The 71,771-nt window shown below is 46.6% G+C and overlaps 3 protein-coding genes across 4 annotated transcripts; all 3 read right to left on the reverse strand.

Annotated features, from left to right (window-relative positions):
- Nucleotides 1-16,378: 16,378 nt before the first annotated feature.
- LOC119456293 (uncharacterized) lies at nt 16,379-32,490 on the reverse strand. 2 transcript variants are annotated; one of them, XM_037717986.2, is made up of 7 exons: nt 32,149-32,490; nt 27,212-27,441; nt 25,683-25,802; nt 24,973-25,148; nt 22,776-22,935; nt 19,118-19,267; nt 16,379-16,938 (listed from the first exon to the last, which is right to left on the reverse strand). In XM_037717986.2, exons 2-7 carry the CDS (start codon nt 27,427-27,429, stop codon nt 16,539-16,541), a joined length of 1,224 nt encoding a protein of 407 aa, XP_037573914.1. In that variant the 5' UTR covers nt 27,430-27,441; nt 32,149-32,490; the 3' UTR covers nt 16,379-16,538. The 2 variants fall into 2 exon arrangements, with proteins under 2 accessions (XP_037573914.1, XP_049525666.1); XM_049669709.1 differs by lacking the exon at nt 32,149-32,490 and adding an exon at nt 32,028-32,123.
- Nucleotides 32,491-36,990: 4,500 nt separating this feature from the next.
- LOC119456982 (facilitated trehalose transporter Tret1) lies at nt 36,991-46,511 on the reverse strand. Its single transcript, XM_049669165.1, has 4 exons — nt 46,404-46,511; nt 42,822-43,640; nt 40,672-41,345; nt 36,991-37,521 (listed from the first exon to the last, which is right to left on the reverse strand). The coding sequence occupies exons 2-4, from the start codon at nt 43,624-43,626 to the stop codon at nt 36,991-36,993; spliced, it is 2,010 nt and encodes a 669-aa protein (XP_049525122.1). The 5' UTR covers nt 43,627-43,640; nt 46,404-46,511.
- A 4,711-nt stretch (nt 46,512-51,222) lies between these two features.
- Nucleotides 51,223-60,169, reverse strand: LOC119456983 (facilitated trehalose transporter Tret1). The gene is made up of 5 exons (XM_049669710.1): nt 60,130-60,169; nt 59,818-59,960; nt 57,051-57,869; nt 55,098-55,771; nt 51,223-51,838 (listed from the first exon to the last, which is right to left on the reverse strand). The coding sequence occupies exons 2-5, from the start codon at nt 59,939-59,941 to the stop codon at nt 51,308-51,310; spliced, it is 2,148 nt and encodes a 715-aa protein (XP_049525667.1). The 5' UTR covers nt 59,942-59,960; nt 60,130-60,169; the 3' UTR covers nt 51,223-51,307.
- Between the last annotated feature and the right edge of the window lie 11,602 nt (nt 60,170-71,771).

Below are 71,771 nucleotides of genomic sequence, written 5' to 3' on the forward strand. Positions count from 1 at the left end.
CCCTACATCAGTTGTCCGCTTGACATATTTGCAGGGTGTTTATTTTTCAGAAACAGCCAAAGCGTACCATACCATACCTTCAGTTTGCCCGCAACCGCTGTTTCCCTTCTCACGTCATATTTTCTGTCTCCCGCCCTCTCCCCCTGCATGGTAACTGCGAGAGCGGTAAGGCTGTTCACTCGTTTCGTGACTGCATCGGTTCTACCCTTTATCTGCCTCCTCTCCCCCTCCTCTCTACAGTTCTATATACGTTCCCTCTGGACTTGCACGTTAGTATAGAGGTAAGCACTGCAGTTTCTGCAATGCTTTTCACACCCAGAGAGTTCCAGAAGGCATTGTGCACATGTCATGCGATGTAAAGGTCCAAACTAGTTTCTCGCGTCGACTTTCCTCTCTGTTATGCTCCTACCATGTATACACACGCTCTGAACCACCCCCCGACGCGGCGTGCTAGACAACAGCAGCAGCAGCAGCAGCAGCAGCAGTGCAAAAGTCGAAGGAAGAGGCTGTCTTTATAGATGTCACAGGCATGAGCGGCACACGCAGCACAGTCACAGTGTACGCTTGAAGAGCGGCTCCATGGCAGACCGTCCTAAACTGCTCCCGAAGCGGCGACGCTCCTGGGCCTAATTTTCGGCTGCTCGCACATGAGGGTCTTCGCGGTGAAGCTGCCGTGTCTGATTTTCGGCTGTACGCACGTGAGGTTGTTCGCCAAGAAACCTGATTTTCGACAGCACGCGTTTGAGGGTCTTCGCGACGAAGCTGCCGGGCCGCACTTTCGGCAGCACGCACTAGATGGCCTTCGTGGCGAAGTATATCTGCGTCGTTTTCACGAGAACGAAGTGAACTGTCCGCCCGGCGTCGACTGCGAGCTGCGGCTTCTGTTGCTCTCTGCACAGCGGCCTGCTGAGCCCGACGTTGACTAGTGGCAGCCGCACGCTTAGCTCTACCATTCGCTTATTCAGCAGCGGTTCTTATATTGCGAGCAGGTGTCATAACGTACATGTACCGAAGAGTAAATAGAGGTACCGAGACTGCGCGGCGCACATCTCACATCGCGTGACAAGTGCCATGATACGATGGAACTGCTACAGGCATGCCACCTGGTGCAATAATATGCAACTGCAATGGAAAGTGTGCACCGTATCGATGCTACGTGGCGTGCATCTCACATCGCGTGACTCCTCGCGTGCTAGGACGCCTGTATTGGACATGTTGCCGTAGCAGCTCGCAAGCGCTGCCGTGTCGTAGTGGTAGAGTAGCTGACTCCCGCGCATAGGGCCCAGGTTCAATCCTGGTGGGAACTGGGCATTTCTTTTCTCATCCCTTGCTATAGCTGCCACGGACACCGACGGCGGCGGACAACAGCGGCAAATAAAACAACTATTGGATTGAGCCCATAACAGCTTATGGCGTAAAAAAACAGCCAGCAATCTCACAGCCACGTACTTTTATTTATTTATTTATTTATTTATTTATTTATTTATTTATTTATTTATTTATTTATTTATTTATTTATTTATTTATTTATTTACGCCCTGGCACGTCGGTGCATCTTAATCCTTCAAGAGGTAGGCACTAAGGAAGTCTTTTGTATGCGACAGTTCCCATGTTGGTTTTGATGCATCAATCTTGAATTTTCGGCACGTTGTTTCGTGAAGAAGCCGTCTGCAAAAGTTGGAAAATACAAAGCTGTATTCCAGTGGAAATGTATGCCTTTTTTTTCTCTCTCTCACTCGTGCGAGCCAAAGGTATGCGAACGGTGGATTATTTTTTTTTCTATGAAAACTGAATATAGATAAACAGATGCTCGAATTTACAACATTAGACACAAAACTATATATTTAACAGCGGAACATTTCTCCAGCCTGGCCAAAATTTTGTAGAATGGCGACCTCTTTTCAGATATGAACTTGACACAATCTATCTTCAAAAGCTAATAAATTTATGAAATACTCAAATTATTCATGGTGTATGGACACTGAAAAGGCACTCATTATATTTACTCTGCATTACCACACTCAGTGCACCTCTTAACTATAACGACTGCGGACTTATATTATTATTCCTATCTTTGCAGTTTCACCGCTTGTTTTACCTATATGTGGATACACCTACACCTATATGTGGTCCTTCTTTCCCCGCATAGTTTTACTCACCTCCGAGATTGTTTTAATCACTATCAATGCACATCTACAGCAAACTTCCCCATACTTACTGATTTCCATTCTGGAAACCTCTCGCCGATGCCAGTAGGATGTTGCGTTTGCACATTTATTGTTAGCTTTATATTTTGCTGCTCTTTCTACGCAATCCCGCCTTCAATAATAGTTAAAGTTGCCTCTAGAAGTTGTCACGGAATCGTGTGTAGAATTTTTCAAGTTTTAGCCTGACAGAACCAACGGTGCTTTCAAGTGTTAGCCAGAAAACTTCTGGTCCTTTTTCGCTATAATATCGTGCCGTCACGATTTCCTGCTGTTTTAAGCTCCATCTGATGATGCGATTGAGCAAGAAGCCAGCTTCTATAGCTTTGTGGCATAGAATAAGACTCTTGCAATCACAACCCTTCTCTGTTGCGAATACTGCACGTGGAGATCAGCATGTGTCGACGTTGACATGTGATCGGCTTAATACACACCCGTGCCTATAAGCGTAGTGCTCCTCTTTAACGATTTCAAAGAACAGAAAATATCAGCAGGATATATCGTTTGATAATCAGTATTTCACGCTATTCGTTCATTACCTAAATATAAATGTGGCCTTCTTAAGCGATACCTGCATTGAACTTCTGAATGTGATCGCTTGCATTTTCATTCATGGTGAATTGAAGCGAATTTTATTTCTCGTTTATTGAAACGAGGACAGGCTGATACTAAAGGCGTAAAGCCCAACAAAAGTCTCAGCCCCCGCAAATGACCGGTTTGACAGCATATTCCATACATGTGCGCAATTTTGCAAGTTACATCAATATTGATTACTATGACAAATCATGGTAACAACGTCTATTATTACATTCAAATATCATCAAATTTATATAGCAATATACCGCTACAGCTAAGTGGAAGTAAACCTTTCACATCCTAATGGCGTGCTAAAGTTATACAAAATATTTTTGTTAAAGTGAGTCATCAAATTTAGACAGCATTATGCAGCAACAGCATCTTGCTGTATAAGAGTGTAGATCACAGGAGACCGCATTCGTCTCCATCAAAATTACTTTTATATTCTCAGTAAGAATTAACAATACATATAAATAAATTATGAATAAAGTTAGCTTGCATTCCTAGAATTTTATTACTAGCAAAAGGAGCAGAAACCCACTTAATATTGCCAGTTTTCTGATTTCCCGTTTGTTTCTTGCAATTCTGAGACGTGCAAGGACGACAAGACATCGATAAAGAATCAGCGTTGCTTTCTGATAGATTTCGAGAGTGTAAAAGTAAGTTCACATACCTTTCATACTTTACGCAAGTAACAGTATACGTTTGTTTGAAGCATTCGGCACCAAGTATATTAAAGTATATTGTTCCGACGCATGCCGACATCAGATGGCTTTCACTGTCGTCATTCAACAGGCAGTCATAAAATTTCTGGTCGTCTGCGCAGTTCGTCCTGCAAATGCACCTCACATGAAAGTCAGCGCCCATGAAAATATCGCAAGCATTCAAAATAGGGAAGGCTTTAGCAAACCTGATTTCTCAGATATCAGATTGTGCAACCCAACTCATTGCATCATGCAAGCAGTCCCAAGTCAGATGAAAAATTTTGATGTCCTTGATGGCATCTCTTTTACATCATGGATAGAAGCCAGAAGGAGCTGTAAACTACTCTACCAATACAAACGAAGATAAAGTGGGTCGTTCTTGTTTTTTTTTTTTTCATAAACAATACATTTGTGACATGATACCGCTGAACTCAATGAAGGTACTACCGACCAAAAAAAAAAATCACAGCATATCCACGGGGTGAATGATGATGAGTGGGGCGAAGCTCCGGGGGATCATTCGGGTAAACCACAGCTACGGACGAGAGATAAAGAGAGCGCGCGTCGGGAACGAACGCCCTTGTGCACCGCAGCACACCTAGCTACGGACGAGAGAGAAAAACGCCGGAAGCGTTCTCCGGAAGCTGGAAGATGGCTTCCGGAACCGGAAGCGGAACCGGAAGCGGAACCGGAAGCGGAAGTGGAAACGGTAGCGGAAGTCGGCTTCCGGTTATACTATACATATACATATGTACATATGTATATATGCGTATACATACATATACGGACACACAACGCCATCTATTGAGCAATTCATAAACTAGAGGTGGCTACATACTACTACTACTACTACTACTACTACTACTACTACTACTACTACTACTACTACTACTACTACAGAGGAGGGAACGACCCACACCCTAAGAAGCTTCGCCCCTAAAAGTTTAAGGACCACAGGATCTCAGAAAACGCTAAATATCCGAGCAGCCTTTAAAGGTAGCCAGTAAAACCGTACATACAAAGTTATTCGCATATACCAGTAGAGGCTGGAAATAGGAATACCAGGCTGCGTTTTGAGGCTGAGGAAATATTCAACTTTTTGTCAGATCCCTTGGTCCGTAAACTTTTTGGTCGATAGTACATCCATATACAACAGATTTGCTATCCATGCGCCGATTTTTCATTTATTTCACCGCATTCGCAAGGACGCAAAGTACAAGTGACAGCATACACGCAAGCTGGAATACATGGTTCAATAGACTGCCTCGGCTGCCGTAAGATATTGTGAATAATTCCCACAGAACCACCGCGCTTCTTTGAAGACACTAGCTTGTTCACGTTACTACTTGTACTTAATCATTAGACGTTGAGATAGAAGTTGATATTGGACCGTACCGAGCGGGTACGAGAGAAAGCACTTACATGGGCCACAAGCGCGTGTTCACTATCCCGTACTTTTTGGAGAGCGGTTCGATGGATTCTACGGCGTGATCATGATCGCGGCAGCATCGGTCAGTTCCTCGCAGCGGACCCAGGTCATTTTCATGTTCCGATATATTCCCTCTTCCACACCATTTTGTGCCTGAAATTATCGCAGCATGCCTGTGAAGCTGTACGTCCGTAGAAGGCTAACGTTAAGCTGCCTTCTTATTACAGACAAACAAATAACCTACAATTACAACAAGCGGACGAAGCTTTCCTGCATGAAAGCTGTAAATAAAGTTTATTTTCTCGCTGCTTGTCGCGGACGAATAGTCCACCATCGCTGGTAAATTTACCTTTAATTTTTAAAATTCAGGCTATATCGCCCCCTGCAAGCATACATTTCTGTAGTATAAAAAACTTTAAAATGTATGAAACGGTGATTTTCAACAGATTCTGTCACTAATTGCCATTCCCAAGGAACTGTGGTGCCGTTACTTTTAGCTCAACAACAGTTGAACAAGGCAGTTCAACTTTTATAAGACACCACCTCATATCCGCTTCAATGTACCTCTACGTTCACTTACACACCGCAGAAAGCATACCGTCCTTCATACCTGGAAACATGAGAAGATCTTTCAAGTCCATCGCTGATGAAAGACCTTTAATGTGGTCATTAAGAACAGCTGCACAAGACGAGAGTAGCTTCAGTTGACGAAAAACCTTTGGCCCCCTGTTCGTCTTTGAAGATGCCTGTTTGATCTGCTTTTCATGCCATGCAGTGATATTCCGGAACGCAGAAGCAATCTCGTTCACTTGCTCAGAGGTCACATAAGTCACATTGCCTTCATTTGTCGATGCCACAACCTTCGTTGTCAGCCTGAAAAAAAAAAACGCACTCGTTGGGTCCGTATTAAAGCCAGTCACACAGAAGTTAGCAGTAATCTCCACTCGCCCGCATTTATGCAGGGGGCAGTGGCAGCAAAGCGATACAAACGGATGCTTGTAGAAACCAATCACTATCTGAGAAGCGAGACTGTTAACAGTAGCCACTTCCTTCTCAGCCAAAATTTTGCTGCAAGCGTCACCCGCAACACTGTTTACTCAAAATATGATTGACTGATTGATTGATTGATTGATTGATTGATTGATTGATTGATTGATTGATTGATTGATTGATTGATCTTGGCAATACTGAAAGCGCTATCATATGGTGTTGCGGACCTTTTGACAATGAATGACTGCCTTGTCATGAATTGGCAGACGCGATAAAAAAATTATTGCAGTAAGAAGTACGAAAGCAGCCTGTTAGTGCTGGCGCGATAAGCCCCACCACTTCATCATCGTCATCATTGCATTCATAAGCTGTATATTCGTCTTTAAGTGAGCCCTTACACTCAGCATGCGTGAAAACAAAAACGAAATGTTTTCATGCCTTGTGAAATACTAAACCAGCAATTGACGAACACGGGCAGGGAAATACACGCAGCGCTGGTTTGAAACTAAGCTTTCTCATTGCTCTATGCAATATCCAATATCCTTCAGCGCAATTTTCGCTACCTGACATGAACAAAGCACAATAAGCACCAAGTTTCACTACCATTACGATGACACTACAACCACTACTGTTCGTAATTTCGTCATCCCCAATAAGCCATACTCATGCAGCAAAACCAGTAAAGGAACACAATGGACGACTTACGCACAGCACACGAAGCAAATGCAGGGAAGATTACGTTTCATGTCTTGTCTTCTATATGCGAAAAATTTGAAAAAATAGATTCTGTTCTATGTAAGCCATGACTCTCACTCGCCAAATGTGAACTCAGTTTCATCTCCAAGTGCTAAATTCTCCGTGCAGGTGAAGCAGCGTCAGGTATTCACCTGCCTAAACAACGGTCCTTTGGCATTGACAAGCCTTAAATGCACGCTCTTGCAGGCGGAGTTGGTACTCATACTACTGAGCAAGATTCGATACGCAACTGCAGCGTGGCCTCCTTCTTTCGGCAATGAATTGACGCTGCACGTCACGTGCTCCTAAAGCCTTTCCACCAGCTGCCGGTTGGTTGATTTTTACAATCGGCTACGAATGCTTTCGGTGACCTGTGTATGTAAAACTGAAGAACACAGCTGCTCTGCAACTTAAGCAAACGTGCGGTTTCTGTGAACCAGATGTGTTTAACGCCGCGGAGGGAAGGTTTCGTGCCATTGCCAACTGTCTTGCAGAATTGCACACATATGCGTGCGTGCTAACTAATAATATTCGTGTTTTTGCTTCTTTTTCCCGCAGCAATCACTTAACCCGCTAAATATCTGTTAAACCTGGTGTCTGATAGCAAAGTACCTAATGAAAAAATTCTAAAAGGGCGGAACTCGCTTATATATAGGTTTGAAAAATACTCTAAATATTACACTATACTTCTAAACACTGTCAGCTAGAACTATAATACTATACTATGAATAATACTTAAATACTATAAATATTATAGTTGCTTAACTTAATATTACTCATGACATGTTGTAGACGCGACCACATCAAATAATTACATAATTATCAACGAACGAAGGACCAGTACACCCATCCGTTGCTGTATAAGATAGGTAATCATGCCAGACTAGCTAGCCTGCCAGCATGTCCTCACGAAGCCCATCAGAGGCATCCGGTTTTAAGTGTGAAAGCTAATCTACGGACTATTCAGGGGCACTAGATATGCAGGGTGTTCATGTTTAAGTTTTACGGAATATTTAAAAATCGCCTCTGGCAGATAGCATAATTCTTATCGTTGAGCTGGGTTATTCGAAGAGGCGGACATTAGTAACACGAGAAGTCGGAACACATATTCAACTAATTAACAAAAAATGACTAATCAACTTCTTAGTTAATTACTGTATGACACATATTGCAATTTGCGAATTGTTGCCGGTGAGTTTACAAGGCGCATCCACTTGAAATGAATTTCCAGGATGACACCAGTTTCTAGATATCATTTACCAAAGTGTGGGACGAAATACATGGGCGTTCCAGTTTCTTTTGTGCTTCAATATATAAAACAGCATTTTGGCACAACAGTAAGTGGAACGACAGCACAATATTACGGCGAGTTTTATGACGCATATCTCCAAACTGGTGTCATTCTGGAAATTCATTCCAAGTAGATACGCCTGACAAGCTCACCGGCTACAAACCCACACACACACGCGTGTGTGTGCGTGTGTGCGTGCGTGCGTGCGTGCGTGTGTGTGTGTGTGTGTGCGTGCGTGCGTGCGTGCGTGTGTGTGTGTGTGTGTGTGTGTGTGTGTGTGTGTGTGTGTGTGTGTGTGTGTGTGTGTGTGTGCGTGCGTGGTGTGTGTGGTGGTGTGTGTGTGTGTGTGTGTGTGTGTGTGTGTGTGTGTGTGTGTGTGTGTGTGTGTGTGTGTGGTGTGTGTGTGTGTGTGTGTGTGTGTGTGTGTGTGTGTGTGTGTGTGTGTGTGTGTGTGTGTGTGTGTGTGTGTGTGTGTGTTTTCAAACACTGAATACTCAAAATGTTCAATGTTTGAAGACATATTCGTCGGGCGTGAAGCAACAGGCAAGAATTACACATTTTGTATATGAGAAAATGAGGAATAATGAGAAAGTTATCGCAAAGACGGGGTACATACGTTTTGTTTTGTGAAATGTGAGCAATCTGATACGCTTGCATAATGAAGTTGAAGAGGCTTCCCACGCTTTTTATTCCGCCTGCGTGACTCGGGTTCTTGTTTTCAAATATTTCCATGCTCCCGCCACCAGAACTTGCCGCCTGTAATATCAGCAAGGATGCGACTGTCCTCCCAAAGAGCGGTCTGCCTGTGATGGAACACGAAAAGTTGAAAGTAGATTTCGGGATACACAGAAGAGAACTAAAATGGTTACTAAGTGGCATACTTCAGTCATTATTTGTTAACAAAATATTGGGGCGAGCTCTACCACTGGAAAAGCTGGCGCCACCGTCGGCGTGACGTGGTATGAGTGATCACGTGGACACAGCGGCCCCGTCGTCTGCTTCAGAAGTGCTGAAGCGAGCTGATAACTAAAGTTTAGTCCCACCTGCGCTACGGTTCTGATTACGTGGGGATGTTTTTCCGCTTCGGGTGTCTGCTTGACAACACTTGAAAGCATGTAACAGGTAGTGGCTGCCTTTGAAGGCGTCCGACATGTTAGGCTATTGCTCGGTACCGCAGTGTCGGACGTGCACGCAACGGAGCCCGGTGTCAGCCTTCACACATACCCGCAGGTCAAGACGCTGCATGTAGCTTGGATTGCGAAACTTAGAACCGGCAAGTAGCCAACGGCTACAACTCGGGTGTGTAGAAAGCACTTCCGCGCGGAAGATTTCTGCTACGGAGTCGGGGCTGCGATGTTCGGTGAGTAGCATAAAGCGCGCACTGAGACGCTCGCCCGCGCGCGCTGCCCGGCTAATGTCACGAATCCTCGGTCTATCAACTTGCTGATGCTAGATACCGGCAAGTTCACTGGAATGGAAGGGCAACGGTAAGAAGCACATTTAAAAAAGGCATGGCATATGCTCATGTTTGTGTTAGCACCAAACAATGAATGTACTGGAATAACAAAAAAAAAGCAGCGGGAAATTCCTCGCTGAGAAGACCGATAAACATACAGTGCGACGCAACTTGAGAAAAAAAAACGATATTGAAATGTCCAAGAATTTAGAAGAAAAGAAAAAAACATGTTTGAATCGTCGCGATGGCACATCACGAGTCGCCGCGTAAGCGTTGAAGACCCTAGTTATAATGAAATTATTTTTGAACAGCTCTGATCGCGTCCACGGAACAATGGTTGCTTGTATACTGTCAAATGTTCATATGTTGCGACGTAAAGCTCACGGCACAGTGCGAAAACGCGCTCGCATGCAGGCGCGCAGTCGGTCGCTGCGAACCCGTGCGCTCACTGCATTAAGGCTTCATTCTGTTATGCTTCATTTGGTTCTACAGACAGCACACTATAAGAACATATTTCACATAGTCTGCTCTCAGCGAGTGCCTACCTTTCACGCAAGAAGCTAGTTCGGTGACTCCATCGCGGGGACCGCGCACAGTGGGCGTTCACTGGACGTATTCGGAAAATAGATAGCGCCTGTAAACTATTCTGCGCTTTCTGTTTGCCCAAGATTATTATTTTGACAGTAAGAAACTTCCCTCGTGTGGAGAGTGCTTAGAGAAATGGCCAGGAGGGCTCCCGCGTATTGTTTTTATTGAGCGCCGATACCCAAACTTATGAGGAGCGCGCAGCGTTATCCCTCATACTACGCAAGCGAGGCGCTTCCGAGAGATGGCGACTCCGTAACTCCTCCCCCCAATACTACCGCTATAAAATACTCCTTAATCGATAACGTCGAGAAGCTGAGACGCCGTTCTATGTCTAACTGCACATGCTTGTAAAAGACATCCGTTCTCTGAATGGAACAGCCCAAGCTTTCAAAACAACAAACTGCACCTTCTGAAGTCTTCGTTCCGTGTTCGCATCCTATCGGGACTCTGCCGACGCAGGACATGTACTGCTTTGTCGGTTCTGGCAATAAGGCAAAGAGTGGATATATATATATATATATATATATATATATATATATATATATATATATATATAGAGAGAGAGAGAGAGAGAGAGAGAGATAGAGAGAGAGAGAGAGTTTCTCACTATAATACCGAGAGTGAAATCTGGCGCCGCTGCGCTGTGGCATGCATCGGAATGCCGGTATATTGTGACTTTGGATTGGCATCGTTCTCGGAGAGCCAGGACGTCTTGAAGACTAGCCTGACTAGCACCATCCCGTCTGTCATAAAGATTCATTTTCTTCTAGAACAGCACGTAAACAGCTGTTTTAGTGTGATTATTAAACGAAAACATGTTTTGTTTAACTTTGAAGACATTATACGATGCACAATTATACAAAACGTAAAATGTATCAGCTGGCCACTAAAGTTGGACATACAAGATTATCGCTCGCTTTGAAACAACTTGTCGTCTGTTCTTGCTTTTCTTCCGTTGATTATGCATTGTAGGTTAGTAAACTTTATTCAGAGATGTAATAGGGGTGAATGAAAGCTTTTCTTGTAGATTTTACTTTTAGAGCGCATTATTTGTGTAGCCATATCTACGTTTTAGACGAAGCCTCGTACAACACCAGCCAACACAAGCCTCGCGGACACACATCCCGTCATTGCCATGACCGCACAGTGCCCTTTAAGAAACTGCCATAGACGTTGGCACCAGATTGCCCTCTAGGTGTTATAGTGAGGAAATCTATGTATGTATGTATGTATGTATGTATGTATGTATGTATGTATGTATGTATGTATGTATGTATGTATGTATGTATGTATGTATGTATGTATGTATGTATGTATGTATGTATGCATGCATGCATGCATGTATGTATGTATATACATATGTATGTATGTATGTATGTATGTAAATACGCGTACATATATATTGTAAAAGAGAGTAGCAGACAAGAGGCCGCCCCTGCGATCGCCTGCTTTACTCTGCTTCGTCTTCTTCCTCTGTTCCCGCGGTCGCTGAGCGAGCCCCCTAAGCAAAGTGCACTTCGTCTTCACACTCAGCCACGCTGCAAGTTTTTGGGCGCGGCTAGCAACCACACAACTTAACATGCAGGCAACTTGTCCAAGTACTGAAGTCGTCATGGGTGAGCCGTCAAGCGCGCAACCAGCTCCTCTGGCGGGTGGCACTGGCTCTTGCGGGCTGGTGACAGGCCTCGCCGACGATTATCCTGTCACAATTGGGCACATAAGGCACGAGATCCTGCACGATTAGCAGCCGCTCTGCGAAACCGTCACATGCTTCTTCGCAGCGTTCCCGCTGCCTGATCGAGGCTCGCAGATGCGCTCAAATCAGCCGAGTTCGATGAAATACTGCGTGCCTTGCGCGCTGTGGTCTTATGCTCGTGTCTTGTGGTCTCTTGCGATGGTCTGTTGCAGTGGTATCTTGCGCATCTTGGGTCCCTTGCGCGGCTTGCGTCTTGCGTTGACATCCAAGGATGTGGCTCCGACGAGCCAGGAAGCGTCTCCGTGTTGTAACCAGTGGACAGGTCCGGATACTGGAGTGGTAGCATCGGCACTTCCATGCGCCCCGGCGTAGATGAGTTTGGCAACCGCTTCGCGGAGTGCTGTGGACGGAAAGTGGTCTCGGTCTCTGGAAGTGATTGCGTGGCGTGGGATGCCGACGCAGAGTCCGAGACTCGAGGCGGCAAAAGTCTCTTGCATCCGAGGTCAACAGCGGGGCAGGCCAGGAGCCTATCGGCCAAAACCTTGTTGCGTGCAACTGCAGTGGCGAGATGGTGCTGCTCCCAGGCTTCGCTGGGTAGCAGTCGCAGAAGCTCGGCTGGCGTAGACGGCCATGTCAAAGTAGGTGTGATGCTCTTCGTACACTTACCACCATCTAGGGTGAAGCCAACGTTGACACCCGGTGAGCCAGCGACTGCAGCGGGGGAGCCTGTGGGCCTCTCTATTCAGGCGCTGCCCAGCACGACTGTTTCGTGAAGGTGGTGTATCTCACAAGCTCCGTCCGTGGAGCAGTGCTTTTCGGGCTTGTCGGAGGCACACGCGAGATGGCTTAAAACAGCCATCAAAGCTGCGCGCCATTGTGCCCAGGAGCTGTACTTGTGACCTTCGTAGTTGTCCCATGCCCTGGCGCCGCCTCGAAGCCACCCCGCTGCAACCAGCCATATCGTGTTGTCGGGCCAGGCATGTCGATCACCGAGTGCGTTGGCTGTTTCAACCCACAAAATGGGGTCCCCCTGGAATCCGTAAAACTCTGGCTGTTCTCAGACAACCGGCGAGGTTGCAAGCGGGAAAATGGAGGTGCCCGAAACAATGTGGCTGGAACACCCTGTAGAAGCAGCTGTGTAACTGTAGCGGAGAACAACGAGGACAAAGTGTGGCTCCGGTCAGGCATCTTTGTTGTTGTAGTCACACTTACCATCTATCCGTGTAGCGTAAATAAACTCCTTGTTAGAACATCTCCCCGAAACAATATCAGTTCATGTGCAGAAGTCACGTACCCCACGTAGCCTTCCTCGCAGCTGGGCTTTACACGAGCTTAGCCAGCTTTCTCAAACTTGCTCTTCTGTACGTGCTGGCTAGATCAACGCCATTGTGCACTGCCACTCATTTCTCAGCCGCGTACTTTACATGGAGGCGCTTCTCGCATATAGTAAGTAGTGTTCTGGTCGCAGGACTCGGTCTTCACACTCTGTGCAATCCTGCCACGCTTGCAGTCGACTCTGAACTTGCAGTCTTTTGGGACTCTGAACATCGAAACTTTGTCTTTGCACCACTCATACTCATTGTTGCAGTTTGGCACGAAACATTTCATGCCCATAATCCGTTCCACTTAGTTTCCACCAGGCAACGTCGGAGCTCGAGAGGCAAGGCCTCCCTCTTTAACTCTCTGCGATTCAACCTATTAGTCGTCTTGCTATATTTATATCGATTAGATACGTTATTAAACGCTTACCAACAGCGCGGATGGCTGGTTGTTCTGAGTTAAAGCAAACATCGCGAAATTAGGAGCTCGTAGGCTGCCCGCACCATTTATCGGTGACCTGTTCCTGCTTTCTTTTCTCTCACAATTTTGATTCTCAAGGAAGCGCATCGATTCCTGCTAGCGCAATAGCCACATTCCCATGAGTACTGAAGCCTTAATCATCGTAGCCGCCTAGATAAGGTAAAGGGGGCAGGACTTTGATCACAAGAAACAAAAGTGTACCATGCAGACCACTTCGCCGTTCTTGGAAGTGTACTCAGAAAGACAGGCGGGTGTCAGAGGAAAATTGAACACTAGAAAAAGACAACGCGTCTTGATTTATTTTCTTTTTCTTCACAGTGAAGTTGTCATTTCGACCAGATGCACTTGAAAGAGTTCCACGATAAAGTGGCCTCCCAAAAAAGGTGGCACAAGAACCCGTGACCACCAAGCATCCACGTTGATAGCTGAATAATGAAAAGTTGCGAGTGCCTGAAATTCTAGCGAATGTGAATACAAAATTGTTGGTTGCTGGAACCATTTGTAAGGTTCAGTGTAGCACCTCTAAATTACTATAGACGGATCAGATTGGAAATCTTAAAGGATCATAGTATCTTAAGTTGAGTTTCATGCTGGTCAGTTTTCAAAGTTCTATAATAATTATGTCATCATCATCATCAGCCTATATTTATGTCCACTGCAGGACGAAGACCTCTCCCTGTGATCTGCAATTACCCCTGTCTTGCGCTAGCTGATTCCAGCTTGCGCCTGCAAATTTCTTAACTTCGTCACCCCACCTAGTTTTCTGCAGTCCTCGACTGCTCTTCCCTTTTCTTGGCATGCATTGATATCCATTCTGTAACTCTAATGGTCCACTGGTTATCCATCCTACGAAAAAAAATATGTGGATAGCCGCAAATTCTAAAAACGAATTTTCAAAAAAATCATACGTGCTAAGATTCACCCTGCTATATAGATGATAACCATGAGCAAGAAGATGCATGACAAACACAGCAAATATTTATGGTCGAGCTACGAGGGTTCTGATATTCTCGCGAACAATAAATTTGGTCAAACGCGGGCAGCGGTAAACTTAACTGGCGACATGCACAAACCTATCCCAACGTGATCCATGTCTCAATCAAAATTATATATCTCACCGGTTGCCCTCCTCATCTTCAGGAATACCCCGACGCAGTTGCATCGGGGCTGTGAAACCACGGCAGAAACGCAGCCGACAGTGTTTCAACATATGGTGTGTCGCTGCTTATGACGCGTGCGTACCATCTGGTGCCCTCTTTTGAATTTGGGTCAAGCTTTCCTTGAACGTTCGCATGCAAAACATTCTAACGAAAGCATCCGGCAGTGGCGCCACGTTTCGGGCGCTGAAACTGGAGCAACGGACACACACAGTCATCTGGAAGCGTCATCAAAGATAATGGCGTGTGGACCCTATAATATTTGAGGAGTGTCAGCGGCAGTAAGCTACAAGTCAGTTCCACGACGTCTCTCCTACTGTATCCGGAAGCTACTCGTATATCAAGGTAGCCTTGATTCCTTGAGGGAGCATATACAAAGGTTAATTGGCCAGTTGCCAGCAAACGACATAACACCTGCGCCTATAGAATGTTCCACAGCCTACGCCAAGGTTATTAGTGTCACTGGGTAACACTCCTAGAGCGGCATTACAAATACGTGTACATAAATGCCCAAGAACGTAGGTGGAGAGGCCGCCGTCGCTGTAGCTGAGCTAGTACATAGCACGTGTCATTCAGAGGTCATGCGTTCGGCTCCAATCAGCGGCAAGACTCATGTTCATTAACATTTCATTTTCTTTTTTATAAAAAAATATCCCATTATCGTAACTTAAGCATAAGACATCCATGATTATTTCTGAGTTCATTAAATATAAGAGTCGTTCATTTTTCCTATGCTTTCTTTAACTCCAATGTCTGTTGCCTGCGAGAATACAGTAGTCCACAAAAGTTACTACATCGCATTACTACATCGCAGTGTGGTACTGGCCTGTATTCAAGAAGGTATAATGAAAGGCAGTGAAAGCAGGTTTGAGGAGCATGAATCAGAAAATTTGCAATAAAAACATGCATAGTGCATGAAAACTGGGAATCATCCTAGGATACGTTGCTTTCAGCACGCGGCAGTCACCGCCTTGCTGCCCGAAATCCAGGCTGCCGACGGCGACGCCAGCGTTGGACGCTGTAGGCTTATTAAAAAAGCCTTACTGACCTGCCCTATATTTTTGAAGGAATAAATATTTATTAAATTTTCAATGGCCCCTATTCGCAAAATACTCTGACGCTAGAAATTTACATGCCAAAATGCAAACTATTCCAGATGCTGGACATATGGGCCGTGATTTTGTAGCGATGCCTCCCACTAGACTCTACGCCACTCTTATCCTCCACCGTTCACGGCCAGCAGATCCCGTTTACGCGGGCGGAGTGTCACTCTGGCCACTGATGAAGCGCCAAAAGGAATAATATCGGATAAGGCATCGCTACAATATCGCAGCCATTATTAGTGAAGGCCGCCAGCCAATGGCCTGACAAAACCATGTGCCTGACAACGAGAAGCCCTCATAAGGATGCCCTACACACAAATCATTCTTTCACGCAGAAGTATTAAGACCAAAGGTAGAAATCCAAACTATAGGATTTCAAAAGCAGCGCTTCCACAAAACGCGGTGGCGTTTCTTCGTGAACCCATCGCCTGCGTCTTGCATCAATGATCACGTGTAGATTCTTCTAATCCAAAAGTGGCTTATAAGAAAGTATTCGCTCTCCACCATTCAACAAAGCTTCGCATGCAGAAACTACCATATATTAAGTTCATTTTATTTTTCATACTCCTCTCATTTTTTTCACGACATATTCATTGCATCTCCTTGCCCTGTACTGTCAGCCACTGCTAAGCTAAGCGCGCATCCGAAGTTCTTTTCACAGTTAGTAGCGACTCTTGTAGCGGTGACAGTGCACAACTACGTAGCCCATACCAGCCAGGCCATTACGAGGCTGCTGCGTTGCGTAGTTAGCAGCTAAGTGGCCAATAACAAAGCACCACAGTTATAATTCACAGTGTGCGCCCATACTTTCACCCAACCACGTTAAGGCCTCCAAGGTTCAACCCTGTAGGCCTCGACCGTCCGGACGAACGCGGAGCCGCGGGCCTCGGCGTCGTCTCCTCGAAGACGGGCTCCTCAGTTGCATCGAGGCTATAGTCAGCAGGGTCCAGCTTCTGCCAGTTGTCGGGTTCCGCATCCTCAATGGGCTCTTCTTCTGGTTCTTCCTCGGGTTCCTCCGTGGTGACCGGCACAGAGGCGCCGTCCTGCCCTGGGCTCGGGCTGACGGGCTTCACCTTGTTGGCCTGCGCCTTTTTGCGGGCCACGTAATCCTTCCAGAAGTTCGGAGGCGAGAACGTCTGCCATTCCTTGGGTTGGGCCGGGTCAAGCTTGTACTCTTTGCACTTTTCGGTTACTAGAGGGATGTAGAACCTGCGAAAAATAGAACACAATGCAGTTTCCTACCAATACAGAAACGTAACGCGCAGGCAATACCACACTGTTTCTTCACTATAGCGAATAATCGTCAGGAAATTAGCGGCCAATTTTATATAGATTTTCGTACGCTGGAGTGGGCTTCGCCGGAGAAGTAACCTGCTTTTTGTGATAGTGTACAAAGTATTAGAAAAATCTGCCGCCAGACAGTTCTTCCGAATGAAGACATTTGTAAGTTCTCGTCAAAAGTCATAATTCAGAACGCTTCTTGTAGGCCCCGTCGCCACACAATACATCCTGTGAATTTTGGAACCACAGGTTCTTCTCTTCAGCCTATTTATGTCCAATGCAGGACGAATGCCTCTCCCGACGATCTTCAATTACTTACGTCAGCTGACTCCACCAGCATCCGCAAACTTCCTCACCACACCACCTTACCCTTAGCCGTTCTCAAACGCGTTTCTTTTCCCGTGGCACCAAGCCGTTACTCCAACTGGCTACCTCCTAATTTCACTGCGCAATATTTGACCTGCCAAACTACATTACCTGCACTTAATCTCAACTACAATATGAGCTACACAAATTTGATAGATCACTCACACCGGCATGTTCCTGTCTCTTAAAGCTATACTATCATGTTTCGTTCCGTTGACCATTGCAAGCCGTTGGCGTTTTCTCAAGCTTGATTTCTTATCTGCCAGGTTCATACACATAGGTTACTACAGCGGTAGAGCGCAATGACTACATTTTTCTTTTGAGGGGCAACGGCAAACTGTCTTGGGAATGTCAGGACTTGGCCGTATCGGCAATATGTGCTCCAAGCCCCTTTTTATCAGTCTATAAACTTCATTTCATGATTTGCGTGTCCCCGCTCCTCTCTTTGTGGCTCTCTCGGCCTAGGTAAATATAAGCTTCGCAGCTCCTAGAGGCCGAATGCGTATCACGAACGCTTGCTTTCTTGCCAGGTGATTGAACATGGACTTCTGACGGTCACTAATACTCTTAACTTGACTACTGTACTCATTTTCTGCAAGCGATGGCTGGCAGAGAGCAACATACACTAGAAATGAAGGCGTGCCGGTCAAGTGATCGGCATTAAATTATTATTAGCGGTTAGAGACAGAAAACACACAATCAGCCGGTATAGCTTCTCAACCTACGCATGTTTAGATTAGCTTTCTAAGATCTAATATTTCATATAAAGTATCCAATTAGTGAAATTTTGCAGCTATTCGCGCTGTCCCTAATCGCGAGGCATATACTGGTGACTGTACACCACTCTGATACCTACGCATATTCGTTAAGCAAGGGTCGGTTTTGTTGATCGCAACATGAATTGTTCTGATTCCCCTTCTTTTTACTCATTCATTTTTTTTTTCTTGAATTGTTACCACGCATCAGCCTCCCCGCACCCCTTTACACACAAAAAAAAGAGTTCTTATGCTAGAGCTGTTCTGAGAGGACGGGCCAGTCAATTGTCATGTTGGACATGTTATTAGCGAAGGAGATCAACCATTGGAAAATTGTTCTTACAAGAAAAACGCTTCGTCAGTTCGACTCCTCATCCTTAAAGCGCAAGAAATTTTGCGCGCTTTATATTTTCCAGCCATACTCCAAGGAAAAGAATCTAAGAAGCCATGAACAGCCAAACAAAACTGATTTATAGGCAAGAGTGCTTTCTGCAAGTAACACGTGGACGGACGCGAGCGAAGAGAAAGAGAGGCACGTAGCTATCCCATCTTTGTGCTTGTCTTGCCTGCGCTACCTAGAAATAATCATGCAATACCCGCCGCGGTGGCTTAGCGGCTATGGTGTTGCGCTGCTAAGCACGAAGTCGGATGATCAAATCCCGGCCGCAGCGGCCGCATTTCGATGGGGGCGAAATGCAAGAACGCCCATGTCCCGTGCATTGAGGGCACGTTAAAGATTCCCTCGTGGTAAAAGGTAATCTGGAGTCCCCCACTGCAACGTGGCTAATAATCAAATGATGGTTTTGGCACGCAAAACCCCAGAATTCTATTCAAGAATCATGCACTATCAACTCACACAAACCACTACACTTGTCATGAAAGAAAAGTTTTAACAGCCCATTGGTACTGCAAGCTGCATGCAGCTTTCAGTACAAGCATCGTACAAATTACACAGCCTCGCTAGACTCCTGTTCAAGTATACTTACGCATTGTTCTGGACACACTTCTTGGGAAATGTGTAGTCAAAGCAATTGGTCCGCAGAATGTTGAAGAATATCTTTCCCACAGCCACTGACGGAACACTGCTGTCATTCAGAAGGCAGCCGTAGAATTTTCGGTCATCCTTGCAGTGAGTCCTGCAACAAAAGCAAATTCTAATTGTCATATAACATATATATGAAAGCAATAACAGAAACAAAATAACACATCAAAACGTTCTCTGCAAGCTATCTCGAATAAGGAAACACTGACTGCTGATGCTTCGAACCTAACCTATTGGTCGTAGTCTAACCAAAACAGTCGACGTAAGTTAAGCGACCATAAGCTTATATATTACGACATACATACATATTGAACGTTGCATGTACTATTATGAGCAATATGAAAGGGAACACAGGAACGCGTGGCAAACAGCCTCGAAACAGACTTGGGGCGACACGCGGATGGCGCTGTGAAATACAAAGGGGGAAAAGAGGGTGCTCTTCCACTAACTGTTGGCACTCCCACCACGCTGGCATTTCTACAAAGCAGCAGCTTACGTCATTTCACCGATATTATTGTATCGTCCGACAGCCGATAAGACGGTAATCGTCGCAGTGACTTACACCGATTCATTTTCTTTTCTTTCATTCACTCTTTTTTTTTTTTCGTCGAGCAACTGCTTGATAGTATTCTTAGACCAAGCTTGCCCTGTATTTCAAACCGATTCTTTCTTTGAATCGACGCACCCAGCTGTCAGTGACGCAATATCTAACAGTGTTATCACTGTCTGCTGGCGATGCGAAGTTCCGCACTTTGCAGACGCACGGAGGGATTGCGAACAGTTGTTAGAACAGCGTCATCCTTTCCACTTTGTTTCAGACGGCGGCCGCTGCGTATCACCCATAGCTGGGTCTGAGGGTATTTTCTACGCGTTCCTGTGTTCCCTTTCATATTGCTCATAATAGTACATCAAGTTACGACCAAGCTGTGACAGAGTATAGCCAACCTTTTAAGTACCTGTAGTTTCGATTACATCGCACAGTTTCTCCGACAGTTGTTTGTCTTCCGTAATCAATCAATAGAACAAAACAAATTGCAGTAAGAACTACGCCAGCACTTAGCATCACTGTCTCTTTAAGTATGTAATAGCATACCGAAATTTTGCTGACTGTGACGTCTTGACAGCTGCGCGCGTGCATCATGGGCGATCTTGCTCACTCTCATTATCAAAGAGATGTTTCATACCTAGTATCTTTTTTGTGAATAAGTGAACACTGTGATGCGATCGCGTAAGCTCAACCCATCTCGAGTTTTCTGTTAGATACCTCCAAAGTGGGTCAAGTCTGCCTATATTGTTATAAATAAATGCATGAGCAATTGTGAGATCGAACCACTGTCTTCCAGCACTGCAGCCCACTGCTCTAACCACCAGGCTACGATCACAAGCATGCTTCATCTCGTTCCAAATTCGCGCTTTGAAATGTCTGACGCCTACGTCATGTGCCAGTTTCTCGAATTCTTCCATCGTGACAGCTAGCGCTTTGAGACGTGGTGTTAGACTGCACTGCTTCCGGAATGGGCCCACATTTTAAGTACGAAGCATTTTAGGGGCCCAGGCTGTCGGCCTGTAATGTGATCTCATGTCGTCGTGGTCACGTGCAGAAACGAGTTCTCAAAACGGGGTCAAAACAAGGGCAGAATTGATCAAAACCGGTTCATTATAAACTAACACAATTCAGAATACTTTAAAAGATAGGAATAATCAAGCATTAAGCGCATTAATTAGCAGAAACTCGTGAAAATCGTTTCCCGAATGCCAGTCTGGTACCGCGCAGCGCAAGAGAGGGCGCCACCACCCCACAAGCGCTCGATTCCTTCTCACTCCAGCGCTACTCCAGCGCCCGATCAGCGCGCGCCATGTGGCAAGAGAGAACGAACACGGCTTTATAAGCAGTTGGCGTGCTCCGGAACTTCCTTTGTGCCATGGACGCCAAGCTGCAGGCGCGCATCGACCGACAACGCTGGTGCATCACTGCTTCGCACTTCCCCAGGTTTCACTTCGTGGAGCTGCATTAGCGCTGGATTTCAACTACACAAGCACAGGATTTCTTTTTTAGACTGCACTGCCTTTGGGATTGGACCACATTTTTTGTCAGCTGGTTACCAACAAAGTGCGTGAGGTCCGCCAATAATGCAATCGCATTAATAAGTTAAGGCAGAAACCATCCAACATGATTGGCCAAATTTATCTAAAGCTTAAGCACAAAATTACTACAAACGGAAATTATATTTAATTGCCGCGCGACTTGGCGCTCGAGGCACTTTGTGTGTATTCACGTGCTTCTTTCACGCTCGGAAAAACACTTTTATGCAACACGTATTGATCAACAGAAAGCTGCAGTTTTTGTGTTGCTCTACAATTTCTTATAGACACTTTTCAACTAATTATAATATTTGAGAAGTTTATTCATTAATTAAGACTAATTATGTAATTAGGCGGAATGCAAAAGTAATCTGAGTATCTCCAAGCGACGGCAAACAACGTTGCATTGGTTCTGTTTACCAACCTCACCCTTCATTAAACATGGAACATGCACATGTCCTTCGCAAAGTTCAGACTACACGCTCCTCACCCCACTAATGCTCTACAACTTCGGATGGCCTAGCACAGCTCACTGCCCCGATTGTACGGAGATAAGGGCAGATACAGAACACATCATGTACTCATGTAACACTGTCATTACCTCTGCTTATTTCCCATATAGCCTTCCCCTCCTTCCTGGAGGGCTTGGCTTCACTCGGACTCAGCGTATCATCAGCAGGTCGTAGCGGAACAAGCGCTCTTCTTTACTGGGCCTTAGTGCTGGTTTTAATAAAGCTTTTTCCTTCTCCTCCAGATACGTGGCATTTGCATATTTTGAAATCTTGGTGCATGATAGTTGGCACACCCTGTATATATAAACTGCGACAGGTAAGGCTTGGCTGCTAATAACCTGCCATATTGTAGCTGAGAAACAAACACTCTGATGTAACAAAAATCATTAAAGCGAAGATAAATGAGGATGGATAAACGGTTCCTCTGAATAGGCAAGGAGGGTGACCTCGAGGTTAACGTAATCCGCCCAGTGACGTAGACATTGGTCAGGGCGTATTCTGCAGCTATTTGATTTCTCATTGCTTACAAAGGGCGCCAGGGAACACGACGGACAAATAGGAAATTATAGTCATGATGCCTCTTTATTTGTCCGTCGTGTTCTCTGACGCCATTTGCAAGACGTAGATATCCGGCTATTGACGCTTCTTTCTGTGAGCCCTGCCTAATTTTTTTTTTCTTGGTTCTTATGAGTGATGACAAGGCAGGCATAGAAAACCTCTTCTTCTCTTAATTTGTCTTCCTCTCGTCTGCAAATGACGTGCCCATTTATGAGGCAGAATACAATATACAATACGATACACCAAGCTATACAATATCAAAGCGGCACAAACGTCAATTCAAGCTCAGTGAACACTTGCGTTCTTACAAAAGAACACCGGACCACTCTTGTATGCGTGCCAGAGCACACCAATTCATTTGATTGGCAATTTTACCCACCATTTGGTGGGTAAAACCTAGAGTAATTTGGAGAATTTCTAACATAGGTATGCTAATTTGGCATTACGCACATAGTGTAGAGGTTCGTATTCCTGATGCCGTATTTGCTCTGGAAAGCGGCGATGTTTTCTTCGGAGTGGTCGTGCTCCCGGCAACAGGCGTCAGTGGCTCTGGCAGGTCCCAGGTCGTCATAATTCTTGGCCACGTCACCGGCGCCGCACCATTTTGTGCCTGCGGTTGAGCGTTAACGGAATTAACTGATATGATAGCAAGCAATTTAGGGCACAAGTGCTTCCTAATACTGTGGATATTTACAGCGGAGTTGTTAGCACCTCGCTATAAAGATCATTGCATCGTCCGCAGCTTCGCCGAGCTGGGGGAGAGAACGCTGAGAGAGAGTGAAAGCAGAGTATAAAAATAGCATCTTGCATTGGCGCTGAGCCGTGCTCCCTCAAGGGCTGCAGAAGATAGCGCCAACCTTTCCCTTTCCCTCAAGAACCACTTACCACCACCATCTTGCACCGTAGCGGATGCGAGGTGGAGTGGAGGAGTGAGGCAGGTGGTAGTGGGACGCGTAGAGCTGCTGCCGACACCGACCGCGTTTCCCCGCATTCGCGTCGAACGCGCCCGGTGTCCGTAACTGCAGCCGATGCCTCTGCCGGAGGCTTGGCAGGTTTCGACAACTGGACACTAGTCACTTCCGAAAGACTGAAGCGAGAAATAGGGAAGCTGAAACCAAGCGTCGCAGAAGAGAGCATCCAGAGTTTAGATTGAGGGAAGCCGAGAGTTCGCGTAGGCCAAGAAATGAAGATCCGGAGGCTCGTGAACGTGGCCGGTTGAATTCATCGCGATACTACGGAGAACATCCCGAAGAAATCCTGAGCGCCAGGAAACAGAGGATACTGGAAGATCCTGGGTTGCGGGTGCTCAGGAACTTTCGCAACATGCAACGACTTGGGACTAACGGTGCTAATGGGCGCTCGCTTCTGCGGTCCTCTTTCTCGCAGTGAAAAAAGAACTGACACGACGTTTGCTTAGCAATGACTACCGTCAGGACTCCCGAGGAAGAAGCCGCTCTACTGGAGCGCCGTCGAGAAGCTGATCGTGCACGGAAGCGTCGACAGAGATCCGATCCTGAAGGATCTGATCCGATCCTGCACTGGCATGTCAAAAAAATTATGCGTGGCACTCTGCTATCGCAAACACCAGAGACCAGCGGAGATGGGGAAGCCCCGCAAAAGTTAGACTAATTGTGAGGTTTGCCACTACTTTACTAGGCTTTCCCCAGCTCCGCTCTTCTCTGGTGTTTGCGATAGCAGAGCCACGCACAATTTTTTGTGTGTAAAAGTGTAAAACTGAAATGACACTGAAACCAGTAAAAGTGAAGTTACACTGAAATTTGTTATAGCTTAATAATTAATCGCTGGATGGAACGTTATACGTTTTGGCTACCTTGTTTGGAACGCTATGAGCATGCAAACTAACCTCGCCGCCTTTTGTATATTGTAAGCAGTTTATGGGGTTGTGTAAGATAAAGGCCCGGGCCTTACTGGTTTTCTCATTCAATGTCTCTGCTTCTTTTCTACTGCTGCAGTTATCACTCAAATGTTGTCTTCAGGTTTGCTAGCATGCCTATCTTATTCATAGAATATAGTATTGTCACTTTCATAAATGACGCACACCCCTGCCTTATCTGAATTTGTGGATACAGTTGCTGCCCACATGTCACCGTAGGCACATGTATACGACTGTCCTTTTTCAAGTGAACCAACCCTTATGTAACACCCTAAAGGGGGTCTTTAAGATAATAAAGTGAGGTAATGTGATGTCTTGTCTATAAAGTACAATGCAAGCTCTCAACGAAGTCCCCATCTCTGTAAAGTACAATGCAAGCTCTCAACGAAGTCCATCAAATCTTCTGGTGGCATTTGCATGCTTCTGATAAGAGATACACTGCATACGTCACCGCTATATCATTGAAGCTCCCAAGTTACATTATGTCCTTAAGAGCTTCTGTCGGCTCTATATAGACTCTCTAGCACTCGGTCAGGCCACATCCGCTCACTGTCAGCAGCGCGCCAACATTGATTTAAGTCACCTGACTAGTGCTGCAACAGTGTGCCCACAGTGTAAAACAGCGTTCTCCCGTGAAATGGTGTAGTCGTCACGTAAATAAAATTGCGCGCCATTCATATTCGTCTGCATAGGAAACTACTCGTGGTCGAAATTTTTAGAAGGACAGTTTGAGAGTTGAAACGCATGCGTTACCTGGGAATATGAATAAACTCTTGAATATGTCGCCGATGTAGTCAAACGCAGATTTCTGCTTGCCGGCGAAATTCTCCCGTGTGCCGCATAGGTCCAGAAATTCATCCATTTCCTCGGGTGTGACCTTCGTTACCAGACTTTCTGGCAGCACTACCAGGACGCCTTCAATTAGCACCCTTGATGAGGAAAAAATGAAGGCAAATTATTTTCGAATCACTGCTCAGAAGATTCGGCGGGTGCTTGAAAAGCAGAAAACAACAAGTACGTCCCACAAAACATGCACTGAAGAAAGCATTTCAATATTGAAGATTCGATAATGCTTGTTGACAATAAAAGAAAAGTTACTATATAGGCTTCAGAAAACAACTGCCAAATTTTGGTGCTCTTGGGTCAGTGAGGCATTTTTCTGCTTCTCACCAAACAGTGAATGTCTAGAAGTACATCGCAAAATCAGATTCGTGGACACCATGAGTGTGAAATGCATTACCATTCAGAAACTGCAGTGGTGCCATTAAAGCTAAATTTTTGAATGCGTGCGCTTTTTCTTACTAGTTGCTGTTGTTTTATTTGTTTTAATGATGCAGCTTCAGTTTCGCACACTGTGTTAACTCAAAAATAGCTGCGAAGAATCGGAAAAAGATGTGTAGAGCTTTAGTGGTTGCTTTTTGAGCGGACATAACGCAGCGTGGTTTCCAATATTCGTCACTTACTTGTCACCCAGCAGGTTGCAGTCGATCACATGACCGGTAGCATTCTGAAAGATTTCAGCAAGTTTGTGTCCTCCCAAGGGCACATCGGTGATGACACGATGACGGACTCCTGGAATTGCACTGTAAAATTTAATCATCATCAGAACATGCGCCAGTGAAACAATATAGAACAATGCATCTAGCACTGGGGAAAATGAACACAACGATTGCTTTATGAACTTTCTTACCTGGACATTTCTTACGCACAAAAAAATAACTACTCTGTTTGTAAGACATTTCACCAGCCACACGTGTAACCAAGAGAAGCATCGGCGAACAGTTAATTTTGGCGTTCTAGTTGACTGCCAGATTTGAAGAACAGGAGCGCCTGACACTGCCAGGTCGAAGGCACTGAACTCAGAGAAACAACTTCTTCCGGACTCGATTTGAATGACATGTAACACTTTGGGGTCAAGAAATATTAGAAATGGTGTAGCATTGTAGTAGTCCTAAAACAAATGCTATAATAATCAAAGTGGTAAGAGACTGGCTGTAGAATAGCCCGGCCGTATAGAGTTGTGTCCCGGCAACATCACTGCAACTGAAAGAAAAATCGGCAAAGACACTTAAGACTGCTTACGTGTGCGAGTGCCAAAGCATTGCAGTTCATTCGATGACATTATAGTACATTTGGTGAAACACAAACTATAGGCACACCTTTAGTCATCCAGAACCGTGGAGCCGCCGCGGCGTCAGGGAGGAGTGCTCGTCCCGCCCCCCGGAGGCCCGGGTTAGATTCTCCCCTAGACCGAAATGTGCCAAATTTTCTTTTCAAAGCCACTAACTTCCTTTGTTTACAGGAACCTCCCTGAGGAATTTGACGTCAATCCGAGCATTTCTGACAGTGTTTTTTACTCTTTGAACCGTCGGCCATTTTTGGTACCATAGCTCGGTCACGCCGACGACGACGCCACCGGATTTTCGCATAATGGGGCATACAATACTTTCGCATTAAAAGATGAAGACTGCACCACTCCCAAGTGAGCTGTAAGAAAGCCTAGCAGTTCACTTTAGAGAACCTGATAAAACACTATCTTTACTTCAACAAAGAAAAATGCATGTTCCGCCAAGCACAAACGTTTTGGGAACATTGCAGTGAAGCGAAGACCTCCCAGCTAAACACTAGAACGAGTGGAAGGCTAAGAGACCTAGGATAAGCGTCCGTGAATAAGCTAGGGGAATTCTGGAGCATTTATCTGAGATATATATGAAAGTTATATCTCGCGTGCGCTCTTTTCTAGCTCCCCCCCTTCGTGACTGGCAAAACACGCCCCTTCGAACTGCGGGAGCCATTTCGAGGCTCGCGTGAGTAGTACGTACATTTGTGTGTGCGTGCGTAAGTGCGCCTGTGCGTGTGTCTGTTGTGCGTGCGTAATCCTCAGTATTTTCCATGTGACTTAGCCTTTTCTCACATCTTATAATCACTTATCTGTTATCATCGTTCACACCGTAGAGTTCGCCAATGAGACGAGCACAGGCCCTATACTCACTTCTCAGTCAGCTGCTTGCTGATATCCGAGGCCGAGGTGTTGGTAAGTTTTCCGAACGTCTGGTCCCAGGCGCGCGTCCCCAAGTTCACCGGGTTCAGACTGGAACCCGTGTTGGTCAGCGTGCCCAGCGGATTGGTTAGGATGCCCAGCTGCTGTGCGCTGCCCCCTCGTAACGCCAGCAGCAACAGCACGCCATGAAGGGCGTAAGGCGTCATCATTGTGGAATAAGTCTGGGCGAAAACAAGAAAAGCGGAAAGCAATAAGAGTTGCGAAAGGGCACTTGCCTTTCGCTTTCAGCTTGTGCTCGTAGTGGAATAATGAGTGACGCAACCTTGTACTTCGCGCTATGGTAAATTTTTGGCTCTGCCCAGCGCCTCTGGAAAATATTGTGAGTTCTGCCAAATTGTTTCCAGAGCCACACGCCTCTACAGGATGGCAACGTGCGCGGTGCCGAATGTGGTCAGAGCAAGCTGAAATAATAATTATTATTATCACTGAATTATTATTAGAAATGATCTTGATATCTTTCATAACTCGTTGTCATCACTCTTTTCCGAGCTTTGCCTTGTTGTGTTATAATGTCACGCATTGTTGAAGCACTCTTCTCCTTTTTCTTTTGTATTTACTTTGCGCTTTTTTGTAGGTACTCTCTTCTTTTCACAATTTTTCTTTTTATTTATTTATTTTTTAAGATGTTCCCCTGCAGTGTTTTTGTTTTTGGTTTTTAATGTATGCGTACGCCAGCACTCAGACCTTAGGGTTGTTCCTGGGCACGTTAAATAGACATGATTCATTGATTATTATTATTATTATTATTATTATTATTATTATTATTATTATTATTATTATTATTATTATTATTATTATTATTATTATTATTATTATTATTATTATTATTATTATTATTATTATTATTAGCATTGACATCATTATGGGTGGTGCCAACTTCTTGTCGCATAGTATATAGCGGCCTTCAGTCAACACAAACAGAAATGCAAATCCCATGTGCAATGTTACCGCCGTTCTCATTCAGAAGAACCTCTGACAATATGTGAAATATTTCTACACTAAATGCGAGAAATTATAAGTACTGCAGCAATTACAAAGCGTTTCGTTTTATACGCACATGTATTTGGCCCTATACTTTTGCTAATGGAGATAACCGAAAGCTACAAAAAGGCTTTCTTGTACTGAAACACAGAGTGACGTCAGCTACTCAATAATTGCTACCGCGGTGGGGGAAATGGAGCTGGGAAGTACCAAATCACAACTCTTTCTGTAAGAAGTCGATGACGCTCGCGCTGTGCGTGAAAAGCTCCTGTAGCCGTCAAGGCTACGCGTTAATGATTCCTATCCCCGTTTAGCGTTGTGCGCCGACTCCCTCATCGGCTTGTGCGCCTTATTTTGTGCATTGTTGTACATAAATACGTCTCCCTTTCCCTCTCGGTTGTGGCCCCAATTACTACAGTGCGCATACAAACACGAACCGATGAGAGTACTCTATCTCTGCTTCGACTCTTCGGCGTCAAGCAGAGATAGACATGTGTTTTAGACAGTAGTGTTTTCGCGTCAAGCGTGTCCATTTTATGTTGTGTATTGGCCTCGCTGTTGCCAATCTACAAACGCATGAACTGACACACTTTCTTCTTTTACTAGAAGAAACACAAGATGGCAGATCGATTGACGACGAACCCGTAATAACAGCGCCAACGCTGGAGGATGCCTTTAAAATACGTCAGGAATACTACAGCCTACTTAATTCCTGCTTAAAAATTAAAGGCAATTTAAGCACCACAGTCATCGTGGTTTCGCACTGCCACATTGCAGTAACCGAAAGCAAGCGCAGTTTTTGGTGTATTGCCTCGTCTCTCGCCTCCCCTAAAGGATGAGATCGTAGAAACCGAGTTTACTCGTCATTTATTTTTTATGTTCCGACACCTTTCGCTGATATTGTCGCATTGTAATGTCGAATTGTACGGAGCGCAACTCGTGTAACAGCTTCCACTGATATCGTAATCGCTTAAGAATTCTGTGTGGAAATAGAACACCTCTTAAACGAGCACTACGCCGCCACGTGTGCTGGCTATGAAAGATGCTGTAGGCCTATTACTAAATTATAACCTTGGGCGAGAATCATGCCAACGTCGCAATTATTGGCGAAAGTGGAAGCGAGAGAACGCGTTGAGGTTAACCCTTGTCTGTTCATGTTTAATTTTAGCGCGACATCACTTTAAGGACTACGCAGAGATGTCAATAGACACTGTCGAGCAAGAGTCCTATTTAGTTAGAGTATAAGAAGTGCATTAGACAAGTTCGACTTACCAGGAATGATTAACCAGTTCTGCAGGAAAACGCAATGATTCTTGAATGATTAGACGTATCTCCACAAGAGCATACGTTGTACAAAGGTGCACTTCTTACTGGTTGCCAGGACCGATTTCGCTGAATTAATCTATAAGATCAAAAACCTTGAAAGGAATTTGCTAGAAGGCACAAGTACAGGCAAAAGCTTGAAGCTTGCACTTCTAAATTGAAACGGAGGAAAGGATGCGATGGAAAAACTGAGAACAGCCTTCTTAGCTCCACGACTTTTTTAACGATGACAGAACGTGCCAAACCCGTACGACCGGCCAGAAGGTTAGTGACAAGGATAGCTCATTTTCAAAAAGCTGTTACAGCGGTCAGTACCTGCTAGCTGCCATCTGTCCTTAGGAAATTTCCACACAGAGCACGCAGCAGTTGCAGCACTCGGTGTCGTTTTTTTTTTTTTTCGATAACAGGTGAACGTTTTCTCTCAGTGCCGAAGGAAAACAATAGTAGAATGGATGGCGGCGAAAACAAAAGCATGGCGGTCAGTTTTGAACACTTCTCACATTGGGCCAGGAGTGATGACACGTTTTTCAATGTAAATTAAACCGATCGTTAGATGCCACGTATTACGACCGCAGGGTGTCAACGTTTCTCGATGTTCTTCAATTGGCAGCATTTGCACCATTTCGTTCTTTCCTTCTTTTCTTTCTTCTTTATGAGGATGGTGAATGCTATAATAAATATACAGTGACAACGTACTCTAGATTTATGTTTTTAGGATCACCGGATACATCAGGTTTTGAGTACATGTACATATGACTGCGTAGAGCAGATTGGCAAGTATGTCTCCCAGCATTATTTTGAATGTCCCATAACGCGCAATTTGCTCACGTCATTTGACGAAGCGAAAGGAATAATGACATCCATAGTGCCATTTTCTAACCTGTTTAAAACATTGTGATGCATCAAAGAGTTCCAGGCGGTCTACGTAAAACACGTCCTTGCGCTCCCTAAAGATGCCGCATAAAACACCCTGATACAGTGCATCATCTGAAATAATTTCTATTATCCACGATGTTTTCGTGTTACTGAAAAAAAGCTAATAATTGTTGCGCAATGGCAGCGAGTTATTTTCTCGGAGGGATGAAAAATTGCCATCATCATCATCAGTCTATTTTTATGTCCACTGCAGGACGATGGCCTCTCCCTGCGAACTCCAATTACCCATGTCCTGCGCTAGCTGATTCTCCCAATTTCCACCTGCAAATTTCCTAATTTCATCACCCCATTTAGTTTTCTGCCGTCATCGACTGCGCTTCCCTTCTCTTTGCACCCATTCTGTAACTCTAATGGCCCACCGGTTATCCACCCTACGCAGAACATGGCCTGCCCAGCTCCATTTTGTTTTCTTAATGTCAATCAGAATATCGGCTATCCCCAATTTGCTCTCTGATCCACACCGCACTATTTCTGTCGCTTGACGTTACACTTATTATTTGTCGTTCCATCGCTCTTTGTGCGGTCATGGTTCTCGAGCTTCTTTATTAACCTCCAAGTTTCTGCCCCACGTGTTAGCAGAGGTAGAATGCAATGATTGTACACTTTTCTTTTCAACGACAGTGGTAAGCTTCCAGTCAGGATTTAGCAATGCCTGCCGTATGTACTCTAACAAATTTTTATTCTTCTATAACTTTACTTCTTTGATCAGGGTGTCCTGTCAGTAATTGCTGTATGATTGTTTAATTACTTTCGTATGCACCAGTCACATCAGTTCAAATCACAGCAACGCCAATACATCTCTCATGTTGTCGTATGTTCGACACTGGAAAAAATAAAGAAAAGGAAGAATATGGATATAGTAAAAAGGCAAGTATGCAGCAGAAAATGATGAAGCATGCTACTAACGAACATGTAGGTTACTAATGTACGTTTTACTGATGTACAGTTACAGACATTGTTAGGAGCTTTCACACTTTCTCTTCAGCATCGGTCAGTGCAAAACTGAACTATCACGCCTTCTGAATCGAACCAGAAATTAGCATTATTCAGACACACACAAAACTATTGTTCTCCACAAAGCGTGACCTAATTTGCTTATGACGCTGCTGTAGGCAACAGACATCGTACGCGCGCATAACAACCAAATGTTACCCGCCGTGGTTGCTTAGTGGCTATGGTGTTGGGCTGCTAGGCACGAGGTCGCGGGATCTAATCTCGGCCACGGCGGCCCGCATTTCGATGACGGCGAAATGCGAAACGCCCGTGTACTTAGATTTAGGTGCACGTTAAAGAACCCCAGGTGGTCCAAATTATTCCGGAGTCCAGCACTACGGCGTGCCTCGTAATCAGATCGTGGTTTTGGCACGTAAAACTCCATAATTTGACAATCAAATGCTTCCGGGAAACATTCTTCCACTGGGTACTTCAGAGGCACCTTTTATGACGTATTTCCTGTTCATTTGGCTGAATTGAGTAAATTGTCATACAGTTCTAAGCACGTCGTTACCTACAGAGTCCACCTTTATATTTCCATTTCACACTTGTCCACGCCGCACCGTCACCCACTCTGGGCCTGCTGGGCCGTCACCAAGCCTGAGTGAGCGTAACAGACGAGAGAAACAACTTACCTCGGCCTTCAGTCGCTGCTACTGCACTACTTTCCCGCGAAGCCTGAGACGAATGCGCAGAACTTAAATTGGGCCACGACAACGATGGCCTCCGATGGCGACCCGACAGCGGCGATGACCCGCGGTCTCAGATTCCACCGGCGGCTACCACACACGTGGTGCGAGATATAAGGAAGATGAACCGCAGTCGTCCCCGAGACAGATCCGTCTCGACCGACTCAGCTGAACAGAATCGTGCGTACGTCAGTTCTTGATATCTTCTTTCATACGTCGCAGCAACTTAATCTTTTTTTTTTCTATTCCTTTCCATTTTTTTTTTTCGCAACTCCTGCTGCCTACCCGTATACGCTTGTCTCGTCCAAGCAAGCTGCCGTACAAAAACCCTCGCTCTGTAGCGACACCTCCGTCACGTGGCAGCAGCTGCTGCGCAAGAAAGAAGGCATCGAGAATGCTTCAGGAAAGGAGGATTCCCAGTCTTACGAGCCTTACCTTACAGATGAGAGCTTTCGCAAAAACAAAGAAAAGCTAGAAAGAGCGAGAATAAATGACGGCAGAGAGTGGGGGAAAATTGGCGATTGGAGAATGAAAACACGTTCCCGTGTTGCGCGAGCACCCAAATCGCACCGCTTGGCTTACGTTTGCCGGTCCGCGAATTACCCCGGCGCACCTACCCCCTCTCCTTGACGCTACCGCACGAGGCCGGATTGTATTTTTTGTTTGCCAGAAACGCCACCGTTTCGTGGCGCTTCACGGATCTGTCCTTGTAACCGGCGGCAAGTTATTGCTCGTCGCGTCGAAGTACGTGCAAGCGGCGCTAGCGCCTGTCTTGGTCCGCCACCTCCAACAGCGAACGGATTGCACGAGGGCTCTCCGAGAGGTGCTTCGCTTTCCTCAAGGTTGCATATAAATGACCATCCTTCTTTCTCTCGTCTGCTGAAGGTGTACCGACAACGAGCCTTTAAGCCACCACTCTCTCTGCTGAGAGTGGGGCCTCAGCCTCTCCAATACGTCTCCCCCCTCCTCCTTCATTATCTTTCCCTTTTTTTTCTCGTAACTTTTACTGCCACTTCGGGCAATACTTCGACACGCAATGCCGACGACGTGCCCTTTACTGTGTGTCATCACGCAACGATTGTAACGCAAACGTGTTTGGGAAGGGCGATTGCGCTCACTGTTCAACTGCGATAAGAAAGAAAGCGGCTCAGTACAGCCCCCCCCATACGACCGCTAAGGAGGAAGTCTTTCAGGTTCCTCGACATGCGACACATTTATCACCCTTGTTTAGACTGCAGTGTGCCGACTTCCCTCGCGAGTTCTTCGCAGAGCGAGTAAGAAGTGTCCACACAAAGACGTGACCTCGCCTTGTTATTTAGACACTGGTGACGTTACTCCGGTAATAAACTGGTTTCCGCTTTGCAGAAAGGATACCAACCATTCTCTGTGCTCCAATTTTGATATCTTTAAGAGTTGAAATGGAGGCAGAAGATCGCACACACGCGTTTTCCTAATGAAAAAGAGGTGCGGCCTTGTGCACCAACTGCTTATGAATTCCCCGTAGGTTCTACCAAAAAATAAGTCTGTAAGGTCAGGAACTCAACCGCTCGTCAGAATTGCCACGCATTGACAGGACTTGAGTAAATGTCTAGAAAAGAAAGCAAATATCGTCGAACACGCAGCTCGTCTGCCACGTATTATAGATAGCGACGCAAGCTACCCGGCGCGCTGCAGGAAAACCTGGTACTAAGAATTCACCGAAGTAGTGATCACGACCGCACGTGCTAAGTTAATAGTCGACTGCCCTAAATATAGCCACGTCCCACAGGCGAAACATTAGTAATGCCTCCATTTATAGCTCTCATGTTTCAAAATGGGGTAGAAGGTACAAAACGCTTGGAAATAATTAAGTTTCCGGCTCCCTGAGGCATTGGTTTCGTATCGATACCGGTGCTTCATGACCATACTAAAGGTACCTGTTGATCTCTGGTATTTTTTGTAGGAGAACCAACTAGCCTTGCTGAGTTTTACGTAATCTATTAGGTAGCTTCAAACTATACTTATTCATTACATTAAAGCTGGGTCTTTCAGCTTGCTTCTGGTTCTCTAAACAGGGCGGCCGCCAGGTGTGTGTACAAGTATTTTTGCTTTGGCCAGCAGTTACAATTTCCTTATTTTTATCACTTCAGGGTCACCGCCAAATTTCACACACGTCCTTTCAGTAATTAGCCAAGAAAATTTTTTACCTTATAGACGATTTATATTCGATTGATGGGCGCCGCCATCTTGGGTATTACACAAACAATTTCTTAGTTTTATGAGAAGTTAAGTCACGTACGTAACATGGTAATGAAACGCTGAATGCATTTATAGAACTGTTCTCATGCTTGCGAATTGACTGTAGTACCGTAAACTTCGTTGTTAAACACAGAAAACAGAAACGCTATCAGCCCAATATGGCGGCACCTAAACGCTTCCGTAAGATAGTGTATACATATACAGAAATCAAACATATTTTCTTATTTCATGAACTTCAGTTCCACAAAAGTGTAAATAGTTGAATTTTCAAGACATGTCTTCTTTTCAATCCTCCACTCTGTCCTTTCATTCCCCTTCACCTCTTAAAAGCAAGGAACAGTGATAAACTCAACAGTGTGTCAAAACGAGAAGATACGTTGCAGCCACTAAGGTACCGTAGAGTACTGTCACCTCATACTTGTCTAAAGAGCGGAAAATGTGCGGTACTTAATTCCAAAGTGCATTCTACCCCCCGCCGCTGTATTGCAGTGGCTATGGCGTTGCGTTGCTAAGCTCGAGGTTGGAGGTTCGACCCCAGGCCACAGCGGCCACTCTCTGATGAGAGCGGACTGCAAAAACGCACACGCACCGTGCATTTGGTTCATATTAAATGACCCCATGTAGCCAAAATTAATTGGTAGTCCTCCAGTACAGCGTGCCTCATAATCGTACAGTGGTTCTGGCACGTAAAACCGCGAAATTTATTGAATTTTAGCGCATTCTACTAGAAGGCGCCTAGTTCGAGTACTGAATCTACAGCGCGTGCCCTGCATTACATTGCTTTGCATAGCTCGAACTTATCAGTTGGCCTACCCTACCGTAATGGAGCCCTGTAACCGGCTATGCAGCCACAGGAAATGTTATCGCCATGTTTGCCCTGCGGTCGTCAACTTCGCCGATCCGGCTTAGAGGTTCCGGCTCGTTTGGCACCGCATGCGCAGAAACAAGGCAGTCCCGAACCTGCTATGGCTATAAAGTCGAAGGTGCTGACGCTCACCGAAGCATACCACTCCCGCACTTTAGACGTACGTGCTGAGAGCCGTACATCACAAGCAATAAGGTTTTCACAAAGTACATACAATTAAGGTATCTGATAGCCATCGCTGCAAACGTACTACGGAGTGCGCAAGAGAAACGTCCACGTTTTTATCTTTTTATCTGCCCTGCTCAATCGCACTCGCTCTCAGCGTTCTTTCCTTACATTTACTATAGAGTACGATGAGTATAGACGGGGCCCGAACATACAAAAGCAAGGGTGCTCCAGCAGTGACGGTACGCGCTCCGAGTTGGAGATGTTCATATTAGAAAAAAAGTAGCACATTTTCAACTGATCGTGTTTTTGAAATTGCGGTTGTTTAATATAGAGCATAGCTCTATGTACTTCAGTTCCTTATCGCCGGATTTCACTTGATTTCTGCGACATAGTCACGTGTTTTTCGCCAAGGCAGGCCGGAAAGAAAATAGGCAATGAAAAATCAATGGTAATATTGTGTCTCTTAATGGAGAAGGCGCCACTTTGGCGAGGACAAGTCATGGAAATTCGTCTCTTGCGGCGTTACGACAAAAAAAGAATCTCCATGGAGAGTCGTGACTCGCGTGAACGGGAGCCAAGAAATCTGTGAAGCACGAGAAGCTTCTCCGAAAACGCCCGAAGTGCTTCCTGCAATAACTTGCTTTCTCCTGTCAGCACTCGTAAAGCTGCTTGGCTGGACTCCAAGAGCGGCGCATGGAAATGCGCGGATTGTGAGGCGCCTACGGTACCTGACATATGACGAATATCTCAGACCACAGGGCGAACTTCACGCTGAAATGTGAACTTGTGACGCTACGCGGACTTCCTCGCGCAACATCAGAACATAGAACACTTGCTACCTAAACGTACTGCGAGGTTAGAAATCAAAGGAGTAAACAGTGCGTTATCAATGACGGGAAGGAAGGCTAAGGAATAGAGCACTTGTTCGAAGCCCTTCACTTATCCTTTTGCAACATCGACCCAGAACTTTAAAGTCATTCATTCCGTTCTAAATCAGCTGCAATGTCCTCGACAGAGAACATCCTCCTCAGTAATTAGGAGAAAAGCAAGAACGAGCGAAGGTGCTAGCGCCGGCTGAGTCACATTCGTCTACTGCGGCGCAACTATGCAATCGCACAGCGCTGGCATTTAGCAGGTGGGCCATAACTACCTGTAATATGAAAATATGAGCTGAGCTCTGCATCTCCAACGCTGCAGAGCTGTTCATAAACTTGGCTTTGCTATTCATGATTACAGAAGTACCGCAGGACACGCGTGACCATCATCGAATTGCAGTACCATTTCTTGCGCCTCAGACGTGTATATCACTGAAGAGCTGCCACAGATGTGCTCAACTTCATATAGATTCTTTTAAAACACGCGGAAATAATTTATTACAAGGACCCATTTATTCTCCTTATTCCAGACACTCTTACCAATATCAGAGCAGAGTCTTGCAAATTACATTTATGCTATCACCTAGTGAGTGACAAATACACTGCGATTACTATAACGCGCGAATGCAAAAATGACCAAATCTAGTTCGCATTCCGAGCTTCGTTCTTCACCATCGGTTCGTGTTGGGACGAAGAACTCCCGCCAAAGAGACTCTCGATGTCTTCTAGGTTCTTTCCTCCTGTCTCAGGCACGAATAGGAAAAAAAGAATCAAACTAACGGCAAGACAGGCGCCAAACAGCCAGAAGGTTCCAGCCATGCCCAGGGTTGCACGCATACCATGGTAGCTTATGATGACAGCAAACCCCTCGCCAAATATGACCGCGGTGCAAGTTCCGGTCGCAAATGCCCTGGCCTTCAGGGGGATCATTTCGCCCATAATTACCCAAGGCAACGGGCCCAGGCCCACGGAGTAGCCGAAAAAATAGATGCAGACGCTCGTCAACGGCAACCAACCATAGGCCACCGCGAAACTGTCGCCGACTTTCGCCTTGTAGTAGAAGTAAAGGCCAAGTGCGCCAAGACAGACCGATGACACGGCCGACGAAAACAGGAACAGAACTTTGCGGCCAAGGTGGTCGGTGAGAACGGTGGCTACTCCTACCATCACTACCTGAAATGCAGAGAGCAGAAGACGTTACAGTCAACAGAAAATTCTCATATGAACTTTTTGGCACATTTAGCATGAAAGCTTCCTACCCAGCAATTGTCACCCGCTGAGAATTTTAAATAGCGATGCGTGCAACGCATCGGCAATCGAAAGCATGAGCCCCACGACTGCAATGCATGCACTTATGTCCAACCTATACCAGCGAGAAGCAAATAAAAATGAGAATGACGTGGCAAGCAATGATTGATTGAATCAACCAGTCAATCAGACTTAATCATAAGTTCATAACGGTGCACATTGTCTTGCTTGCGGTTGACTGATAATTTAGAGAAAAGAGAGTAGTAGCTTCATTGCCTGGTCTCGAAGGAGATTGCAAGCAAAAGTAATCTAGCTCAACATTCAATGAATGAGGTAAACCGGCAATTTATGGCAGTAAAAAAATTCACCGACGATTACGATACTCCCTATTGCGAAATTTGATTGCGGCTGTATACCTATTTTCATTTTGCAATATATTGGCTGACACGGACAATCTGTCTCATGCGGCACGTTGAAAACAGGGTGATGTGTGGCGCGACTGCCTCGCTAATCGGGAGATCGCAAGAGTCAGCGTGTGGGTGACGCGTGGGCACGATTAACAGCAGCCGCCCCAGACAGACCTCCGCTCATGCAGTTATGGAGGCGCTCGCCGCATGCCTTTATCGTTAGCTTCATCGGGGAATCGACGACGGGCGATACACTGGCGCCATCTCGTAGCCATCGTCTCACGCGGAAATACACTTTTCTTCTCATGCTGTCATCATGCCCTCCTCCTCCACTTTCCACCTCACGCTCTCCATTGCTATCACCATCTTTCATCCCCCGCTGAGCTCCGCGTTCGCTCAGTTACGCCTAGGGAGGCCGACGCCGACGCTCGTCGCAGGAATGGGCGCCTAAGAGCTGCGTTCTAAAAAGCGGCCGTTACACGGCCAAACTTTTCTTTCATGTGCTGAAGTACCGACAAGATCATTCACTCTCGCACACCCATTCAGAGCAAGCGCACTAAATTTCGATCGCCATCGCCATTTGGCAGTGCAGCCGCGCGTGGCTGCTGGTTTGATGACAGAGCCGCTAACGACAAAGTCATGGCGAGCGAATAATAGCGGCACTTATGGGATAAGAACCGGTGAACGTTCTTTAGTTCCTTCTAAAAACCAATAGACCTCTCCGGGCCAACGTCACGACGAGTTGATCACGAGATCTTTGAGTACACGCGGGAGTGAGTGAGTGAGTGAGTGAGTGAGTGAGTGAGTGAGTGAGTGAGTGAGTGAGTGAGTGAGTGAGTGAGTGAGTGAGTGAGTGAGTGAGTGAGTGAGTGAGTGAGTGAGTGAGTGAGTGAGTGAGTGGGTCAGTGAGTCAGTGAGTGGGTCAGTGAGTCAGTGAGTGTGCGTGTGCGTGTGCGTGTGCGTGCGTGCGTGCGTGCGTGCGTGCGTGCGTGCGTGCGTGCGTGCGTGCGTGCGTGCGTGCGTGCGTGCGTGCGTGCGTGCGTGCGTGCGAGCGAGCGAGCGAGCGAGCGAGTCAGTCCGTCAGTCAGTCAGTTAGTCAGGTGCAGTGAGTGGAGTGAGTGAGTGAGTGAGTGAGTGAGTGAGTGAGTGAGTGAGTGAGTGAGTGAGTGAGTGAGTGAGTGAGTGAGTGAGTGAGTGAGTGAGTGAGTGAGTGAGTGAGTGAGTGAGTGAGTGAGTGAGTGAGTGAGTCAGTCAGTCAGTCAGTCAGTCAGTCAGTGAGTGTGCGTGTGCGTGTGCGTGCGTGCGTGCGTGCGTGCGTGCGTGCGTGCGTGCGTGCGTGCGTGCGTGCGTGCGTGCGTGCGCGCGCGCGCGCGCGCGCGTGACGCGTCCAGCGCTAGTCACGCGAAATGTTGCGAAAGGGAAGATACCTCCGAAAATGATCGCTCGAGAATACCTTCCTACATGCGTGGTTGGGTTATCCCAAGTTAAGACCTAGCAGCAACCAAGTTACTACCTAGCAGTAGCAGCCAGTAAGACTTGAGCATCGACAGTTTCGCTGTGCCTAAGCTTTGCACGACCGAGTGCAAGCTTGCCCGTTTTTTTTTTTTTTTTTTTTTCTTTTTTTTTACTATCCGCATTCCTAAAGTAGGCTTCTTTGCATGCACACCATTAATGCGAAAAAGTCAGCTTTCAAGAAAAGTTGGCTTTAAAGGGCCCGTCCCCACCCCCCGGGCAGCAGTTCCATGACGATAACGGCTATCGCTTCTGTTTGTCTATTTTTTCATTCCTTCCGTATCCATAATAAAGCTACCAATCCTCTACATTTACACAATTATAACGACTAAATGTCTTAACTTCGCGAATTATTCATTAACTTTGCAGATAAATGCTGTGACACTTTTCCTGTTACGGACAAGATTTTGCTGGGGCACTCGCCAAAGAATGCTTACGCATTAAAACCAAAGCTCACGGAAAGCAGCGAGCACGTGACTTGTATTTCACCAGCTTGGCTTTCACACAGACTAAAGAAATATTGCGTACGCATGGTTGATAAGTAAGGCAGTCTGTGAACTGAGCGACTCAAAGAATAGTGAGAAAATATTGTTTTCACTGCCGCACGCGAAGGAACTTGTTTTCATTGATATCGCGGAGGACGATGATAATACCCACCGGCAGGCGCTTCGATGATATGCTTCTCCCCCATATTATTCGTGAACCTAGTGATATAGTTTGCAGACAACCGCATATAATTATAATCATATCCAAGTGCGTCGTGGCTGGCAACACCTCGAAGCAGAATATCGCACCTGCACCGACACGTAGTTTTACGGGTCCACGCTGTTGCGCATTTCGACTTTTTCATTATAGCAAGCCCACGTTGGCCCCACAAGCTCGCCCATCTTTCGCCATCGTACAGTTTCTAGGGCCATAAACGTGCGATGCGTATGTACCGAAGCGAACGGCGAATACACACCGCCATACAAACGAGTACCCAGCAATGGCGGGCAGTCAGAACAAACGACGGATGTGACACCACGTACGTGCAAACTATGTATGAACCAACTCTCCTATGTGTCCGTATCTTCGAGACGTATTGAATGAACTATTTCGTCTAACGCACTCCCATAAAATTCGCGAACTTCAAGCTACAGACCTGATTCAGCCTCACCTGTATAAGTGCCACAGTAATAGCCGAGTTCTCCGGCGACATGGTTGTTCCGGCCTCTTCGAAGATGTCATGGGTAAAGGTGATCATCAAGTTAATGGCCGCCAGTCGCTGCATCGTCATGGTCAGCAGGACGCACAGGAAAGACCGGTAGACGCGTGGCGATGCCATGTCTCGCAAGGAGAAGCCCGCAGCAGGCATGCCACCCTTGCGCGACAGCGCGGCCTCCAAGGTGGTCAGTTCGCTCGCCGCACCGGGACCAAAGTAGAAGCGCAGCGCTTTAGCGGCTCCGTCACGTCGACTGTTCTTGAGCAGCCAGCGGGGCGATTCGTGGCACCAGAATAGCAAGATGCTCATGGCGGCTGCCGGCAGCAGGCACCAGACCGCCAGCAGCGAGAAGCTGAGGAACTTGCCGAGCACGAAGACGAGCAAAACGCCACAACACAGCACACAGTTGGCTCCCGTGTTCAGCAGGCCCCGATGGTTAGCTGGGGAGATCTCCGAGATAAAGACGCTGACGGCGAGTGCCGCCATGCCGGTGCCGACGCCCGTGAGCAGGCGACCGACGAACAGCGCCGCCTTGGGAGTTCCCAATGCCAGCCATAGCCAACCAACCAGGAACCAGATTGACGAGGCAATCAGAGTGTTGCGACGGCCGATCGCGTTCGCTTGACGACCTGCAGAAGTGCGTAGCAATGACAGAAAAACAAGCGATGCCAATATGGAGACCCATATGGTGACTCATACCACTTTCTCTCCAACAATTACATTTCTATGATTTACTCAACCTCGCTAGTAGCTTGTTAATCACTACTCCTTGTAGTGTGAAATATTTGTAACGATGCATACGATTACACTGTTTAAAGGGCCTATGTGCATTACATGCACATCATTAAAGGTTCTATTTGTATTGTCGCGGGAGGAAAGGCAAGAGAAGTCCACCGGCAGCGAACGGCACATTTAACGAAGCGGCCACAACAACCACCGTCGTTCACGTCATCTTCTCCACAGCACCAGTCTGAAAATGGGCGCCCGATCTAAACATAATGATTATGCAATGAACATGTAAAACACGCATCATAATGGGCGCCCGATCTGATAATGATCATCATGGAATGAACACGTAAAACACTGGTGGCAGTATGTAGCTGTTGTGTGTTTCCGTAGGCGCTTATTAGTTTGCTGTGTTGTTCGTGGCTATTGATTATTTCATATACCTCACAGGCCCCAGAAGGAGTATTACGTGAGGAGTATTATTACTCCATACCGACTCTTTATTCTGTATAGCGACGTGCCGATTTCATCTATTACATTTACCTTTTAGTTATGTGCTATCATATGTTGCCTTGTACCATCTTTTGGACTTCACGCAACTCTTTTTTACGGCTTTTAGCACAAGACACCAGTCAGAATGTTCTTCATCAGCGAATTTGTATGGAACTGATTATATACATCACACATGTTGAACGACTTGTGCTACTCTATCGAACAAAGAATCATGTAGGCAATGTTAATCAAAGAAATTTACTCAGTAGCCAGTGCAGTCATTGAAAGGAAACCAAGTCCAGAGCTCAATGCACCTCTGAACATTAAACAACATTTCTAAGCACCAAAAAAGGTGGCCACAAATACGACTGACCGATGAAGTATATGACTGCTAAGAGTAGCCTCGTTGCACAAACATATACTTTGCAAATTGGTTTGAAACAAAACACGTGTCGCTTGCATTACTTCGCATTTTGCAGTCAGCATACATTCCACCTGTACAAGAAACTCAAGTGCATCTGACAAACATATCTGCAATATCTCTGCCGCACCACGAAGTTGCGACGAATTTTTGTTGAATCACGTAGCATGACTCCCTAGGAACCTAATATGGCTAAGAACATTAGCAACCAAACCAAGGCGTATTGAACACTTCTTTTACACCTAAGATTCATTCACCATTGCGGAGCCCTACGCATTGTATCAGTGAAGTATCCGCAATCCAGCAACTAACCAAACATTCCGGTAGTCCTACTTCTCCTTCCTACAGTTGGCCTAAAACTTTCACTAGTTGTCTCATCATGGCTGAGCTATACAAGCAGTCTCAAAACCACGTGCTTCAAGTAATCATTTCATGAAATTTTCGTACTAAAGCATCGTTCGCTTACCGCCACTTAGGCCTCCTATGACTGCACCAAGCATGACAAGAGAGCCGAACCAGCCACTGTCGGCTTCGCTGAACTGCATGACCTTCCGTATGCTGGGAAGCGCTGGCGACGAGTAAGCAATGGATAATCCAGATGATAGCGATGCCAAATATGTTATGGCTATAGTCAGGTACAGCCGCCTGCGTGCTTCTGTCTCTGTACCTACATCGTACGCCATAGCGACAACTGAGGATTTGAGCTGTGGAAGGGCCGAGATCATCGGAACTGCTGCCCCGTTTAGGTCTTCAGCAAGCGGGACTGCCGCATTTGCGGCCGCAGAGTCCGCATTCGCAGTTTCACCTACAGATCTTATGCCCGTCGTCGCTGCGTTCGAACTCTCAGGGGCTGCCCCTGTGGCGATGACTTGGCTTTTCGCAAAGAGTGCACGAGCTGGAATCGACGAGGTCACACTCCTTTCTGCGGCGTCACCATACGAGTCATACGCCCCCGCAACGGCGTCATGTGCTGCTCTCTCAGTTCTGTGGTCTTGGATGTTAGCTGGCTTGTTTGCTGAGGATGCTGCCGAAGCTACTGAAGCCGCAACATTGGACGGGATCTCGGCAACAGTGATAGAATCCGCGGCAATGTTCTTGACGCGTGAAATTACTCCAGTGCCACCTCGCACTTCGACAGGCTCATTCGTCGCTTCATTCGCTGATGTGGCTTCTTGCTCGGCGGCCGAATTTCGAGATCCGCTATTATCTGCAACATGCGGTGCGGCGCTGGCTTCCTCCAGTGCCACGCTCGAAGGTGCTGCATTTGCCATAGGCGCGGTTGTCACTGCGAAATAATGGAGAATGAATTCCGCCGGAACGCTATAATGAAGAATAATACACACCAATCAAACTTTTACAGCATCACTCCCTGAAATTAAGTAGAAATTAATTTTCTTTCTGCTTTAATGTAGACAGTGTACTGGATCAATAGGTACGGTGTCGTTGTTCTTGTATACATTGAATAGCTGCGGAGGTACTTACTTCCCTTTTCCTCACTTGACACTAGCCTCGTTGTCGAGCGCCTCTTATTTTGTTCACTCCTAGTGCGCTAGATAAACTTAAGAGAGAGCCAAAGAGAAGCGTGCTCATAGAACTTGAACACTTACTTGGGTCACCATAACAATATTAAATAAATGCATAAACGTTTGCAATAAACTGCCTTCTCTTCTCAGTCCATTGAATATGCAACACATCAGAGCAACATTGTTTCATTGGGACATAATTCATTGCTGCAGCTTCATACAAACAAAGCTGCCACGAAGAGCATCTGCTGTCAGAATCAACGTGTCGCTCCTACAGGTTTCCAGTACCTCGCTAGTATCCTTTATCAATTAATTTGGCACTCGCAATCTACATTCAATGCTTCCAATAGCTGCGATAGTGCTTCCGAGATTAGCAGCGCCTCCACTTTGATCCTTCTAACAAGTTCAGAAAAAGTGTAGGAGCAGTACGAAAAAGGTTTAAAAGCACTGCACTTTAGAGCTCTCTTAACATATCCAAAAAATCCAGGTTCTTTCTTCATTGCACCACAGTGATTCGGTAGCTATTATGTTTTAATACTGAGTACTATAAGTCATGAGTTAGTTTCTTGGAAGCGACGGCCGTACTCCGCTAGCGGCGTAGTGCAAAACCTCATACGTCATTGCGTACCCAAGCGTCTCCATCTCACTTGTGTGGCCACACAAGCACAGTTGGTCAAAGACAGCTGGTCAAAGACAGTCGGGAGTCCTCTGTTACAACATCACTTATGGCCCGCTGTGCGCCTTTAATAGGTAAAGCTTACTCAGTTATTATTACCTCTACACGTACGTATCGGTCCTGAATCATAATAGTTAACAATGCATGCCTGGCAGAATATACGCGTAGGGCATCGCCTACAAAGGCGCCACTGATGGTCATCTAGTAGGTGCTTTCGAAAGCTCGCTCGGGATGCAGTAGCAGACGACAACCCTTTGCAGCAAGGATGTATGAAGTTCGCGGCTAAGATTTCCCTTTGTTCGGGTGCCAGACGACTACTTCATAGGTGACAGCTGCAGGAAAGGCGCGGACCTCTCTGAGGGTGTTTATGTACACGATGTTACGTGCCAGGTGCGTCCCGCAGATAAGTGCAACGAAGTCCATTTATACGAAGATGAGCTCGTGTTAAGTAGCCGCTTCGTTTTGTTGAATAATGCGATGTCGCAATCGTTATTTTTTTAATTCTATATATGCATAACCCGCACGGGTGAATAAAAACGCGAGTTATCCCTGCACCACTGTTGCCATTCTGCTGTGCATGTCTACGAACTGCCATTCCCGCTTCATATTTCGCAATTTGAACTTCTCCGTGTGACCGGCTTGCATCCGTACAAAGCTGAAGTGTCACCAACTTTTCAGTATTTCTTTTTTCTAACTTCACGGAGGCCACACGATATATTTAAAGGTTGAGTAGCACCAGCCAAGGTAGATGTGCGCTGGAGATAAGGACGCGTTTAGTACTTTGCGGCGCAGGCATTGCACTCCTACGTCGCAAAAGGTTATAAAGAGGAATTAAGCTGAGTACAAAATGCACACGAAAGAAAGACACTCAGCTGTACAAGAAACAAAGCAGTCTGCGTGGTAAGTCTGCTCAGACAGCATCAAGGTGTAGTGACCTCACAAGTCTGACACGTATTTTTTTCGGAAAAATAAGCAGCAATACCACATGCAGCAGCTAACAACCATCCTCGCCCTGAGCTATCTCGTTTCTGACACATTCCCCAAGCAACACCAATATCGCAGATGTCCTAGGGCTAAAAAAATAAAGCTGTTAAAGAAGCACTTCTCTGTAATCATTCTGATAAAACACGGCGTAATTTAGGCCCCTTACAAATGAGGCGAGGCGAAAACCTCGTAATTAAAAAAAACCAACTACAGTTATGCATGAAGCAAACAGCAGCAGTTCAACATGCACGAACCCACGCATATATAAATACATCTAAAAACATGAACTACGTGACAGCTGGCAAAACAGTTTGACGGACTGCATAAAATCAACAAAATCAATCTTTGTAAGCTTGATGATCCTGACTGCATCATGACACAACGTGACGCACTCGTACAGTTGTGCTTAGCAGCATGGTAAAGAAGCGGCGAGCGCCATTCAGAACCTAAGCGAAATGCCATTAACATGCATGCTGCACTGCTGCGGAATAAATTGGATAATCTCGGATACTTAGTTGTCCACCTAACTCTAAGCACATGGATGTTTACGCCCCCATCGAAATGCGGCCACCGTGGCCGGGATTTGATCCCGCGACCTCGTGCTTATCAGCCCAACGCCTTAGCCACTAAGCAACCACGGCGGGTAAAGTCTGACATTCAATCATCGACTGGTCTGGTCGACGCGTTTCGTGCCCCAAAACAATGGAAGCCAATTTAAACCGTCCAAGTTAGAAGGGGTGAAGCCCCTTTCATGTTTAGTTTCACAGCCAACCACAAAATCCAGGTAGCCTGCATTAAAATGTACTTCCAAACGTACGCGTTCGGCCTTAATCATAATTGTTTATAATGCTCACACGATGCCTACCTTGTGGGTGCGTCTCCACCCCTCGGTCTCTGGGCAAATGGAATGAGTTTGGAACGGCAGACCCGGTCACCTCCCGACAAAGTTCATCACCTGAAGAGGCACGGCCCCTTTGTGATGAAGTCGACATTTCCGGCTCCAAGTTGTTTCTGCAGTATTTTAAGCGTGTTATATTTTGAAACGACGGTGTTGATTGGTGGTTGGTAGGTTGAACACATTATCAAAGGATGTGTTGGTTCACCTAGAGAGTTCTAAAAGACTCCTCATCGCGCCCCTGTTGAGAAAGTAAGCAGAGTTCAGAGAATGGCGAACCTTTGACGGACAGTTCGGTTGCCTTTACCTTGGAACAGACTGGACTTGAACAATGTGGTGATCGGCACGAGTTCTTCTTCTTCGTCTCAACTTTATGCAAGTGCACGCACTTAAAAGAACTTCCGCGCATGTGTCGTTGTAGAAAAAAAAACATAAAAACATTTTCGGCCAGTTCGAACTCCACTTTGCATATCTGCTTTCACATAAAAGCATTTATTATAATAATGATGACGGCGCACTACACAGAAACTTTAGAATTCTGGCGAAGTGAACACAAGACTTGCGCTGTTCTTTTGTAATACGAGATTCACTATCTGAAAGCAAGCAGCAACAACAACGGCGATGACCGAAGAGCGTATCTTCAAAGCAATGTACCGATATTTACAACGGCCCAGCAATGAAGTGGACTGTGACTTGAAGCATGCACGAAGCGTCAAGCATGTACAGCCTCCCGCATGTTTAGCTATATCGAGCGAGAACACTATAATATGGTCGTACGTCATCCTGAAGGGAACACCGCATTAGACGAGTCTTGCACAGGAGAGTGCTTAGTGCACCTGAGAGTACTTCTGCCGGCCTCGCTTCTTCCGGCAGCTGAAATGACGCGTGAAGGACGCTCACACGATATAGCTAAAAATTCGGGCGGCTGTACATATCCACAATAGAGGGTGCGCCGGGAATAAGATTGTTGGTAGAAAACAACGTAGAAACTAATGCCAACAGCAACGTCGCAACGAAAAGGCGACATATTTTACAATGTAGCTCACGAGATTCCCAGCCGCCGAGTGACCTATCGAGCAGCACTGCAAATGTGCAGGGAAAATTAAATCGCTTAGATCTAGTAGGTGGCGCGGCGTCATTTAGATCATGACACCACCTGTAGTACAAGTACCGCATTGCCCTCAGAGTTGATTTCTTGAGAACGAGTCATCGAGTGTAAAAAGCAATAAGCATTCAACACAGCAACTACCTCCTGACCTACGGCGTACATATTGATTTAAACACGAACTAAATTTAAAAAGTGGTGTAAGGAGAATTTAAACCTGAAAGCCATCTCAAATGAGACGCCGCAGTTATGTCGCGCAGTACGTGCTTGCATGTAGTCCGCTTTAATTCTTTCTCCTCAGGACCTAAATAAAGTTCGTACTCACTCACTTGCATGTAGTCCTACTGAACGACGATGACAAAAATACTGTGACTGGTTTGCGCAAGTTCTCGAAGCTTGTTGCACTGACCACAACGCCATCTCACCTTGATAACATGCAAATGACATAAAAATAAGAATGATGAACCAAGCTTACTTGAATGAAATATAATGAAACAGTAACATGTTAAACCACCTCGATCAAAAAAGAAAGAACAACAATACAGCCAACTTTTGCGACCAAGCAGAATCACTACAATCTTTCGAGCAGATGCAATAAGAGTTTCAGTCGCCTGCAATTAAATCACACATTTTAAAGCTTTCCCTTGCATGACTGGCCCGTTTGAAATTTTGCTCGCATATAACGCTTTGGAGCACTTGTTAAATAATTTTTACGAAAGCAACGCCACTTTACCTATCTACACACGTTTTACTTCGCCAGAACATTGGCATCACGTCCCCCTCGACTATTTGACATCGAAACTTCTATGCGGACTTCCGCAACGGTTTTCGTGTAGCGATGAAGGTCGGCCGGTGTGCGACGGTGTGCTCGAAATCAAATGTCTATACAACGCAAGGGAGGTAAGAACCCTGGTTTGCTTTGAAACGTAGTAATAAATTATTATAATATAGTGGTTACCTTGCGTATGTCTAAATCGCATGGTTAACTTGTATGCGCAACTCTTTTAAGCAGTAAGCAGTTGAGAGGCCAGCTATAGGAGCTGTGATGCTGCAAGGCAACCTTAATTGTGGCCGTCACTAAAAGTTTGCTTGAAAACAAAAAAAAATTAATTGTAAAAAAACAGTTCTCTTGAGCACACACCACTGGAAAATACAAGAACTTCTTTGCGCGCCCCCCTTTTTTTTTAAGGCAGTGCTTCGTAAGGGTTGCTTCTCACGTCACATTTTACTGTGTGAACGTTGGAGCCCAGCTGGGAGTTTGTATGGCTGCAACGGCGAAAGATGATGGCGTCATCCGGCTACACAGCCCATGTGGGAGCTCCGAAGCGGTCTTGTTACCCGGGCGTAGGTGATGTGTCATAAAGATTTGGCAGCTTCGCCCGAAGAGCAATGCATTGACCATGACAGCAAGCTTTAGCGTAGCGCTTCAACTCCTTGCCGGACATTGTTGTAACCATATGTAGATGCAACATGGCTTGACGCAGCACGCAATACAACTTCTGCTACCCAGGAGACGCACCCTCAGGCGTTTTAGAACGCTAGCGACACGAGCGCCGCCAGAGGCGTTGCGGGAGTCACACCTCCACGCTACAGGAGACGAGGCTGGATGAGAACGGCGGGAAACCATCGCCCAATGAAACTTTGCATCCGTAAACAGAACTGACGCAAGTACCAGTGAAATGGCATAACTTTGAGATTGTGAGCCCAAACAATATTTTTAATGGGTCCTGAACTACCCCTCGGGCTTGGGAAATTAACATAGTCCGCGTGTGACATGCGCTGCTGTGAACATCTCAGCCAAGTTTTGCTGTCGTACGTAGTGCGTGGAGCTCGCAAGCCAAGTCACATTTCCCTCAGACGCGCTCGTTTCAACAGAAGCCATGATCTGCACTCTTTTCTGTGTGCTTAATTTAGTGATAAAGCACATTCCAATACGAGGCTGCTGTTGGTCGCTGCGATCGGCTACGCCGTGGCCGCCGCGGGGTGCCGCCACAAATCCACAACCGCGTTTGGCTTACGTTTAGCGCGTCGTAAGCACCAAAGTCGGAAGTCGTGGGGTGTACGTTAACGTACAAAATGAAATTTTAACTGCACGCCACGGTGGCATTTCGAAGGCGGAGCGTTGTGGCTACGCCCGACCTCGTCGTAGCCTTTGCAGTGCGAGACACTGAAGAAGGAACGGGAGAACAGCGGAGGCCGTGTTTGAGCTGCTGAACGCATTGAAATACTTTTTGCGGCAAAGTATATTATATATGGTATATATATATATATATATATATATATATATATATATATATATATATATATATATTGGTAATTTTTTTCAACTTCTGTTGCACAACAGTATAAATAGTTTAATTTACTAACTTCCCTTCACCAGCCCCTCTTAAAAGGAAGGAATAGTGATACACACATTATGTCAAAACGAGAAGATACGTTGTAGTTACTAAGGTTCCGTAAATTACTGTCACCTCATACTTGTATAAAGCGCGGAAAATGTGCGTTACTTAGTTCCAAAGTGCATTCTACCACCCACCGCTGTATTCCAGCTGTTGCGTTGCTCAGCTCGAGGTCGGAGGTTCGATCCCAGGCCACAGCGGCCACGCTCTGATGGCAGCGGACGGCAAAAACGTAAATTTGGTGCGCAATAAATGACCCCATGTGTTCAAGATTAATCTGGAGTCCTCCATTACATCGTGCCTCATAATCGCACAGTGCTTCTGGCACGTGAAACCACGCAATTTATTAAATTTTAGCGCATTCTACTAGAAGGCGCCTGGTTCGAGAACTACAGAAACTGCACTCACGTGTCCTGCACTCATGTTTCTTAATCAGCACTTACGAGTCCTGCACTCCGAGAACGTCCCAAGTGCTTCCTGCAATAACTAGCTATCTCCTGTCAGAACTCGTAAAGCTGATTGGCAGGACTCCAAGCGCGGCGCATGGAAATACGCGGATTGTGAGATGCCCACAGTACCTGACATATGACGAATATCTCAGAATATAGTGCAAACTTCAGGCTGAAATGTAAGCTTGTGACGCTACGCGGACGACCTCGCGCAACATCAGAACCTAGAACACTTGCTATCTTATAGGTACTGTGATGTCCGAAATCAAAGGAGTAAATAGATTGCACATCGCTTGCGTCATCAGTGATGGGAAGGAACGCTAAGGAATTGTTCGAAGCAATTTACTAATCATTTTACAACAGTGACCCAAAACTTTAGAAGACACTCATTTCGTTCTAAATCAACTACAACGTCATTAAGAGATAACATCCTCCTCAGCAAATAGGACAAAAACAAGAATGAGCGAAGGTGATAGCACCGGCTTAGTCACATTCGTCCACCACGGCGTAAGTATGTAATCGTACAGCGCTGGCGCTTAGCAGATCGGCCAAAGCTACCTGTGATATGAACATCATAGAAAATCTCCAGTGCTGCAGAACTGTTCATAACGTTTACCTTGCTTTTCGCGATTGCAGTAGTTCCGCAGGACACGCGCGGCCGTCGTCGAATTGCAATACCATTTTTTGCGCCTCAGAGATGTCTCTCACTGAACAGGTGCCACAGATGTTCTCAACTTCTTCTAGCTCCTTTTAAAACACGCGGAAGTAATCTATTGCCAAGCCCCATTCACTCTCCTTATTCAAGTCACTCTTACCAAAATCAAAGCACAGTCATGCAAATTGCAACATTTATGCTATCACATGGAGGGTGGACGAATACACTGTCATGTCAATAACGCGCGAAAGCAAAAATACATAAAACTAGTTCGCATTCTGAGCTTCGTTCTTCACGAGCGATTCGTGTTGTGACGGTGAACTCCCGCCAAAAAGCTTCTCGATGTCTTCTAGGTTCTTTCCCCCTGTCTCAGGGACGAATAGGAAAACAAGAATAAAACCTAGGGCAAGAGAGGCGCCAAACACCCAGAAGGTCCCAGACATGCCCAGGGTAGCACGCATACCGCTGTAGCTTATGGTGACAGCAAACCCCTCAGAAAATAAAATTGCGGTGCAAGTTCCGGTCGCAAATGCCCTGGCCTTCAGGGGAATCATTTCGCCCAGAAGTACCCATGGCAACGGGCCCAGGCCCACGGAGTAGCCGACAAAATAGATGCAGATGCTGGTCAACGGCAACCAACCGTAGGCTTTGGTGAAACTGTCGCCCACATTTGCCTTGTAGTAGAAGTACAGGCCAAGTGCGCCAAGACAGACTGACGACACTGCCGACGAAAACAGGAGCAGAATTTTTCGGCCAAGGCGATCGGCGAGAACAGTGGCTACTCCTACCATCACCACCTGAAATGTAGAGACCAGGAGACGTTACAGTGGACAGAATATTGTCATATGAACGAATTGGCATATGTTTAATGAAAGTTTCCTACCCAGCACCCTCTCACCAATTGTCACCACGCAAATTGTCACTCTTTAAAAATTTTAAAGCATGATATAGAAATAGAGCAATAAAGCAATAGAAAGCATGAGCCCCAGCACTGTGATCTGCTTATGTCTTACCTATACAAACGAGGAGCAAATAAAAATGTGAACGGTGTGACAAGCACTGATTGATTGAATCAACCAATCAATCTGTCTTAATCATAATTTGTAACTGTGCCACTTTGTCTTGGTTGCGGTTGATTGATAATTTAGAGAAAAGAGAGTGATTGCTTCATTGCCTGGTCTCCAGGAAGATCGCCTGCAAAAGTAATCTAGCTGAATATTCAGTGATTGAGTAAAACCGGCAATTTATGGCAGTAAAATAAGCAGGCGTTTACACTGCTTAACTTTTCTTACGTGTTCTGAAGTAATGACAGGATCATTCTCTCTCGCACACCCATTTAGAGCAAGCGCACTTCATTTCGACCTCCATTGCCAGCTGTCGGCGCAGCCGAGCATGGCTGCTGGTTTCATGACGGAGCCGCTGGCATTAAAGTCATGGCGACCGAATAATAGCGGCAATCATGCGAAAATAACCGGCCTAACGTTATTGCTGTTGTTCTTTAGCTCCTTCTGCCAATAGACCTCTCCGTTCCAACGCCACGACGAGTCGATCACGTGATCTTCGGGTACACGCGGGAGTGTTTGGTGCGCAAAAAGCACGCCCCACGCGCGTTGGAATGCGCTGACAGCTTCGTCTATCATGGGTGTTCCTCTCTCTCTCTCTCTCTCTCTCTCTCTCTCTCTCTCTCTCTCTCTCTGCGTGCGTGTGAGTGTGCGTGTGTGTGTGCTTAGAAGAAGTATTCAAGCTCTTAGACTGGGCAGACTTAGGTGGGAGGATCAACGGCAAATACCTCAGCAACCTTCGGTTTGCAGGTAACGTTGTCATATTCAGCAACAAAGGGGAAGAATTACAACAGAGGATTGAGGACCTTAACCGAGAAAGTGCAAGAGTGGGGTTAAAGATTAATATTGCCGTGACGCTATCTGTGCCCAACCACGCTGACGACGAAGACGACGACCTCGAGTGTGCGAGCGAGGTACTAGAGAAGAAGCCTGACCTGAGCGCTTGTCCTAATTGTTTCGATTAAATGCGGCGCTCCGCTCTTGTCTCCAGTGAGCCGCGACACTGGTGGAAGTGCTGCGTATCGCATCATCTCCTTACGATTAGGCGATGATGATTAGACGAGTAGCCCTGCATCCAGTCCTTCAAGACATCATCCACGCGTCGAGACACCTGTGTACCCCTCGCAAGCCGCCACCTACAAGGTCTGTGCCCGGAATTCGGTCTCTTGCAAGGAACTTTGTCAGCGACGTACCTCAGGGACTCAGGAAACGGCGCCTGCAAGTCCAACACAGGTGACTGTTCCAAAACACTCTAGTCCCCACCAGCTTCCACGGTGACACGTATGAAGTCACCGAAGACTGGCTGGATAAATACGAACGCGTAACTAAGATCAGTCAGTGGCGTCCGGACCAGAAGTTTTCCAACGTGTACTTCGCTCTTCAAGGTAGCGCAAGGACGCGGTTTCAAAACCTCGAGGCACATTTGACAACGTGGGACGAGTTTTGCCGTCTGCTACTTGATACCTTCGGAAGCACTGATCGCCGAGGTAATGCACAACGCCTTCTCGAGTTGCGCATTCAGAAGCCCAACGAAAGTGTTTCCATTGTTTGCCGAGGATGTCTCGTTTGCTTCGCCGCGCGGATTCCAAGATGCCTGATTCGAAGAAGCTGAGCCATCTTATGCGCGGCGTCAGAAAACAGCTATTCGCTGGTCGTGTGCGCTACCCGCCTACAACAATGAAAGAATTCATTAAGGAAGCCACAGCAATAGAGCGGGCGCTCGAGGAGCGTTGCCGGCAATACGAACGCTTGACTAACGGTGCGCCTGCAGGAGCTGCAGTTCTGGCAGTGATAGACGAGACCTCGCTGCTCCAAATGATAAGAGTCATTGTGCGCGAGGAGACTGAAGAAAACTACGACACCGAAGGAGTTTACTGTTGGTTCGGTCGCTGAAGTTGTCCGCCAAGAAATCCGGCAAGCTGTTCCATCTCCTGAGCCACTCTCCGAACCGGGTCCCGAGCCGCGCTTCGAGCCATGCGCATACAGCTACGCAGGACACTGTCCGTCGCCCACTTTTTACCGAGCCAGTACCGCAGTACCACCAGCGGCCACCTATTGCTGCCTGGATAAAGAGGGAGCATTTGAGGCGACCCCAGCTTTGCAGACCGACGTATGGCGCACTGCTGATAGCCGACCATTGTGTTTTCACTGTGGAGAACCAGGGCACATTTATCGTTTTTGCCCTCATCGCCAGGATGGCATCCAGGAAACGTCACCTGCCATTCCGCGACAATTTCCAGAGAGACATACACATTTCGACGCCAGTGTCAATGGCGAACAAGCCAGCTCAGCTAACCTGCGGTCACGGTCGCCGTATCGGTTACGTTATTCTTCGCCGAACCGTCGCAGTTCCGCCGACGTGGTAAGAGGGCGCTCTCCAAGCCCACGGCGGGGACACTGAAAGCAGCGACCTCCGGGGGGAAGGTTGCAAGTCGTCGAACTGCCGAAAATCCCTCATTATCACTGAGAAATAAGCAGAGCAATCGGGAGGAACGGAACGCCGACGAATTTGTGAGTGCCGACCTACTCTTAACGATTGATGGGCACGAAGTGACCGCTTTAGTTGACGCTGGCGCAGACTTTTCGATTATGAGTGAGCAGTTGGCAGACCGGCTTAAAAGAAAGTCACAATGCAATGGACGGGCCCTTGTATTCGAAATGCCGGGGGCCAGATAATGACACCTACAGGCAAATGTACTGCATGACTCCAGATAGGAAATTGCCATCGTACAGTTTCCAGGTCCATAAACGTGCGGTGCATATGCACCGAAGCGAACGGCGAATACACACCGCCATACAAACGAGTACCCAGCAATGGCGGGCAGTCAGAACAGACGACGGATGTGACACCACGTACGTGCAAACTATACGTATGAACACTAGCAACAGCTCTCATATGTGTCCGTATCTTCTAGACTTATTGAATGAACGATTCAGTCTAACGAACTCCCATAAAAGTAGCGAACTTCATGCTACAGACCTGATGCAGCCTCACCTGTATAAGTGCCACAATAATAGCCGAGTTCTCTGGCGACATGGTTGTTCCGGCCTCTTCGAAGATGTCCTGGGTAAACGTGATGATCAAGCTAATGGCCGACAGCTGCTGCATCGTCATGGTCAGCAGGACGCACAGGAAAGACCGGTAGACGCGCGGCGATGCCATGTCTCGTAAGGTGAAGCCCGCAGCAGGCATGCCACCCTTGTGCGACAGCGCGGCCTCCAAGGTGGTCAATTCGCTCGCCGCACCGGGACCAAAGTAGAAGCGCAGCGCTTTAGCGGCTTCGTCACGTCGATTGTTCTTGAGCAGCCAGCGGGGCGATTCGTGGCACCAGAATAACAAGATGCTCATGGCGACCGCCGGCAGCAGGCAGCAGACCGCCAGCAGCGAGAAGCTGAGGAACTTGCCGAGCACGAAGACGAGCAAAACACCACAACACAGCACACAGTTGGCTCCCGTGTTCAGCAGGCCCCGATGGTTAGCTGGGGAGATCTCCGAGATAAAGACGCTGACGGCGAGTGCCACCATGCCGGTGCCGACGCCCGTGAGCAGGCGACCGACGAACAGCGCCGCCTTGGGAGTTCCCAACGCCAGGCACAGCCAACCGACCAGGAACCAGAGTGACGAGGCAATCAGAGTGTTGCGACGGCCGATCGTGTTCACTTGACGGCCTGCAGAAGTGTGTAGCAATGACAAAAACAAAGCGGTGCTGATATGGAACAGAATGATTGAATTCCTGTTTAGTTGGCGAATTTTCATGGCATAGATAAGACGCAGAAAAGGTCGAATTTAAGAAGTCTTTCTAATATGATCACTAATACCACTTTCTCTCCAACAGTTACATTTGTGTGATTTACTCAACATCGATAGTAGCTTATTCATCTCTACTCCTTGTAATGTGAAATATTCATAATCATATGCACGATTACGCTTTTTACTGAGAGTATGTGGTGTTCCCTATTTCATCACTACATGTTTGTATATAGAATTTGTGAGTGTGTTTGTGTAAGTGCTTATTAGTTTGCAGTGTTGTTCGTGGCTATTACTCCATAATTACCGAATCCTTATTCTTCGTAGCAACGTGCCAATTTCATCTATTACATTTACCTTTTAGTTATGTGACTGTCAGAGGTTGCCTTGTACGCACTTTTGCGCCTCATGAACTTCGTTTTGCGGATTTTAGCTCAAGATACCAAAATGGTCCTCATCAGCGAATTTACATTGAATTGATTATACATGACACATGTGGAACGACTTGTGCTACTGTATCGAACAAAGGATCATGCAGGCAATGTTAATAAAAGATAGGTACTCAGTAGCCAGTGCAAGCTCGTCGTCATTAAAAAGAAACCAAGTCCAGAGCTCAATGCACCTCCGAACATTACCAACATTTCTAAGCCGCAAAAAAGGTGGCCACAAATACGATTGACCGATGAAGTATATGACTGCTAAGAGTAGGCTCGTTGCACCAACATATACTTTGCACATTGGTTTTAAACCAAACACGTGTCGTTGCATTACTTCGCATTTTGCAGTCAGCATACATTCCACCCTTACAAGTAACTCAAATGCATCTGGCCAATACCTCTGCAATGTCCGTGCTGCACCACGAAGTTGCGACGAATTTTTGTTAAATCACGTAGCATTAAATCACGTAGTTTCTTGGGAACCTGATGTGGCTAAGAATATTAGCAACCAAACCAAGGCTCACTGAATGCCGCTTTTACATCCAAGATTCATTCAACATGCCGAACCCTATACGCATTTGTATCGGTGATGTATTCGTAATCCAGCAACTAACCAACCATTCCGGGATTCCTACTTCACCTTCCTACAACTGACCCAACACTTTCACAGCCTGTCATCTCATCATGGCTAAGCTTTACAAGAAGTCCCAAAACCATTGCAAACATTTCGCTGAATCTTCCTTCTAAAGCTTCACTCGCTTACCGCCACTTAGGCCTCCTATGACTGCACCAAGCATGACAAGAGAGCCGAACCATTCGCTGTCGGCTTCGCTGAACTCCATGACCTTGCGTATACTTGGAAGCGCTGGCGACGAGTAAGCAACGGATAATCCAAATGATAGCGATGCCAAGTAAGTTATGGCTATGGTCAGGTACAGCCGCCTGAGGGCTTCTGCTTCTGTACCTACATCGTCCTGCGCAGCGACCACTGCGGATTTAAGCTCTGGCAGTGCCGAGATCATCGGAGCTGCTGCCGCGTTTTGGCCTGCAGCAAGCGGGACGGCAGCATTTGCGGCCGAGGAGTCCACATTCGTAGTGTCACCTCCAGAGTTTTTGCCCGTCGCCGCTGCATGCAAATTCTCAGGCACTGCCCCTGTCGTGATAACTTGGCTTTTCGCGATGAAGGCATAAGCTGGAATCGACAAGGTCCCACTCCTTTCTGCATTGTCACCATACGAGTCATAAGCCACCGCAACGGCGTCATGTGCTGCTCTCTCAGGTTCGCGGTCTTGGATGTTAGCTGGCTTGCTTGCTGAGGATGCTGCCGAAGCTACTGAAGCCGCAACGATGGACGGGATCTCAGCAACCGTGATGGAATCCGCGGCAATGTTCTTCACTGGTGAAATTACTCCAGTGCCACCTGGCACTTCGGCACGCTCATTCGTCGCTTCATTCGCTGATGTGGCTTCTTGCTCGGCGGCCGAATTTTGAGATCCGCTATTATCTGCAACATGCGGTGCGGCGCTGGCTTCCCCCAGTGCCACGGTCGAAGGTGCTGCGTTTGCCGTAGGCGCGGTTGTCACTGCGAAATAACAGAGAATGAATTCCACCTAACACGTTATATTGAAGAATAATATACATTAATCACACTTTGACAGCATCACTCCCTGAAATTACGTAGAAATTATGTTTTTTTTTCTGCTTTGATGTAGACAGAGTATTGCATCAATAGGTACGGTGTTATTGTTCTCGTATACATTAAGGGGCTGCGGAGATATTTCCATCTTCCTCTCTTGTAACTAGCCACGCTGTCGAGCGCCTCTTAATTTGTCCAGTCCCAGTGCGCCGGATAAACTTGAAAGAGAACAAAAGAAAAGCGCGCTCATAGAACTTGAACACATACTTGGGTCACCGTAACAATATTAAATAAATGCATATTCGTTTGGAAGAAACTTTCTTTTCTTCTGCGTCTATTTAATATGTAACACATCAGAGCAACACTGCTTTATTGTTGCAGCTGCATAAAAAGATGCCACGAAGAGCATCTGCTGTGAGAATCAACGTGTCTCTCCTACAGGCTTCCAGTACTTCGTCGCTTATCCATGTAATCATGACCGAGTGCAACAAATACCGAGTTGGCAAAAGAAAGCGTGAGCACAAGATATTTCCCGCCGAACTTCGGCAATCCATTGCTGCCGTTTCTTGGCACTGTACCAAACTTGGTTAGCCTGCCTGCGTTTGTGGCATGCCAGGAGCACTGTCGCTCGTAGGCACCCACGCGTCCAGCGCTAGTCACGCGAAATGTCGCCAACGCGTTTCGCATCGGGAAGCGACAGCGTTCTTGGCACTGTACCAAACTTGGTTAGCCTGCCTGCGTTTGTGGCATGCCAGGAGCGCTTTCGCTCGTAGGCACCCACGCGTCCAGCGCTAGACACGCAAAATGTCGCGAAAGGGAAGGTACCTCCGAAAATAATCGCTCAAAAATACCTTCCTACATTCGTAGTTAAGTTAAACCAAGTTAAGACCTAGCAGCAACCGAGTTCATACCTAGCAGTAGCAGCCAGTAAGCTTCGCTGTGCCTAAGCTTTGCGCGACCGAGTGCAAACCTGCCTGATTTTTTTTAAAGTAAATTGCGTCATATAATTCGTAAAGTACGACTCACACACAAGCTTCACGCATGATAGCTCCGTTTTGTAATTCGAATATACAAGAAAACGTATTTCTTTTATGCAGAAACTCAGAAACAAAGCCCTTTTTCCAGCTACCGTTTGAGGACGGTCCGAGTGGTCGCGGTTGCTAGGTAGAGGTGCGGTTTTTGGACAGTGCTTGCCATAATGTCGATTACGGTCGCAGCACACGCTGTGCGACAGGTGCAATGGGCAGAGCGCCCACGCATCAAGGACAGGTACATTGTGTCCACACGTATGTCACGCGCGCACGCACCTGTGCGGAAGTGCAGCATGCGTCCTCATTCTCCTAGGCCCTCCGCCAAGCGCCAGTGCGTTATTGAACTAATTGAATTTCTCAAAGTAAATTGCGTCAGAAAATTCGTAAAGTACGACTTACACACAAGCTGCAGACATGGTAACTTCGGATTGCAATTCGATGATACGAGAATAACGGCATCGTCACGTGGAGATATCGCCTGATTAGGTAAACTAATGACGTCATCATGTCAAACGTGACGTCACGCGATGACGTCTTCGTCAAGTGATGATCTCACCTGAAGAGGTCATGTGATGCCCTTTGCGGAAGCAGCACGCTGTCCGCTTCGCGCTTCTTTTCACTGTCTCCGGGATCTCGCCCACATTTTGTGTGAGCGACAGCCGCGCACGCAGACACGAAAAATGTCGAACAACTAAAGGCTAACAGCTTCGCTGTCATACGTACAAGTTGCAAGGGATGAAGCTCCTTCCATGTTTAGTTTCACAGCCAACCACAAAATCCAGGTAGCCTGCTTTAAAATGTGCTTCCAAACATACGCGTTCGTCCTTAGTCATAATTGTTTATAATGCGCACACGATGCCTACCTTGTGGGTGCGTCTCCTGCTCGTCTCCGGGCAAATGGAATGAGTTTGGAACGGCAGACCCGGTCACCTCCCGACAAAGTTCATCACCTGAAGAGGCACGGCCCCTCTGTGATGAAGTCGACATTCACGGCTCCAAGTTGTTCCTGCAGTATTTTAAGGAAGCAGCGTGTTATATTTTAAACGAGGGTGTACATTGGTGGTCGGGATGCCCAACACATTATCAAAGGATCTGTTCGTTCACCTAGAGAGATCTAAAAGACTCCTCATCGCGCCCCTGTTGAGAAAGTAAGCAGAGTTCAGAGAATGGCGAACCTTTGACGGACAGTTCGGTTGCCTTTACCTTGGAACAGACTGGACCTGAACAATGTGGTGATCGGCACGAGTTCTTCTTCTTCGTCTCAACTCTATGCAAGTACACCCACCTAAAAGAAATCTCGCGCATGTGTCGTTGTAGAAAACAGATCATAAAAACATTTTCGGCGAGTTCTAAGTCTACTTGGCAGACCTGCTTTCACATAAAAACTTTTTTATTGCAATGATGACGGCGCACTATACGCAAACTTTAGAATTCGGGCGAAATGTAGATAAGACTTGCGCTGTTCTTTTGTAATATGAGATTTACTATTTGAAAGCAAGCAGCAACAACAGCGGCGATGACCGGCGAACGTATCTTCAGAGCAATGTACTGATATTTACAACGGCCCAGCAATGGAGTGTACTTGACTTGAAGCATGCTTGAAGCGTCAAGCATGCACATATCTGCATCACTATAGAGGGTGCGCCGAGAATAAGATTGTTGGCGGGCAACAACGCGGAAACAAATGCCATCAGTAACGTCGCAGCGAAAACGCGACGTAGTTTACAATGTTGCTCACGAGATCCCCAGCCGCCGAGTGAATAATCAAGCAGCACTGCGAATGCACAGGGAAAATTAAATCGCTCAATTCTCGTATAGGTGGCACTGCGTCATTTCGGTAATGACACCAGGGCCGGTATTTTGTAGCGATGCATTTAATGTCATAATGCCTTTTCGCGCTTATCGCGCTTTGTCAGTGGTCAGAGCGACGGTCCGCTCGCGTTATCAACGTTGATATCGTGAGCGGACCGTCGCTCTGACCATTGACAAAGCGCTATAAGCACGAAAAGTCATTATTACTTTAAAGGCATCACTGCAAAATAGCGACCCAGCTGTAGTAATTTAAATAAATGACAAGAAATCGAGCACCTTAACTGTGAGCTCAGGCGTACCGCAGGGATCTGTCTTATATCGCGGTTTATTTTTGGCTTACATCAATAATATCAGCTCCGGTTTTAGTCAAGACATCACCGTGCGTTTGTAAGCAGATGATTGTTTACTTTACCGGGAAATTAATGGCGTCAATGATCAAACAACGCTGAGCGTCGCTCTTCCGGCCACTTGAAATGTGGTGCGAAAACCGAAAAATATCCGCCGTGGTTGCTCAGTGGCTACGGTGTCAGGCTGCTAAGCACGAGGTCGCGGGATCAAATCCCGGCTACGGCAGCCGCATTTCAATGGGGGGCGAAATGCGAAAACACCTGTGTACTTAGATTTAGGTGCACGTTAAAGAACACCAGGGTGTACAAATTATTCCGCAGTTCCCCACTGCGGCGTTCCTCATAACCAGATCGCGGCTTTGGCATGCAAAATCACATAATTTCATTTTTTATTGCGATAGCAATTATATGGACACTCCAAAGCAGATTTCTGCCGTCGGCGTCGCCGTCGCCGTGAGGTTCCGTATGACGTCAATGGATATGAAATCGTCGCCGCGCGCCGCCGAACGCTGTATGTGCGAGTGAAAGGGCGCGAGGGACGCGCGCTTTCACGGGGAGTGAACGCACGGCGGAGAACAAACGCGCGTTCTGTGCCGTGCTCCCTTAAGGGCTGCAGAAGTAGGCGTCTCTTTCCTCCTTTACAATCACCATATATGTAGAGCAAACGCGCCTTCTTCTGTTGGCGCTGAGCCGTGCTCCCTCAAGGGCTGCAGAAGATAGCGCCAACCTTTCCCTTTCCCTCAAGAACCACTTATCTTCTTCTGACGCACGAAAGGCCGTGGGGGGGGGGGGGGGGGGGGCAGGGAAGGGAGGCGACGTTTAGCTGCGGCACCAAGTGCCTATTTATATCAGAGGCTCCGGCAACAGTCAGATAGATAAGTGGTTCTTGAGGGAAAGGGAAAGGTTGGCGCTATCTTCTGCAGCCCTTGAGGGAGCACGGCTCAGCGCAAGCAGTCACCAACGCCGCACGCATTTTGTCACCAACGCCGCACGCATTTTGTGCGAACGCGCGCAAAACGCCGACGGCGTCGACAACAGTGCTGTGTGTTGCCGGTGCTGCTGCATGTCCAAGTTTGTACAGCGGATAAAACTACTATCCTTACTTCGTATAGCTCTCTACTAAGTTGCTATCGCAATTGATGCTTCGCCTTTCGGGTGAAACTGCGACAACTTTTTTTAACTGAAAAATCAAGATAAACGAACAAAAACAATTATTTTCAGGATATCGAAGAAGTTAAAGAGTGCCCTGGATCGCAATGGATCACAAATAGTTTATGAAATCCGAAATACTCGCAACAGTTGATACACTCAAATACCTAGAGATAACTATCACCAAGAACCTAAGCTGGAACACTTATCACGCGCACTGCCGAAAAAAAATACTTGGTTTCTGCGCAGAAAGTTGAAGCTTGCGTCTCTGTAAAACTTACCGCTTTTCGAACCAATGTGAAGCGCGCACCGATAGAGTACGCAAGCATCATATGGGATCCGGTCTAAGTGAGTATAATAAACGAACTCCAACGCGTGCAAAGAAGACTTGCACGGTTTATTTTATTTTTTTTTTTTATTTTTTTTTTTGGCCAAATATTCCTCTGCCGACTCGGGTACAGAGATTTTAAGCCTGCTTCAACAAACACCTCTCTCCCACCGGCGCCTAGTGGCAAGACTAGAATTCGTCTTTTACAGCGAAAGCTGTATATGGCCACATGCTTCGATAAAGGTCTCCATTGACTGCGCCGTCAGTTACGTCGTTCTCTACGTTGCGCCCAAGCGCGCGCGCCATTGGCAGCGCCGTTAGTGACACTGTTCTCTGCGTCGTACCCAAGCACGTGCGCCATTGGCTGCGCCGTCAGTGACGCTGCTCTGCCCGCAACGTCGCCTCCTCGGCTCGCCGTTGTCACATGCGTTCGATATCTCGAATTAGCTCGGCATCGTGGTTAGCAGCATCCGCCCGCCATTGGCGCTTGCGTTCCACTAGAAACACAAACATGTAACCAATAATTGAGAAACGCTTCAATACAGCGTCGGAATTAACCCACTGCTAAACACCGGGGCCGCACGTTTCAGCTTCGCTGGTTAACCATCTGTACAAAGTGCGTGGGCGGTGATATTTTTGCTTTCTAAACACCATTTTAACATCAATATTGCTGTATCTTACCCCCCCCCCCCCCCAAAGAAAAGCGAACTCTCAAGACAAAGCATGACTCGATCTTCGTTGCGCCATAGATAGATATCGACTGATATGCACTCATTCCTACCTTGAACTATAAGAGACTCGAACGCCCTGTCATCATCGGTGTCATCAAAGTTTCACCTCAGCTGAAACTTTCGAAAAATGCATAATGACGTCATTACAAACCTGAACTCCTATGATTGCTCCCATTCTTTTAAATGATGTTGCGTGTAACTGATGCCCAAGGCTATTCACACTTTATTTACAGGCAAGATAACGGAGGCCAAAATGGCGACGCTATATCAAGCGGGAACCCGTCGTCTTTTTCGTCTTCAGTGCAGCCACACTGTGGCAGCTGTTCCGCATCGGCACCCTCGGCAGCAGAAGCACCGTCCCGGTGCTTAAGCTACACATCCGCGGTGAATGGTTTGTGATATGGCTTAATTCTCGCCACGTGAACGATGTCACTTGCAGCTGACGATGACGCTGAGAGATCGGCGGGGATGATTTCATACGTAACATCGGTCATTTGTCGCACCACGCGGTATGGGCCAGTGTAGCGCGACAGCAGCTTTTCGGAAAGGCCTACACGGCGGATGGGTGACCAGAGAAGCACCAGAGAACCTGGAGGAAAATGCACGTCGCGATGGTGGCAATCATAGAGGCGTCTCTGATGTTCCTGTCAGGCCTCGAGACCGGTGCAGGCTAGCTGGCGCGCGTGGTCGGCGTGTGCGATCGCGTCGCGGGCGTATTCAGTGGCTGAACGTGCGGGCGAGGGCAGCAAAGTGTCCAAGGGCAACACGAGCTCTCGGCAATATAGGAGATAGAATGGTGAATAGCCAGCGTTGTCGTGACGCGATGAATTATACGCGAATGTCGCATATGGAAAATGAAGATCTTAGTCGTGGTGGTCGGCCGCAACATACTTCGACAGCATGTCGGTGATGGTCCGGTTGAGGCGCTCCATGAGGCCGTTGGTCTGTGGGTGGTAGGACGCGCTGAACTTGTGCTTTGTCGAGCAGGAACGGAGGATATCCTGAACGACTGCCGAGAGAAAGCTACGGCCACGGTCCAGTGAGTAATTGGCGCGGAGCACCGTACACTAAAATGATGTCGTAGAGAAGAAAGTCAGCGACATCAGTAGCACAACTTGTCGGGGGGGCTCTGGTGATTGCGTACCGCGTAGCGTAATCAGTATCGACGGCGACCCGTTTATTTCCGGAGTCCGAGAGAGTTAATGGTCCAAGAAGGTCTAGACCAACACGGAAAAAGGGTTCGGGTGGGATGTCGATTGGCTGGAGACATCCAGCTGGAAGTGTGGAGGGCTTCTTCCGGCGCTGACAGGGCTCACAAGCGGCAACGTAGCGCCGCACGGAGCGGGCCGAGACCCGGCCGAAAGAAGCGACGGCGTACACGGTCGTACGTGCGCTAGACGCCCAAGTGCCCAGCCAAGGGAGCGTCGTGAAGCTGGCGGAGGACAGTCGAACGCCGGTGTGATGGAATGACTAGCAGACGGTCAGGGCCGTGGGGACCGAAATTGCGGCGGTATAATGTCCCCTCCTTGAGGAGAAACATCCGGAGAGAGGCGTCACCAGGCGTTGACTCCAGACTGTCGATGAGGACGCGTAACGAAGTATCGCGGCGTTGCTTGTTGCCAATTTGAAGCAACTGGGACACAGAGAAAACTGGAAGCGATGGCGTCCGCATCAGCCAGTTCGTCGACGGGGTAGCGGGACAAGCAATCTGCATCCTTGTGCGTGGGTCCTGTCTTATATACCACGGAAAAGGTATAATCTTGCAGGCGTATAGCCCAGCGAGCGAGTCGTCCCGTGGGGTCATTGAGCGAGGATAGCCAGTAGAGAGCGTGGTGATCAGTGTGACACAGAATGGGCGTCCGTAAAGTATGGACGAAACTTCGCAAATCCGCACCTCCACCAAATAATGTTACGTGTAACTGATTCCCAAGGCTATTTACACTTTATTTACAGGGAAGATAGCGGAGGCCGAAATGGCGACGCTATATCAAGCGGGAACCCGTCCTCTTTTTCAACTTCGTTGATGTAATTTAGAAATTTGAAAATTGATTGCCGAAGTGTTATACTACGGCTTATATTATTAGTGTGCATGGTTTTTGTTACTGACACTTCGTTGATGTGTTTACTGTTGTAACACCCAGTTTGTATTTTGATAACTACTGTTCAAATTATTAGTTTACCTGTTTTCTATGACTGACACTTCATTGACGTCATTTAGAAATTAGAAAATTGATTGCCGAAGTGTTATACTACTGTTCAAATTATGTAGTTTACCTGTTTTCTATGATTGACACTTTGTTGATGTAATTTCCTGTTGTAACAGCCAGTTTTAATTTTTCATACCAAATTGTTGAAGCACCCAGTTAGTATTTTTGATGCCGTAAAACCCACTCGGTAAAGGCCTTATGGCCAGGACTATCGTAAATAAAGAATTTCCAGCCGCCGAGTGCCTTATGTAGCAGCACTGCAAATGTAAAGGGAAAATTAAATCACTTAAATCTCGTAGGTGGCACGGCGTCATTTCGGTAATGACACCAGCTGTAGTACAAGTACCGTATTGACCTCATAGTTGGTTCCTTCAGAACAAGCCATCGAGCGTTAAATGCAATAAGCATTCAGCACAGCAACTCCCTCCTCATCTGCGGCTTACATATTGATTTACACACAAACTAAATTTTAAAAGTGGCGTAAAAAGACTTTAAATTTGAAGGCCATCTCAAATGCCACGCTGCAGTTATGCCGGGCCGTACGTGCTTGGACGTTGTCCTATACTGAAAGATGGTGACGAAAAAAAAACGCGACTGGTTAACACAAATTCTCGAAACTTGTTGCACTGACCCCAACGCCACCTAACCTTGATAACACCCAAACGACCCAAAAATCAACGCGATGAACCAAGCTTACCTGAACAAGAACAAGACAGCAGACTTGCACGACCAAGCAGAATCACAACCGAATTACAACTAAACTGTTTCTTTCGAGCAGATGCAGAAAGAGTTTCAGTCACGTGCAATTAAATTACATACTTTAAATATTTCCTCTTGTATGACTGGGCCGTTTGAAATCGTGCTCGCATATAACGCTTTGGATCACTTTTTAACGAATTTTTACAAGAGCAACGCCGCTTTGCTTATCCACACACGTTTTACTTCGCCAGAGCATGGGCCATCACGTCCCCCTCGGCCCTCTAACAGCGAAGCTTCTATGTGGACTTCCGCAGCGGTTTTCGGTTGGCGATGAAGGTCGGCGTGCGACGTCATGCGACGCCGCGGTCTAAATCAAATGTATATAGCAACGCAATGGGTGTCGGATCCCGGATTTGCTTTGAAACATTATAACAAACGTTTATAATATAGAGGCTACCTTGCATATATCTAAATCGCATGGTTAACTTATATGCGCTACTTTTTTTTTTTTTAAGCAGGAAGCAATTTTTTTTCTCACGCCGCATTATACCAGCTTCACGTTAGAGGCCAGCTAGGAGTGGGTACGGCTGCGGCGGCGAAAGCTGACGCCGTGATTGCTGCAAGGCAACCTGCAAGGTGGCGGTCACTAAAATTTGCTTTAAAACAAACAAATATATTCATTATAAAAAACAGTTACCTCGCGCACACCTCACTGGAAAATACAACTTCTTTGCGCGCCCTTTTTTCTTTAAGGCAGTGATTCGTAAGGGTTGCTTCTCATGTCGCATTTTACTGTGTTCACGTTGGAGCCCAGCTAGGATTTTGTATGACTACGACGGCGAAAGCTGATGGCGTCATCCGGCTACACAGCCCATGTGGGAGCCCCGAAGCGCTCTTGTCACCCGGGCGTAGGTGATGTGTCACAAAGATTTGGCAGCTTCGCCCAAAGAGCAATGCATTGACCATGACAGCAAGCTTTAGCGTAGCGCTTCAACTCCTTGCCGGACATTGTTGTAACCATATGTAGATGCAACATGGCTCGAAGCAGCACGCAATAAAACTTCTGCTACCGAGGAGACACACCCTCAGGCGTTTGAGAACGCTAGCGACATGAGCGCCGCCAGAGGCGTTGCGGGAGTCACACCTCCACGCGACATGAGACGAGACTGGATGAGAACGGCGGGAAACCATCCCCCGGTGAAACTTCAGATCCATAAACAGTAGATACCAGTACCAGTAAAATCGCATCACTTTGAGATCGTGGGCCCAAATATTGTTTTTTTTTTTTTATGGCTTAGAATAAAAAGCACACAGTGCGAATTAAATATTTCGGGGCTGTTCTTTGCGATCTGCAATTGCTAAAATTGTAATGAACAAATCAGTGAATACCATAAATTTGGTCAGAGCAACTTTAGAATATGTACACATATTTAGAATATGTATAGCATATATCTAGCATATTGATAAATCGCTATGGACAACGACATCAACGCCGACGGCGACGACACAAATTCGCCAGGAAGGTCGATATAATTGATATAGCAAATAATTCAGAGCCCTTCCACTATGTGAAGATGGAAGACCAGCGAAGCTATTGCTTTTGTTTAATTATATTTGAAATTTTTAATTTGGTGGTTATGTTAAATGATTGAAAAGACACAACACATAACTTCGGTGAGTCGCCGCGCGCCATATGCTGCATGTGTGAGTGAAAGCGAGTTTAGGTGACTAGATTCACACCACCTTGCACCATCGGCCGCAGCACGTTGGGCCGCTGCGCGTTCGGCTTCTCGTCACTTTCGCATCCATTCGCGCTGTTGAGCGCGCCGGCGCTCCTTGAAGTCCCGCTCTTCCTCTTCAGAGTGAGCGACACGGATCTTACCCATACCGCGTCCAAGGGGCAACTGATGATGTCGCTACGGAAATGGCTACGCCTGGAGAGAATGAGATACAGCTATTGGTTGGTAGACTATTACGTTTTATCACTGACGTTTCGACACGCATCGTCATAGACTAGCGTTTGGGCAACAGCGTTCATCGCTAACGCAGATTGTTTTTGTCGCTTTGTGCCCCACCTGTGAGGAGGGTAGTTCAAGGGTGCGTTACAGATCCCCGAGCCCACAGGGGTATGTGCCATTGACCTTGGACCCTTTCTGCACTATCTCCAGGATCGGCCCACATCACAGGGGTATGTGCCATTGACTGAGCTTCGACCCTTCCTGCACAATCACCAGGATCGGTCAACTATTGCTCTACGCGTTGTTCTGACCGCGGACGTGATCCGCCAGAACTAAAGTCCCTAGATATTCTTTTTTTGCTTTCTTTAAAAAAGAGCAGAAAATCTAGGGACTTTATCCAGAACCTAGCGATATATAGCTTCGCTGTAAAATAAGAACCGCCAACAAAGAGACGCTTAGTACTTCCGAAGAGCGCGAGAAGTCGCTTATGCAGCTTCGCAGTCTTTGATGCATCAGTTGCTCAGATTGACATACATTTGCGCAGGATCTTTTTCCCCACAAGTAATTGCGCGCACCACGCGAGAGCGAAACACCTGATGGAGCCAAATATGTGCAGGCACTTCTAACATACGCTATATTGTAAAGCAACCCTTCTTGCTCTGGTTAGTCTAAAGACTTTGTCTGCATACCAAATTAACATTGCTGGCAACCATAAAATAAAGATGTAACGGTAACTTGTTTTTGCTAAGAAAACAAGCATATATACGCCTGCAAATGTGTTAAAAGTTTTCATTCCATTGGATAGCAAACAAGCGCAGACTTAAGCGCTTCATTTGGTGATTTTTTTACAACTTCGTCCCTTACAGATGGTTAACCAGAGAAGCTGAAACGTGCAGCCCCGGTGTTTATGACTGGGTTAATCCCGATGGTTCATTAAGGTCTTTCTCGTTTATCGGTTACGTCTTTGTGTTGCTTAATGTCTTAATGAAGTTACACATACGTTCGGCTGCGACGGAAAGAACGACGTCGCTGACGGTATGCCCGCAGTCCGCCGTTGTGACATTGCCGCTTGCGATTTTTCAAAATTAAATTGTTTCAAAATTAAATCTGTCCGTCACCGTAAGACAATGAATGGCTCGTATACCCCCTTAAGCAATGACTCATACCCCCGTAAACGCGGCCTCCCCATTACGACGACAGAAGAGAAGTGAAATTCTACGCTGGAATGATCAGCGGCAACAGAGCCATCTGTGAAAGACGACGATGACGACGAACGCGGGAGCAGTGGCGCGAGCGCGTTGGCGCAGTCGCGTCGAGAGGCGCCAATGAGCCAGGAAGAAGACGACGACGCGCGAGCTATTGCTGATGATGATAGTTTCTGCGCACAGGCGACAGACGGACGAATCGGCTAGCCACACACAGCTTCGCTGTAAAAGCCGCTTTACTGCGTCTTGACAAAGCTCCGGACGCCTGACACAATTAATGTTAATGGGCAGGCTGGTGCTACTAAGCAGAAAATATATGTATTAGCATAGATCAATGCAAGGACCAGTGCTAAAAGTATAAAACCATTGAAAATCACATAGAATAAGTAATTTGTTTCAACATGTAACAGAACTATTGGATTACATTACGAGAACTTTATATTGCCTGCGACGACAAAAAGATTTTAGGAGATCACTGTCGTTAAGTGTTAAATTGTCAATAGAGAAAGAAGAACGGGAGCCGAGGGGCTCGATTTTTGTTAATAGTCACATAAAGTCAACAGGTGTCAATAGGTTGCTTATCTTGGTCGTTAGTAGTATGTCTATATGTATGTATGTATGTATGTATGTATGTATGTATGTATGTATGTATGTATGTATGTATGTATGTATGTATGTATGTATGTATGTATGTATGTATGTATGTATGTATGTATGTATGTATGTATGTATGTATGTGCGTATGTATGTACTTATCTAGATAGTAGTAATTGAGCATGTGCCACTATAGGTGTAGAGTTCCTCACTATAAGACCTACAGGGTAATCTGGCGCCACCGTCTATGCGATTTTCTTAAAGGGCGATGTGCCATCATGGGAATGACGGGATATGTGACTGCGAGGCTTGTGTTGGCGGGTGTTGTACGAGACTTCGTCTCAAACGTGGATATGACTACAAAAATAACGTGTTCTTAAAGTCATATAGAGAGGTTGATTGTACTCAGCATATTTCTCGATTAGCTGATTGATGACATGGACATGGATTGATGACATGGACATGGTTGACTGAAGTCAAGTGTTGCCCTGATTCTATTGGAAGTTGTCTTCGTGAATATTTCATACAGTACTGATATCAAGCTAATGGGCCTATAATTTTTCAGTTCGCTAACGTCTCCCTTCTTATGGATTAGTTCTCTGGTACACTTGAAGTCGGAAGGCATTGCGTATAAAGGCGCAAGCTTTTCAACCATAACATCTCCTCCGTCTCTTATTAAATCGACTGTTATTCCATCTTCTCCAGCAGCTTTCCCACAAGTCAAGTCTTGCAAGGCGCTTCTAACTTCATCACTAGTTACAGAAGGAGCCTCTGTATCCTGGTCATCACTCACTAACCTATGGCCACTGCACTTTAACTGTTCTACATCCTGCACTATGCTGGGATCAACAGCGAGTATGAAATCTATTTCATTTCTTTTTCCTCCATTAGGGCTTTTCCACGTCCCCTTCCTGTTGCTACGCTTCCTAAAGAAGGTACTCATAATTCGGATCCTATTGCTTTCAGCTAATTCTACCAACATCTCTCCTCTAGTGTTCCTAGAATTAATGCCGTAGCTCTCAATTGCTTGCTCACCAGCCTGCTTTTTCCTCACTTTTGCATTGAAGTCTCCCATGACTACAGTGTACTGTGTTTTCACCTTTCTCATTGCTAATTCAACATCTTCATAAAACTGTTCTATTTCTTCATCGTCGTGGCTGGAGGTTGGGGCGTAGGCTTATTCTACCTTCATTCTATACCTCCTATTCAGCTTTATTACGACGACTGCTACGCTCTCAATAATGCTATAGAGCTCATTAATGTTGCCCGCTATGTCCTTACGGATTAGAAGTCCTACCCCGTATTCCCTCTTATCTGGAAGACCTATGTAGCACAGGACATGGCCGTTAGTCAACAATGTATAAGCCTCACCAGGTCTTCTAACCTCACTAAGGCCAATAATGTCCCAGGCAATGCCTGATAATCCCTCAAACATCCCTGCTGAGCTAGCCTCACTCGAGAACGTTCACGTGTTGAATGTTGCCAGGTTCAGTTTCCAGTGGCCGCCTGTCGCGACTCAGAAAATCTTAGCACCCTTTGCGGCGTCACAGGTCTGACCACCGCCTTGGTCAGGTGCTCCGCAGCCGCTGGGGACCATGGGTTAATTGCAGGGCTCATGAAGGAGGTAGTGGCCGAATACTGCACCAGGGAGGCCAATTCATGTTCTGGTGAGGGAGTGCCTTTGTTGAAGCTTAGTGGGCCTTCCTAATTTGGTTGCACCTTGACTAGTATAGCCCCAATGGCTCTCGACAATTTTTTTTTTTTTTTTTTTTTGCCTGTGTCAGGCG

The sequence above is a fragment of the Dermacentor silvarum genome, chromosome 6 (assembly GCF_013339745.2).
Source record: "Dermacentor silvarum isolate Dsil-2018 chromosome 6, BIME_Dsil_1.4, whole genome shotgun sequence".
In the NCBI taxonomy this organism is placed as follows: Eukaryota; Metazoa; Arthropoda; class Arachnida; order Ixodida; family Ixodidae; genus Dermacentor; species Dermacentor silvarum.

Bases quoted from the DNA above. Each gene is read 5' to 3' on its own strand.
- LOC119456293 (XM_037717986.2), bottom strand. From the start codon at position 27,429: ATGATGACGCCTTACGCCCTTCATGGCGTGCTGTTGCTGCTGGCGTTA. The intron at 22,936-24,972 runs GTAACGCATGCG...GCTCAACCGCAG, and splicing joins GAGTTTATTCATATTCCCAG to GCACAAAATGGTGCGGCGCC. The intron at 16,939-19,117 runs GTAAGTATACTT...TATTTTTCGCAG, and splicing joins AAGTGTGTCCAGAACAATGC to GTTCTACATCCCTCTAGTAA.
- LOC119456982 (XM_049669165.1), bottom strand. From the start codon at position 43,626: ATGGCAAATGCAGCACCTTCGAGCGTGGCACTGGAGGAAGCCAGCGCC. The intron at 41,346-42,821 runs GTAAGCGAACGA...GCACTTCTGCAG, and splicing joins CATAGGAGGCCTAAGTGGCG to GTCGTCAAGCGAACGCGATC. The intron at 37,522-40,671 runs GTGAGGCTGAAT...TCTGCATTTCAG, and splicing joins TTACTGTGGCACTTATACAG to GTAGTGATGGTAGGAGTAGC.
- LOC119456983 (XM_049669710.1), bottom strand. From the start codon at position 59,941: ATGTCGACTTCATCACAGAGGGGCCGTGCCTCTTCAGGTGATGAACTT. The intron at 55,772-57,050 runs GTAAGCGAGTGA...ACACTTCTGCAG, and splicing joins CATAGGAGGCCTAAGTGGCG to GCCGTCAAGTGAACACGATC. The intron at 51,839-55,097 runs GTGAGGCTGCAT...TCTACATTTCAG, and splicing joins TTATTGTGGCACTTATACAG to GTGGTGATGGTAGGAGTAGC.